This window comes from Rhododendron vialii, chromosome 12a (assembly GCF_030253575.1).
Source record: "Rhododendron vialii isolate Sample 1 chromosome 12a, ASM3025357v1".
Classification (NCBI taxonomy): domain Eukaryota; kingdom Viridiplantae; phylum Streptophyta; class Magnoliopsida; order Ericales; family Ericaceae; genus Rhododendron; species Rhododendron vialii.
In genome coordinates, this window is record NC_080568.1 from 12,368,477 (window position 1) to 12,440,565 (window position 72,089).

The window sequence follows — 72,089 nt, forward strand, 5'->3', positions numbered from 1 at the left end:
CATCATCGGGGAATTTAAAAAAACCTTAGAGGCCCGAATTGGGGTGTCTACAATATATCTCAGTACCATTCCGAATTAACGATAATATATATTTTATATATTTAAATATATGTACAAAAAAAACTCCAAGTAGAGGTGTAAAATAAATTCTAAACTTTGTTATACATTAAAACTAGTTATAGTAACAAATTAAGATAATTAACATATTATAGACTCTCAATTTTGTTGAATTACCTTAAAATTTAAGCATTGTTTAAACAAAAGAACAAAATACACAAAAAAAATTGTCCGGCCGGTAAGCTCGGTACAAAGCCAATATCGTCTGGTACAGGCCAGTACGCTCGGTATCGACCGGTACAGGCCGATATTTGGGGCGGTATAGAATACCCATTCTTATGCACCGGTTTATGTCTGATACAAAACGTACCAGCCCCTATCGGTTGGAGATGCTCTAACATGAAATGTGTGTTTATTTATATTATCTTAGTCAAATATAATTGCACCATGCATTTATTATTTATATACAGACACATTTATTATATCAATTATTTTATAATCACACATATACACAAACACTTTACACATATACTCGCATCTTTTCGTAGGTTCCACACACACTGGAGGTGTAGGTGGTGTGGGCCCCAATATGAATATGAATGGATCTGTGTAAGTGTTTGTGGCTGTAGAATGATTATTAGTATTATATAGTATGTGCAAACACAAAAGAAGATGAGGTGTTAAGTATCCGCAATGGCATAACCAAAAGTGTTAGGTTTTTAAAATTAACAAATATTAGTGCAAAATATGGCTCACAATGTTATAATCAAACTTAACAACCTCCTTAGAAATAATCAAATTTTAGACTTTGGATAACCAAAACTAACAACCTTTTGAAAATAATCAAATTTAATGAACCTCACATTCTCAATCAAATGCACACATCATTACAAAAAAAAAAAAAACGTTCTATCTCTCCCCTTCCCCCCAGTTTTTCTTTTGCAATAATGTTTTCAAAAAAAAATATTTACTTAAAACTTTTTTTTTAAAACTATTTTCCCCCAAAAATTATTTTTTAACTGTTTTTAAAAAACATTTTTACACAAAAAAAATTTTGTTATTTTTTTTGAAAAATATATATTTCAAAATATTTTCTTATATTAAAACTATTTTTTCAAAAACCATAATTACACAAAAGCTGCTTTTCTTAAAATTGTTTTAATTTTTTTAAAAAATTCAAAAAAAGTTCAAAAATTATTGTCTATTTCTAATAAATAGTTTTATTAGTCTCAAAATTATTTTTAGAAAAAACTATTTATATTTTCACAGTTATTAGTTTTTTTGTAATCTAAAAAGGTAATGTGACAACTTTTGGTTATTCAATTTTGATTATGCCATTATGAACCTCTATATAGCTGACCTTAATAATCTCTTAAATAGATAATCAAAAGCTGATGTGACAACTTTTTATTATTTATTTTTTATTATAGCATTGTGAATATACCCTTATGGTGGAGGTAGAATGTTGTCATGGGGTAAAGCTACACGTGGTTCACTATGAAAGTGGTGTTTGGTTATAGTGGGAATAGGTTGTGGGAAGGGTAATCTTGTAATCTAACCATTAAAAGATGCTAACATCATTGCTTTCCGTTAAATATCTAACAAAAAGTTAAGTGAAGGTTTATTTGCATATTGTCAGGTAAAGTAAGGGAGGTTAGTGACATTTCAGAAATCTCAGGGGAGGTTTTTGTCTTTATTAGAAACCTCAAGGGAGGTCAGTGAAATTTTTCCTAAACTTAAACTTAACTTAAATCGATGAGTTTTGTCCTTATTTGATTTTTTTTTGCATTTCCTAGTTTTGCGACAAACTTTTATAGTCTATTGAATCGTCTCGACGAAAGGAATTAGGAAAGTAAAATTTTGGCACTTTTACCCAAGTATTTTGAGAAATAATCACTTTTTAGCGCAAAAAACAACTAATAAATGCTAAAAAAAATTCAAATAAGGACAAATTTTTCAAATTTAAGTTAAGTTCAAGGGAATGGGGTCAAAAGGCTTGCACCATGTCCAGTGTACAAGTCTTTTATGCATTGAAGTTTTGACACTAGCAAAAATAGTTTTAGGATTATCACTACCAATATTAAGGAGAAAGATATAGTACGCAGGGTATACCGTATGTCTATATTATGACAATTTGTGATTTTTATTTTGCCGATTTTTGGTTTTCTAATACATATTTATGACGCTAGTTACGACTTATACTTTAAAATTTACTTGTTGAACAGGTCATTAGCAGGTTACCCATAATTAAAAAATATTGTTATTATGTAACCATAATTATTCATACCAGAATCCATAATACTTATATCCCAACCAAATATATGCGTACAATATCAAAAATTAAATAATGCTATCCACAAATGTTATAACAACATTATAAATTGGCATTATCTTATCACATTGAGTCGTACCAAAAACTCTTTAACTCGTATGATATTTCGTAACAAAATCAAAATATGTCGTACCTGAATCAACAATTGCTATACCCAAGCCAAAAATATTTGTAAAATACCACAAATTTTATAAAATAACCACAATTGTTACGACAATATCTAAATTTGTCATTTTATTACCACAACGCATCGTATCAAAAGAAAACATATATAAATACCACAAATTATATAACAAACCACATTGTTATGACAATACCATAAATTGACGTTTTCTTACCACAACATATCGTAACAAGGGAAATCGATTAAAATATTCAGAAATAAGACGAAAATATGTCGTACCATAATTAATAATAATTATACCTAAGAAAAATACATGTCTAAAAAACCACAAATTTAGTAACAATACCATACATTATTTTTACCTTAGCACAATGTGTTGTACAAAATTTAAATTAAAAATAAAATTTAAAATAAAATTATTTTTAATTTCCGTCGCATTATTTTTTAAAATTTTTAAAATTTTCACCATATTAACTTAATTTGCAATTCCATCCATATTATTTTTTTGAAATTTTAATTTTTTACTATACAATACATCAAAAATTTAAACTAAAAATGAAATTTTCGCTCAAAATTTTCATCTAAGAAATTCACCAAAAAGTAAGTACTATACCCAATTTTTTTAATACAATTGCAATTTTCTCTCAAAATATTTCCCCAAATCAAATTCTCTCTCTAAAAAACTTAATCCAAAAAATCAAAATCCCTCCATTTTTTCATGGATAAATGAGAGTTCACTAAAAAATTAATTTTTCAACTGTCTCGAGACAAGGATTTGAGAAACCTTTCAGATGAAATGGATTGAGTATGATTGTCAAAAATATGACCAATTTTAACTTGAGTTTTGTTTTCTAATTTTTTGTTACGATGATCGATCTAAACCGTTAGGATATCAAGTCTTGCGATATTCAACATTGTTACTAAAATCAAAGATTATCGGATATTGACAAGTACCTATCAGAAAACATTAAAATTTAATAATGTCATGTTGATAAAATTGGACTAAAAAATTGATCATATCGAACAGTCTAACTTTATTGGTTTATTAAATTAGTTTTAAATTATTTTATTATTTTCATAATTTTAAAGTTAATAGTTTAGAAAGTAAAAAATATATTCCTGAAAAACCCAATTTCTGATCCATCCAAATTGATATTGGACCGCATTTGAAAACCTATTAAAGATAGAAGAGAGAGAAAGTCAACAATAGAGTAAGTGATGACCGGTTAGACAGGTTGCCATTTTTTTAAATTAAAAAATTGAATGGTTAAGATTAAATTATCTCAAATCCAAGAGAATATATAGAGGGTGCAAACGGTATACACTTATTAAGAGGTGTGTACCATAGGTCTACCCCAATATTAATTTAGATATTGTGTGTGTATGTGTGTGTACATGAGGCCGATTCTAGACATAAACATTTAATACAACTTTTGACACAAGATCACAACCATTGAAAATGAATGGCTGAGATTTGCCTTGTTTGGATTCAAACTTGGAAAAAAATACGCAACTCAAAAAACACTCATTACCCCCTACTTCCAATCATTATTCTCATTTATCTCTTCACTCATTATTCCTATCTCCAATCATTACTTTCATTTGTCTCTCTATCTCTTTCCACTCATTACTCCTATATCCAATTATTATCCTAATTTATCTCTCTACTCATTACCCCAGAAACCAAACTCAAAAAAACTCAAATTTGAATCCGAACAAGGCATAAAACATTAAAGTTGTGCTCTCCCTCTCTGCTGTATTTGACAAACATTTTGGGTATTCTGGGGCCATTTTTGTAGGCGTAATTAATGCATCTGGTAAGGTAAAAAAACAGACAAAAAGAAAAGGGATTCATAATTGATGACTAAAGTATTCAATGAACTCTAAAATGTGAACGAAGTTGATCATTCAAATGAACGCTAAATGAAGTTGGAACAAGCCAAACCACATGGGATGCAGTTTCTCTCCAGACAAGAGGGAAGCCGTTTGCAAGAAGACAATTTACCAAGTTTTTCTATTTGACTTGTCAAAAAGGACATGCATGACAAATGCCAAAGGGATATGTATTAATTTTTGTGTCGAGCTTTTACATTGCAAAGAAGAATCCGAGAGGATCAAATTACAAAATCAATAGGGAGATTACAAAGGGAGGTCGGGTAATAGTAATACAACTATATTATTGCACACCCATTAGCTTTTGGATTACACCAGAAAAAGGAAAAATTAAGATTGTAAAGTGGTCTTGATTTCCCAGTTGACACTTGTTCGACAAGAGTGTGAGCATGCTGATGGCACTATCACAGTCGGATTCTATGGTATGATGGAGATGAGCTTTTCCTAGAATGCAGCTCTAGGGCATACAAACCTAATGGCCCAGGCCTCAGCAGCCAGGGTAGAACCCACCTTGACTCTTTTTTTATAATTTGTTCAAAGTTTAAATGAAAGGATATTTCAAAGGACATGAAGACTGTGACTTTTATGTAGAAAAAACTTGGAGAATCCGATGAATATAGGACTATCCTACAAGGATTTGTGTATTGAAAGCCCCCCTCTCTTCTACTCCATTGTGCACTTCTATATAGTTTTGGCAATTAACTTTCCGTCTAACGTGGAGACATCCTGTGAGACCTTGAAATTTTATCTCGGAGCGGTATTCGACCGTTAATATTTACACGAAGAGAGGCTAATACAGGTTTAAGATGCTGACTTATCATGCAATCTCATATGCAATTTCCCCTCTTTCTTATGGAGTACATTATTAATTGACTTCATATTGTTTTCTTTAAGTTCTACGAATTCTAATTCTTTATTTGTCTTCATGATGATTAATTGTGTATTTAATTTATTCATGCCGTAAATCCCCAAAATAGTACTCCGATTGACATGTAACAGATCCGATAGAGTCCCTGACAACCACCACAAAGAATACGAAAAGCCACATTCCATTGCAGTTGAATTTCCCGAGCAGAAGTACGTTGCTAAGATTGGACATTACGATCCTCAAGAATTCAATTATCTGGAGCATTCACCTGATTTATAAGCGCCAGCGGTGACATCACCATTGACCACAAGAGCACGTTTCAGAATTACAACAGTGAACTAAAATTACGGAATGGCGTTCGATTTCTCAAAAGTCTCTATTATAGCGTTCAAATGGTGGTCGTATCCTTAAAGTAGGAGATGCGGTTCCGGGTAAACATCCTAGCATTGGGAGCACTGGAGGAGCAAAAACAAAGACAACTCTGAAAGCAAAGCAGTTTTTGTTTTTTACTTCGAGCAAGCCAAACCATTAGAAAGCACAATCAGAGTCATACCCCTTGATTTAGGTGCTGGAACAAAAAGGTCCTGAAGAATAGATGCAACTAATTGATAAAAAAAACCTTAGACCCTTCTCAATCCAATCGAACAAGGCTACCTGATCATTGGCTTTGTTGCTCAAAATCCTTGCATTCCTCTCAGCCAAATGTCATATAGATCATAGCCACCACCCACACAAAACATGGCACGAGTCACATGACACAGACACAAGACACTCTAATACATTTCGATAAGATGGGGGAGACGACACATTTGGGACAAATTATGGAATATACTTGTGTATATTTATTGCATACTGCATGTATCAATAAAGGTGAAACAACAATAGAAAAATTTTATGGGAAGAGAAGTAGTATGTCATTAAATAGATAAACATAAGAAGTGAAGTCCTTGTCAGAATAAATGTACCAAACATGATTAACATTGTAGTTAGTACTCCAGAAGTCCAGATGCAAATACTTCCTTAGATTACAGCAACAGTTCTTTTCATACTTTACTAGGATTAATTACTTAATTAAGGACACCTATATAAGATGTCATTTCCACAATCAGGAGAGCAGAACCATTCAAGGTACCTGTCAAAATCATCCTCCGCAATTTCCGGCTCACGGTTCGACTCTTCTTGACCTCCTTCAAGTAGTTTCAGCAAATCACAGAAACTTCCAGGGTTTGGAGGGATCAGCTCTTGGTTGGATGCAAAGCTGCTCGAACTTCGACCACAGCTAGAATTACTACTTTGCCCCTCAAAGTAGCCTGTCTCTTGGGCTGCTAACTGATCAAGACTCTGCAAGTACTGTGAAGGAGTAGGAGGATTCAAATCTTGATCAAAAGGGTCTACTACTTGTTGGGGCACATCAGGAAGCACATCAACAGACTGGTATATACCGGTCCTGTTGCTCAAACAACCCTGAACAGGGCTCCAATGAGTAAAATTCTGGGTGCTCCAATCAAGTCCAAGCAGCTGCTGATTTTCATGACTATATATTTCGTTAGCATTACCGATCAGATCGGTACCATTTGGACCAGTCAAGTTTAATCCATTTGATACGTGAATTGGCAGCTCCCCAGTGTTTGCAGCGTGAACTGGTGCACTAAACATGTTATTCACACTCAACAATGAATCCCTTTTTGCAGACAGACTGGCAGATTTCAATGCTTTTTGAAGTGATTTGATGGTGTAATGAGCTGGTGTGTCGCTATTTGGAGGTTTACCTCGTTTTTGGTACAATGGGACACTGTAGCCTGGGGGAGGGGGATCTTGCATGTGACCTCCTAATGACGAACAATTGTTTTGACCCATTGAACTAGCACCGAAATGTAGCGTGGCAGCTCCAATTAGAGAGTGGGGATAGTTAAATACTCCTTGTGTTTGCATCGTAGGATCATGTTGGTCCAATATTCCCGTGGTAAACCCGTTTGCACCGTAGAAATTGTATGGTGATGCAGGCATGTCCTGTTGGAATACATGGATAACAGTTGAAGAGTTAATCTTGTTCACTAGTTCTCTATATTTCTGAATAACAAAGATTACTCTCATTAGTACAAAAACAGAACATCAATGCCAAATGAGAACGAAGAATACATGACATTTATGGCTTTAGTATGGCAAAATAGAAAGTTTGAAATTTTATTACAAGCTTAAAAAAAGCTTGCAGATATCGTTTTTCCAAATTACTGGGACCCACCCATGTAGTTGTGTTTTAAATAAGATAAAGAGGAGAGATCATCAAATCAACAAGGGCTCCGATCGAAAGAAAAAAACAGGGCCAATTTTTTCCATTTTACTGGAACGGGTGATTCTTTTGCTGGAAATGGTTGGGTTTGAGTTGACTCGTAAACATTTACTGGTCAAAACAAATAAGGAGATTAGCCAAAGGTGGATATACTTGCACATACATTAGCCATTTACCCATTTAAGTGGGTAAGCCCCCAAGCAGAACAAATGATTAGATATCAGCTCTAACCTGCAAAAATGGTAGTTTCAAAGTCCTCTTCGAACATTTGACAAGTGTTGTAAGTTGAAGGGCATTGGTAGTTCTCATAGGGGATTGGGGTCAGGATTGGTAATGAGAAGGGATTAGTAGTGAAGTTGGTGGTTTGGTCCAACCTACGAAGCACCGATACTCCTAAAGGCCGGCATGTCCCGGTGTCCCCGGGAACACGGCAAAATACGTATGGGACATGCCATGTGACGTGTCCAATAAATTTAAATAATTTTTTAGGGATACACGGCGGGGACACATATGGGGACACGGCAGGGTTAAATATGCAATTTATTTATTATTTATTTTTGTTTTGGGTTAAAAGTGTAATATGATGTATAGAAGATAATTGTTTATATATATATTGAAGCTTTCATGCTTTTACATCTAACTATATTTCCACTGGTATAAAATAAATATTATTTACTTATTTATTATTTTGTCGTACCCCCTGTTGTGTCCGTGTACCCAGTTTTTAAGAAATCCCGTATCCGTATCCATGTCCGTTAGGGTTGTGCACGTTCCAGATCGGATCGGATTCCTATGAATCCAATCCTAATCCACAAGTCACGGTTTTTATAAAATGCAATCCGTGTCCAAACCAAAAGTCTCACGGTTCGGTTCCGGTTTTATCCGCAGATTTAACATCAACCAAATTCTTCATGACCTACAAATACTTGATTCCATATCCTAAAAATGTAAAAACCTAAGCCAGATATCAAATTCCACAAGTTTGAAAAGACTGATGAGGTTGCAACACTAAGCAATCTACAACCTAAACATTCCAGCAACCTAAACCATGTATCAAATACTTGATTGCGTTACATGGTATTCCACCTTCCAGCAACCTAAGTTCCAACTATCTAAGCAAAGAAAAAACATTAAAGTAGTATCCAAGTATTACATCAAAGCAACCAAATCTGAGCATTATCCCAGGGTTACATTCTAAACAAAAAATATCAACCAAATCCAAGTATTTATCCAAGGGTTTCATTCCAAACAAAAAGCAGCAAAGTACTTAACCAAACAAAACATCAAAGTAGATCTTCCATTCTCCAGGGCAACCGACAATATGTGTGTGTGTGTGTGTATATATATATATACACACACACACACACGCACGCACACACACGGAGTGGTTCAACGGACAACTATTTAAACACCTAAAAAAACACCCCAAATCTCAATCACATAGTTCCCGATCAAATTTTTATGATCCGAACCGTTCAATGTGTGCAGAATATGATTTTAAGGGTGCCCGTGAGAAATTAGCAAAAAAAGTGACCGGAAAGTGCTTGTTTTAAGTAGTTTTTAATTGAACCGTTCATTAAATCGAAGCTAAAAAATGCTCAGATCAAGCCCTTTTCGGTCTTTTATTTTTGCTGATTTTTCGCAGGTACCCGTAAAATCACGTTCTGATCACATTGAGCGGCTCGGATCATCAAAATTTGATCGGGAACTATGAGGTGTTTTTTTAGGTGTCTAAATAGTTGTCCATTGAACCGCCCCGATATATATATATATATATATATATATATATATATATATATATATATATATATATATATATATATATATATATCTAAATCTCATTCTAGAATTGGATTAAGAGAAACCTTTTCTAGAGTTGTAAAATTATAATTATTTACTATATGTTACGTATATATTATATATTTTTTATTTTTTTAAATATCTCACGGTCCGGTTCGGTTAATCCATGGTTTTTAAATGAAAATCCAATCCTAATCCATATCTCACGGTTTTTTAATTGTCGAATCTGTGTCCCGACCGTTAATCCATGGACCTAATCCAAAAGGCACGGATCGGTTCAGTCCGGACCGGTTTCACAATTCACCGGATTTTTTGTGCAGCCCTAGTATCCGTATCTGTATCCGTGCTACATAGCGTTCCACATTTTATTTGCTCTGTATTGGAGGTAGCCATGCTTGTTTTGGTTGGGGAGTGAGGACTCATGCGATAATGTACCCAAGAATTCACTCAGTCATGTACTGGCGTAGCTCAAAGGAACTAAATGAACGGTCCTAATAGAAGGGATTTCCGCCCCTCAATTACCTCTTAATGCTGTTCAAAAGAAACCTCTTAATGCTCCAGATTGGACTACCAATCCCACCCCCACAACCCCAATTGCCAATCCCCCATTTCGGGAATCAAAATCCTCGGGCTAATACGCCGACCCTGAAAAAAATTCAAACAAACGATTGCTATGGACGCTATGGGAGCGGGCTCCCATAGCAATCTAAACCCATTCCATAGAACAACCATCAAACATGTCCAATATATGCATAGGAAAGTAGGATGGACCACTTCACAAAAGAGTTCCGTGCCAGATTTAGTTTTCACCAATTAGGATAGATTAGATATTCAAAAAAAAAGCCCACGCTTAAGGGAAAATATCTACTTATACCTACATCAGTCTGAGCTATACCTACAAAACCTTCCATTACCTATCAATTGTAAAACCCTATACAAATGCAGAAAGAATTGATATCGGTTGTGATGAAGATGGGGATGTTTAAGGATTGAAATAAGAAAATACGTATGGTACATGCCATGAGGCATGTCCAATAAATTTAAATAATTTTTTTAGGGGGACATGGCAGGACATGGGAGGGACACGGCGGGGACACATATGGGGAAGCGACAAGGGTTAAATATGCATTTTTTTTTTTTGGGGGGGGGGGGGGGGGGGGGAATTTGTATTACCTCAAATATTTTGGGTTAAAAGTATAATATGATGTATAGAAGATAATTGTTTAAACATATTGAGCTTTCATGCTTTTACATCTAACTATATTTCCATTGGTATAAAATAAATATTATTTACTTATTTATTATTTTGTCATACCCCTGTCATGTAAGTGTCCCCATTTTTTAAGAAAACCCGTGTCCGTGTCCGTATCTGTATCCGTGCTACATAGGGTCCCACATTTTATTTATTCCAGATTGGAGGTATCCATTGCTATAGCCGTGCTTGTTTTGGTTGAGGAGTGAGGACTAATGCAATAATGTACCCATTACCTCTTAATGTTGTTCAAAAAAAAAAAAAACCTCTCAATGCTCCGCATTGGACTACCAATCCAGTTGCTCGTAGAATCCACTAATTGAGTTACGGGAAGCGAGGCAGTTGCCTTCCTAGTTTTAGCAGCCAAGGCAGCTCAGCTTGCTGCTCTTCCTTTTTGGGAGAATTAAGCCAGGCATTACAAAACCAATCTCAATGCCTGCCCCACTAGTCGTATGGGGTGGGGTGCTTGCTGTTGGGTCTTCCTGTAGCTTCTGTCTTTTCAGCTGCTTTCTCGAAAGAAGCCACTCATGTAACGCCCTAATTCAAATAAAACCGCGAAGGCATGTCTTAAGACTCAATTGCCTGCCGCTCTAAACCCATTATTGCCGTTTTTTTGTTCTGTCATGTAGGCCTTTTCCCGAGAGCTTGATTCTGTGAAAGGAATAGACACTTGATCTTCACCACCCCAATTGCCAATCCCCCAATTTGGGAATCAAAATCCCCGGGCTAATATGCCGGCCCTCAAAAAATTCAAACAAACGACTGTTACTGATGCTATGGGAGCGGGCTCCCATAGCAATCTGAACCCATTCCATAGAACAGCCATCAAACAGGTCCTATATATGCATAGGAAAGTAGAATGGACCACTTCACAAATGGGTTTCGTGTCAGATTTAGTTTCACCAATTAGGCTAGATTAGATATACAAAAAAAAGCTCATGCTTAGAAAAAGTATCTATGTATACCTACATCAGTCTGAGCTATACCTACAAAACCTTCTATTACCTATCCAAGGTAAAACCCTGTACAAATGCAGAAAGAATTGATATCGGTTGTGATGAAGACGGGATGTTTAAGGACTGAAATAGGAAAACTGGAATTTATCACATGAATCAGCTAAGCCCTGATCGCTCCATAACTGCATAATACGAGTCGATCCAAAAAAAGAAAACATCATACTACTAGTAATAGACACAAACATTGTAAGGGGTGAAATTAATATATGGACTTATAAGTAAAAAGCCAAAGGAAATTAACGGGAAAATGAATAAGGAAGGAATTGAGGGATTGCTTGGCTTTGTGCAATCGGCCAGAAGGCAACTGACCCTTTGTAAGTTGTCGGACGATCAACTGTCCGACGAGAAGGTGGATCCTAGAATAAGAATCCTGAGGACTAGCCATCGGACCCATAGAAGTGAAGAGCCAAGGGGGGGATCTAGACACATGGAAACTCCAGCACCGAGACGATGATAGGACCTCGGCATATGTTGCTCTCATTGCTAAATATTAGATATGTATCCACACCATACCCAGTTTGAAGGTGATACTACTCCTTGATCTGACAAGGAGGAGGGCTTCTCAGATGGGGAAACAGAGCATGAAGAACTGACAGTTGTCAATCGGTAGGTCGTGCGCCTCCAAAACTATCAGCTTATGTACGTCAACCAATCAAAAGGGACTGAAATTTGACCGGTAGACGCATGGGTATTTCCCGAGCCATACGCAAAAAACTCAGAAAAGGACAGTAATGATGACTCTTGACCATGGGTAACAATGAGATAACCGGCCTGAAGGTGGCTAGCCCATTCGCCTATAAATAGGAGAAGCAAATAGAGAACTAGAGAAGAAGGGATCAGGAAATGATATATTCTCTCCTGTGAGCAATACTCTCTCTGTGTTCCTGGCTTTAGGTTCTGCATTTAGGTGTTCTCCGAAAAAATGTGTGTTCAGCAGTTGGCCCTAAGAGGAAACTAGCTTGACCGAATCCCACCAGCCAGATTGTCCCTCACGGAGTTTTTTCTTGCAGAGAGAACAAGTTATCAGCAGCTAATCATGTCTTCCAAATCAGCATCCAAGGAGTAAATCCCATCATTATTGAAGGTAAAAAAATCAGCCTCCACAAAATTAATATAAGATGAAGGCAATAATAAAGATGGTAGTTAAATTATTTTGCAATGTAGTTTATGAAAATTACCTGAAGATGGCTAGCAACGTGGCAAAGTGACAACTCGGGCTGACTCATCCTCCTCAGTAGAGTTCTGGGGTGCACTTCTACAATAAGAAAATCAAACACAAACAACTCAGCATTTTACTCACAGGATTACTTTATCAGTTGTACAAAAAGGAAAGAATATACACAAGGTTTTAAAAAACTAGGCCTGTTCTTTAATGTTTTATTTCTTATCTATTTATGTTCTCATTAAAACAAGTTTGGCGCAGTCTTCCAAAACGATGCTTTCGATAATAAGAAAAATACTTACACTCGAAAATGAAAAGGAATGGAGTGTTTTGTTTTCTAGACGCTGTATTAAATTGTTCTGTGAAATTGAATTGCGTAATGATATCTAGGGGCAAGTCCGAAGATACACATCTCAGTTTGGGTGCATATGGTCTGGACTCCCTAGTATATTCATAACAGTTTTATGGGATTCATAACACTTGTCATATAATTCAAAGCATCACCACAAATCAATCTTATAATGAGTCTCATTTTTAGTAATGAGATTTCAAGGTGATCTTACGAATTCATGTGACAAAGCTATGAATTCAATACAAAGTCTTAGAAACTTAGACGTAAGTGAAAGAGTGATGTTACTTCCATCCCCCATTGAACTAACAGCGTCCAAGAACTTGAGATGAAGGGAAGGAGTCCATTTCATACGTGACCGTTTCTTGAGGCTGCTGCTATCATCATCTGAGTCTTTCCCTTCACTACCATCCTCAACTGATTCCAAGCCCTTGAAATCACTTCTCTCTTCACTTCTTCCACCATAACTAGTGCCAATCCCTCTTTTTCTACTGGGCATCCCTTGGTTTCCCCTTTCCACGCTTGAGATTCGTGCTTCACGTGGCGATTCTTGATCTTGATTCACGCAAACTTTACGTAATCCCCCCTCAACTTCAATCCTACTCTTTCCCCTTCTGTCAATCGATGTAGTTTTATTGCCCGTGCCAAGAAAGTCATTTCTTTCGATATTCTTAAACGAACTATCCACCACAGTGATCTTATTGCCACGAGGATCATTTTCAGGGACCTCTTTCCCAAGATCTCCTTTTCGGCTTCCTATTTTCTGGGAAAAAGTTCGTTTCCGGTAGACATGTTGCCATACATTAATTATGTCCCACCTACGAATAGGTTTGTGAAGAAAGAAGCATGCCCCTTCACATAGGGCTTTTGTGACCAAATCAAAGTCTTCGTCCGAGGACATAACTGCATAGAAAAAATAGTTAACAAGAAAATTTGCAGGACAAAACAATTTAATACCATAGTAGTCTTTAACTAGAAAAGACAATGAGCTCACAGATGATTGGCATATCACTTCTAACAAGTACGCGTTTGAGAAACGTAAAGATGTCCATTCCCTTCATGCCGATGTCGGCCATAACTAGGTCAAATTCATTCTCCCCTTCTTGAATCATGGACAATGCAACCGACGGAAATTTTGTGGTTTTAACTGAAAGAATATATCAAACAGTGAACATTCAGGTAATCTGATAATGCACACAAACTTACGTACCTTGAAGACTATTAGGCAAGCATAGATCAAATCAATAGGAAGTAACCGCGATGGAAAAATCATTTGCATAAATATCTCAAGTTAGGATGTTGAAATTACCACTATGGCAACAACAACAAAAATAATAATAATAAAGAAGATAACATCACCAAATGAAGACCTTTGCTTTTAGGTTCCGGTACACAAATAGTAATGTATGGGGTTTGAAGAGTCAATTAGTTCCTTTTTCTTTGAATAAAACACAAGTAATTAGGTCTTTGTGACAAGCTGTTTGAGTTAATTGCAAAATGGCAACATTATTTCATTCACTGCATCGTTTTTAATGATCTTTTATAAGTAAACTCCTTTACCATGCTCTCCGACAAAAGCCCGTGTGAAAATTTTACCTCACTTTTTCTCAAGCCTTCATTATTTTCGTTTGATTCAGCAATCTCAAAATATAAGTTGACATCCTCAAATAAATCTAAAAGATCTTTGACTTAATTGCAAAGTTGGCCACACAAATATATTCGTTGTATCATTTCTATCGTCATGTATAAGTATCCTCATTTTGGCCCGGCTTCAAGTGGGGCCCCCTCTAGTGGATGGTGGTTTATGGTCCCCATGATTAGTCGAGGTTGGCCTGGGCACCTGGTTATCGGGGAAAAAAAAGGTATTCTCCTTTACCAAGTGCAAAGCCCTTTCAAAATTTCCACCTCACTTTTCAAGCCTTGATTTTTTTCTTTTGATTCATGCAATCTTGGAAATCTAAGTTGAGATAAACATCCATAGAAATAAGCTAGAAATAAAGCAAAAGAAACTATGAAAGCTGCAGAGTTATCTTTTTACATGATTACTTCCCACTTTTATTCTTGGAGTAGAGAAACAGCAAGACATAACTATAGCATGCCATCAATTTGAGAGCATGTCGTCTGGTTAACCAAGTCATATGAGGTGATACACAAAGGGAATCAAAGGAAAAGAAAGTGTTTCATATGAGGTGATACACAAAGGGAATCAAAGGAAAAGAAAGTGTTTCATATGAGGCGACACACAAAGGAAATTAAAGGAAGTGAAAGTGTTTCAACTTCCCCGTACGTAAATAAAAACAACTTTACAAGTTTATTAGCGCAATGACATGGTTTCACAGTTCTTATATTTTTGAGATGGTCGCATTCAGCACTAACTAAGGTACTACACACCAGGTCACTGGTTTTCGAAAGAAGAACCCGCATCATTCATCAAAGAATGGGACTAAAAATTACATATCACCTGCATAGACATGACTAGTTTCAGTGCATATCATTCAGCACTGCATATAAATTGGTAGAATCGTAACGAAACATAAAAGAGATCAAAATATGTGGAGATTGTCCTGTTTCAGATCTTCTGCAACAGTAGAAGCTCCATGGAAAAATAAAAGTAATTACAAACATTCCATCAGCTCTGTGTAAGCTGGCCATTCTACAAATTTAATCGAGTCCTTATGATGTGACATACTGACATGAAAAGGGAAAGAAAGAACAAGAAATGAACATCGATTTCTCTTTTGCTTGCTTCCCTATTCGACAGAGAACAACTTTTAGACTTGTTCGTCAATGGCATGGTTTGCGGTTTTTCTTTTCCAAATTTATGCCCAAATAACCATTACTTTTCCATTAATTTAGAAAAAGTACAGTGAAACCTTAGTTCGTGCAGTGCGCTGTGGATGACAGATTTTCTGGAAGAACCAATATCTTTCTTTAAAAAGATAAACAGAAACAAAATCACACACGCCAATCAGGAAAAAGACAAAATCACACATGCATCAACATGATCAAGATCCTCGTCCATTTTAAATCGAGCCATGATGACGTGACATGAAAAGGGAAAGAAAGAACAAGAAATGAACTCCAATTTATATTTCCCCTTCTTCCCATATTAAACAGAGAACAACTTTCCAGATTCGACAATGACGTGGTTTTGCGGGTTTTTTTAAATCCAAATAACCATCGCTTCTCTGCCATTTTCAAAATTGTTACCGTGGAACCTCAGTTTGTGCAAGTGCACTATAGATGACAATTTTCTGGAAGAGCCAACATCTTTGTTTCATAAAACAAATGGAACAAAAGTCACACACGTGCATCAACATGACCAAGATCATCATCTATGTTAAATTGAGCTGTGATGTCGTGTCATCAAAAGGGAAAGAAAGAAGAAATGAACAACAATTTATTATTTCCCCTTGTTTCCCCTGTTAAAATAGAAAACACCTTACCAGATTCGGAATTAAAAAAAAAACATAGTTTCGCGGGTTTTTTTTCAAAAGTTATATCCAAATAACCGTTGCTTCTTTGTCATTGAAAAAATGTTCCCCCCAAATCTTCGTCCATGTAACTGCACTGTGGATTACAGATTTACACAGAAACATCTTCCGCTTAAAAAAATATATAAATGGAAACAAAAGTAACAAGCATGCATAGACATGATCAAGATCATCAAATGCTAATCACTATAGCACAAAACAAGATGCTACCGAAATCATATCTACAAAATAGAAATAAGCACAATCGTCATTGGTTGATTTTACCGTTGTACAATTGTTCCTCAAGCACTGATGCTATGTACACGAGTGCAGAACTATCCCCATCTACCAGCAACACACGGAGGCCGCGAACAACCTCAGGGACTAGACAACTTTTTGAATTCCTGCTACACATTTTGGTAAAGATTACCTCTAATCCAGAGAAGAAGAAAGCTAGAAACAAGAATTAAAAACCCTAGATAAAGTGAAAAAGTCGTCAGGAAGGGATGTGCATCACTGTGTGTTAATGTGCTTGAAACTGTCATCCCAATGGGGAGAGATAAATAAACATGTCTACAGCATTTCGCCAACCTGCAATACAAAGGTGAAAGGTGGGGTACCCTTCTGGAGCCACTTATCTACAAACACATGGATAGGTCCACACTCGTCATGGAGTAATTATTCCGTAATCCGGGTCTGGACCACTCAAGAACAACACATTTATGTAGGGTCCATACACTTAATCGTGGACCCCGTGAGAATATGTGGTTGTAGAGTGGTCCGGAGCACCACATGGCGGTGCTCTCAGACTATTGAATAATTTCAATAGGTGATGAGAGGGAATCACCCATGGGAAGTGTAATCTGAAATCTTAACACATCTCACATGAACAAAGCCAAAAGGTCTGTTTTGGTGTTGACTGTTGCTTTAATTCTGACTGCTGATTGAATTTTGTTCTTTTTACAAGCCCACAGAAAAAACAGAAAAGAACAGGTAAGGCTGGTGTCCTCGGGATAAAGATGGTAAGGAAACCCTGAAAACAACCAATTTAACCTGTTACAAATGTAGTCCACAGTTTTATGCATACCATTCAAACCATTCAAGTTAACCCCATCATTTTTTGATAACTCGGGATGTCCGGGCCAACTTACGTGCATCTCAACTAGTTCCTAGGGGACCAATCTCGCCATCCACTACCGGGGGGCCATTTAAAGCCGAGGCAAATTCCCTTATAGAATGACCACACACGAGTTGATACAACTTAGGAGGTTTCAACCTAGAGACCTAGGTGGGAAGTCCCAGGTCTTGACCACCACGCCACCCCTTGGGGGTTAAATTAACCCATCATTAATGACATTTCTATCAGGTTTAAAGTGCATGGGAGTAGCTTAGTTAAATGTTTCTACCACATTATTCATTTCAGAAGTGAACAATAATTAACATAGTTTTAGGGACCACTTGAAAGAATAATTGGTAGAGAAATAACTAGGATTTATTGACCTTAAATCATCTCAGTTTTTATGAGTTTAACAACTAGAGTAGTATCTTGTATGGAATTGGTACCATTAATGACATTACTTGTATCATCATTGACTCATTGTTTCCTTTAATGTTCTCATAACAACTCTATAGGTAGCAAATATCCTTTCAAGGGAACTAGTTTGAGAATAGACGAGCCATAGATAAATTGGATCTCCAGATTCATATATGAAGTCTTTTCTTTCACCTAGAAGGTTTGTTACTTGAAATAAGAATTCTGCTGAAGGGCTTTACTTATGCTTCAATTGTGATATAAATGGACGAAATAAATGAGGAATGAATAAAAATGTTGTACTAAAAGATATAGCTGAACCCTCTTTCTTCATCAGTTTTACTTCTGTTAATCTGTCACTTCAAAGATCCGCCTATCAGGGATGTATGGGGTTAAACTTGCCTTTGCAACGTTAAACACACATGATGTCTATCACAAAACTCACATTTTGTCTCAGGCGCAATACCGCTTTGTAAAACCATAAACATACACGAAAAGCACACATAATACCTAGTTTCGATTACCTTAACGAGGAATATATCATGAGATTTTGTTTCTTCCATATAGCTTTGTCAATAGATCATCCGCCTTCGGAGGCCTGACGCAGACCGAGTTCAGAAGTGCACAACAGCCATGCTGAAGATGACTGGAATTTCCTTTTACAGAAACTTTTTCCAGCAGCTGCTTTTCAACTCTTCTTATGATCTTATCACATTGAAGTTGGATAAATTCTCCGAGACGCCACAGGTTTGTTGATAAAGAACTCCCGGAAAAATGAGAAACTAGCTCCTACTCTGGAAAGCATCCTGAACTGCCAAACGTTTACTTAGCGACTCTTATATGTTACTCCATCCGTCCCAAAATGGATGACATTTTAGGGATTCTAAAAGTTTTAGGGGACACAATCATTACTCAAATTAATTTACTCCCTCTGTCCCCATTTGTTGGTCCTTTCGGCCACTCTTTGTTGTCCCAATAAGATTATCTCAATTCAAAAGTAATGGGCAAAAGTTGATGAGTTCACTCTTTTACCCTACAATTAAATTAATTACTAGCAACAAAAAAAAGTAATGATGATGTTCATAAAAGAGTTGAAGGGTAAAAAGAGAAAATCAAGTATGACAAGTGCAATGATGTTGTTTCCTTATAAAGTTGGAATCCCCATATTTACCCAAAAAAACAATTGGAATCCCCAGAAGGGGCCACCAACAAATGGGAAAGTAGGGATTATAACTTTCGGGAAAAAAAAAAAACCCTCGTCTAAGAGCAAAGGTGGAAAATCAATGGTTTTGTCCCTTTTGCTTTTCAAAATGAACAAAAAAATTGGGACTAATAAAAAGCGTCCAAATGGTTATCCACTTCGGGAGGGAAGGTGTAAATAACATTGCAAACAAAACCTCAAGGATTCCTGGCGGTCAAGTCCTGGGACTTAGGGTTTGCTCCCCCGTAAGGTCTTAGGTTCAAAACCTCCCAGGTGCTATCAATCTTATGGAGCCGGTCCATACGAGACTTTCTCCCAACTCTAAATGGGCTTCCTGCTAGTGGATGGCGGCATTGGTCTCCCGAGGATTAATCGAGGTGCGCATAGACTGGGCAAACACCAGTGTTAACAAAAAAACAATCCCTAAACAAGACCATGATATCAAATGAAAAACTTGCCATCGAAAGTTAACTTCAGAGAGGTATTGCCAACATTCCTTCATTTCCATCCCAGAGCATTTCGAATTTCCCATTTATCTAAAATAACATTGTTGGTTCATTCTTCATTGAATAATTACAGATGATCTTAGTCATAATGGAATTTCTATTCTATTAACTCAAATCACATGAAATTTTTCCCAACTCCCTATATGTGCAGGATATACAAGGAGTTGGAAAGCAAAAAGAAATATGTTGGATTAAATACTAAATAGGTAGAGATAATCTCCTACTGAATACAATCATTGGCCATCATACTTACCTCGTGTATAGTTTCTACAAATCTACAAAAGAAGTTGCCACTACATTCCCATGTCAAGGAAAAGACATCTACATAAATAACGAAATCATGCTCACCTTGTGCTTTCTTGACACTACTATTACTTGTTCTTGTTTACAATATTATATGTATTCACAAAGTATTCATCTAAAGACAATCTTGCTAAAAGGAACAATTAGAAAGGCACTAGTACTTTGGTTGGAATTAGAGGACCCCCAAAATATCAAGTACTATAAGCAAAATATTTGATTCCAATAGAGTAAGAAATTAGAAAATGAAACTAATTCAATGTATCAGAAGAATATAATGTTATTTTCTTCCCCCAAAACATTTGGAACTATTTCCAAGAGAATAGAAATTGTTTTCCTTATTTTTATTTGTAATGTAAGAAACTGCCAACTTTTTTTGAAATCACTCTCATGGCATGAAAAACGGTTCCTCAATTTGAAAAGAAACTGAAGAAAAAAACGTCATTTAAATTTGTATTTAACTAAGTTCCATAATTTATCAGATCTTCCCGAACTTTTGAATATTACATCTGATCCTTTCGTCACTAATTGCAGAACGAATAGTAGGGCCATTTTACAAATTCCAAAACAACAGACTAAAGTTCAAATTGACCCATAATCTTTTACAAGATTACCTTTTCAGGTTAATGTGAATGCAACGACTACAATGAAAACAGAACCTCTAGTAATGTGAACTCATTAACTAAGATAAATGCAATATTTTAAAAAGTTTGCAGTATTCGAATTGGGTGCAAACTGATTAGATCCTTAGAAAGTAGGTTTCAAATGAGTATGAATTAACATAACGGGATGGAGATAGAAAGATAAATAAATACAGTATAACGTTAACAATAAAACGAGTGCAGTTATTTTTTCTCCATAATAACTTATCTAGCCTTTCCTTTATGAACAAATTCTAGAGAGCATCAAGAAACAAGAAACAACTTGACTTTTACTAGCCTAAATCTCTTGGGAATGGAATTTTTAAGCCAAGAACACCCATATTATATCTCATAGTGCAGCCCTAATCCACCCACTTCAAAATTTCAAATTTTTTACTTTCTCAGAGTGCACCCTCTAATCGACAAACTACCCATCTTTAACCTCCCTAATTCCACCCCCCAACCCACAGTCGCCTATTACCCCATCCCTTGCCAATCTCTGGCTTTTCCCCCACCCCTTTCTTGAAATCACCTACCCTCCACATCATTAACACCGCCACCCCTCTCCACCCAACCCCATCCTAACATGGTTACCACCTCCCTAATAAACCCATAGCAAGGTGGTGTAGCCATAATTGTACCCACCTCAATCAATGGGGATATGGGCGGGTAGGACTGGAGACAGGTTTACCTTTGGCAATATCAATTCTAATATATAGAGGGAGAGCAGCAGTTTGGTGTCTTCCATTTTTGAAGCACTGCTACAAAAGTGATTTTCATAATTGCCCCTCTAAAAATTAAGTATTTATGACTATTTTTAACTTGCCATTAAATAATTGTTATGGGCAAAATAGTAATCAATTTAAAACCACTTACCATAACCACCACCCCACTATGCTCACTCATCCTAAAGATGTGCACACACAATATGTGCCCACCTTCTCTTATGCATAAAGTGGCTGCTCACAGAAAGTTTTACCATTGAAATAGTAGCCCTTATACATCCAAAAATTGAGGAAGCAAAGAAACATCATGCCATGGAACCATATCCCCAAATCAAAGTCGATAGACATCTGCCAAGGCAGGCCTAAAGAATCATTCAATTTATGTGCCCCCTACTTCAGTTATTCTTTAAGAAAGACGATAAATAATGACATTTATATTTTAAGGACATGATTTTTTAGGCAGTGAATAGAATGCCATAACCACGTGTCACTTTAGGATGGCACCTTGGTGATCCAGCATCACAGCGAAGGAGAAACAACATATCGGTCTAGTTTTATGAATAGGCTAGATATCATTCTAACATTTGTGCTCAGCTAGATCTCGTCCAAGTTTACGGGCTCTTGAATTCACAAGAAAAGCATAAACACCTAGAAGACAAGGAAAAGAGTAAGCTCAATTAAAAAATAATTTCCTCTTATGCTTACAATCCTATCTGTGATAGTAAAATGTCCTACTATGACTTGGACACAATAACAAACGATACAAAGAAAATTACCAAAACTAAAATCCTAATTCTTGTAGACAAAGAATCCTAATTAAATAGGAAAACAAAATCAACTCGAATAAAGAAATGCAATATTTCTTAGCTAACAAAAACTTTCCAAGCCAAATTTAAAACTAGAATAATAAGAATATAAAATCTTCCAAATCTTGTCGTGCATCATTTCCGTCTTGCTTTAAAAACAAAACTCGTCCTTGAGTTTCCGTTCGAGTAAAATATCTCGGTACACTTGCACTTGTCTGCATCAACTTTATATCTCAAATTAATTTTCTCGAACGAGAACTTTACGAATGAGCTCCACTTAGCCTCTCCTCCAAAAGTATAGTCCCATCTTCTGATTTTTAGCAAGCCGACCATGAACATGATAATATAGAGCATGGAATATTTCAACCTCTTGTTTCTCTCCCATAATTTGTTCACTCAAAATTTGTCTTGCCAAGATCCTTTTTAAATGTGCTTCAATTGATTAACAAGATCTGTGGAGGCTTCGGTTATGGCTTCGGTAACCTGGCCAGACCATCGTCAACCGAGGCCTCATATTGATACGGTCTGCGGGACTGTACAGACGGGCCATAGCGTATATCCTTCTATCTCCTCCTTCGGTGTCGAGTCTCCTGTTAATGCTTCGGGGTATCACCGAAGCAAGCATTTCGTTAAGGTCTCTGGAGAGAATGTAGCATACCAAGAGGGGACCAGGAGCGATACGTGGCAGATAGGATCACCTAGGCCAGGTTTGGCCATGTGCTTCGTAACCGCCTTATCCGGTCCGTCATTTGTGATGTCATCCGAGGCAGTTACCCGAGCGTATCCTTCACGCGCTAGCTTGGAGCCCAAGTAAACCTAGGTCTATAAATACGAAGGGACTCTAACCTAAAGAGGTATGCCATCTTTCCCTAACCCTAGATCTATATCCTCCTCTGAGATCTAACTTGATCGTCGGAGGGTCACTGGGCTATTCTAGCCCTAGTGACTTGTTGCAGGTTCAGAGGCAGGTGAACGGAGCAACAGAAGAGGAATACTAACTCAGGTCAAGGTCCCTCCAAATCGAACCCCTACAATTGGTGACTCCGTTGGGGACCTAGCCACCCTTTCAACTTTCACCTCTTCCCCTTTCTCTGCTCCATTCAGCGTTCCTGAATCGAACATGGTCGACATCGACGACACGCATCACGGTGGTACCGCCCACGGGCTCGGTTCCCTCGTGGACCACAGCCTAGCTTCCGGCGGAGCAACCGCCTTTGGAAAGACCCATGTATCCGTCGGAGTTGGCGCCAGAGCGTCAATCCCAGACCCAGGCCCATCCTCCGAGCTCCACTCCTACATCCGCCATCTTGAGCGAAAAATCGACGACCTCACGACGGTGATGGACCGCGACAGACACGTCCGAGACGAGTTGGCGGAGATCAAGCACCTCCTCCAAATCTCCCCGTCTCATTCCTCTGGGAGTCGCGGCGGAAGAAAGGACCGTCACACCTCCTTTCGCAATCACGAAGGCGGTCGCCTGCTAGGGCACAGACCCCGCCCCTCAATCAAGGATCGTCTCGAGTCACCAAGAGCGGCGGACACTCGAGCCCCAAAAGACACATTGCACAGAGACCGTTCCCGCTCCCCTGTGCAACTTCGAAGGAGACCATCGGCCTTTGAGAGGCTCGGTGGCGGGAGCGTCTCTGCCTCCTCCACCCACTCGGTCCTAGTGGGCAGAATAGGCCGGGAATCTACCCCTAGCCTCACAGGGGCAGCCAGGGGAGATGACGGCCTTGTAGAGATCCAGACCAGAGGATACCGCGAGCGCCTGAAGGGCTCCGGAGCCAGAAGTCCCATCGTTTCGCACCCCGGCAGCGCACACAGCAGGAGCCCGATCACCGAGCGCCTCGAGCCTTCCGCTCGGGACAGCTACCACCATCACCGCCAAGAGCGCTTTCCCAGGAAATCGGTTAGTGTTGATCCAAAGAAAAAGGAATATGAACGATTGGACAAACTTGTCCCCAAGAAGCGTACAGCGACCGAGCGTCCAGACGGTCTCGACCGTTCGATCCGACCTCATCGCGACGCACAGCTTACACGACTCACGACCTCCCCCTTTACGAGAGAGATCGACTCGGTTACACCCCCCCCTCAAGGGATTCACCCAACCCAAGTTTGCCAAATACGACGGCAAGACCGAGGCGTACACTCATCTGGTTCAATATAAAACTGTCATGTCTCTATTTCTTCGGAATGAACCCGCGGACGACGCCTTCTTGTGCAAAGTGTTTTCTGCAAGCCTCGGCAACCTGGGCCTCACCTAGTTCAATCAACTCCCGGCTCGGTCAATTTCTTCATTCGATTCCCTCTGCGATGCCTTCATGGCCCAATTCGTAACCAGCAACAAGCACGAGAAGGAGATCAATTCCCTCTTAGCCCTCCGCAAGAGGAACGACGAAACGCTCCGGCAGTACGCCGACCGTTACTGGGAACTATTCAATGAGATAGAGGGTTGCGACGGCGTCATCTCTGCCCGAGGATTCAAGCTCGGTCTCACCTCCCAGGACGAGCAAGTCTACGACGACCTCGCTCGCCATAAGCCAAACTCAATGAAGGACCTTATGGCTCGAATTGAGGGCTGGTGTCAGCTCATCGAATCCAAGGCAGAGAGAGGCATTGGGAAGCCTACGAGTTCTAAGACATTAAACACTTCGGTATCCACACCGGTCCCCGCACCTGTCTCAACGCCAAAAAAACAGGTCAACACCATTAAGCAATCGCCGAGGAGGGGACCGAAGCCAAGCGATTTCAACGCTGAGAAAACCGTCTTCACCATTCCCATCTACCGGATCATCGATCAAGTGAAGGACCAACCCTTTTTCTCCTTCCCAAATCAAAAGCTAGGAACCGAAAATGGGAAAATCAAGAATCCCATCGTCCGATGCAGTTACCACAACGAACAAGGTCACTTCACCACAGCATGCAAGCCCTTCAAGGCCTACTTGGAACAGCTTGTCACGGGTGGCCACCTCGGCAACTTCATCGATCACGAGAAGACGACGGCCCGGGCTCAGCGGACCGAAACAAACACCGAGGAAGAGGTCCAGACAATCCACGTCATACACGGTCTCCTAAACCCCGAAGCCGCTCGCATCATCTGGGCCGATCTAAACGAAGCCTCTTCTTCCAAACAGGTCATGTTGGTCGGTCCCGAACCGAAGCGCCCCAGAACCGATGACGGTTCCAAATGGACGATAACATTCACCGAGAAAGATCTCGACCGCATCCAGCTTCCCCACAATGACGCCCTCGTGGTCACACTACGCATCGGAACTTTCAACGTCCGTCGCGTCCTCGTAGACCAGGGCAGCTCGGCCGAAGTCATGTACTACTCTCTGTTCAAGGATCTGAAGATTCCCGACACCGACCTCCGTCCCTCTGAAGTTCCTCTTATCGGCTTCAACGGAGCTCTTGTCTGGCCCATCGGTATGATCACTCTTCCTGTCCGTGCCGGCTTAGTGACTCTCGAAATGGAGTTTGTGGTAGTTGACGTCCCAAGCCCTTACAACGCAATTGTCGGACGCACCTGGTTGCATAGGCTTAAAGCGATTGCCTCCACCTATCACCAAGTGGTCCATTTCATTGGCACTCACGGGCGCCTGGAAGACTTGTACGGAGATCAAGCTGCGGCCAAGAAGTGCTACATCAACGCTGTCCGAAGTAACAAGCAGACCTCCCGGGTTAATCTCATTGAAGTCCCCGAGACCCCAGTTTTGGAAGACGTCGGTAGATCCCCCGACGACAAAACCATAGAGGACGTGGCCACCATCCCAATAACTGAAGACGGTTCCTGCTCCTTCCTTGTCAGTTCCTCACTTAGTGATACTGATCGGAATGACACAGTAGCCTTTCTCAACCGGAACATTGAAGTATTCGCTTGGACCCCATATGAGATGCCCGGGGTCGACCCCTCCTTCATTTGCCACGAACTCAACATTGACCGAGCCAAACGTCCGGTCTTGCAAAAGGCACGACGGTCCTCTCCTCTTCATTCCGAGGCCGTTATTGAGGAAGTCAACCGACTCCTAAACGCAGGGGCAATCAGAGAAGTCCAGTATCCCAAGTGGTTGACCAACACCATTGTAGTCAAGAAAAAGAATGGCAAATGGCGGGTATGCGTCGATTACTCAAACCTCAACGACGCCTGCCCAAAGGATTTCTTTCCCCTTACCCGTATTGACCAGCTCGTCGACGCCACTTCCGGGCACGAGCGACTCAGCTTCTTGGATGCCTACCGGGGCTATCACCAGATTGCCATGAGCGAAGGCGACGTCGAGAACACGGCCTTCATCACCCCCCATGGCATCTTCGGGTACCTTGTTATGCCCTTCGGTTTAAAAAATGCCGGGGCCACCTTTCAGCGAATGATAACCAAGATGTTCGAACGGTTGCTAGGCGACAATATGCTGGCTTACACCGACGACATGGTGGTCAAAAGTTTGCGCGCCGACGATCATCTGACTCACCTCGCCGAAGTCTTTGAGATACTCAAGAACCACAAGCTCTACCTCAATGCCGAGAAGTGCGTCTTTGGTGTCAGCTCCGGCAAATTTCTTGGACACCTCGTCTCCCGACACGGTATTGAGGCCGATCCTTCCCAGATTCGCGCTATTAATCAACTCTCGGCTCCCCACAACAAGCGTGATGTTCAGCGTTTGACCGGCATGGCCGCAGCCCTGAATCGGTTTATAAGCCGTTCTTCGGATAAATGCCAGCCATTCTTCGCACTTTTAAAAGGCAGCCGACGGAGCTTCAATTGGACAGAAGACTGCGACCGAGCCCTCCAACGACTAAAGGAGTATATTTCTAGGGCTCCACTCCTCGTCACCCCTCGGGACCAGGAAGACTTGTTCCTCTACCTAGCTGTCTCTCCACACGCTGTAAGCTCGGTACTCGTCCGCCAGGAGGATCGGGAACACCAGCCAATCTATTACTCCAGTAAAACACTGACTCCCGCCGAGACGCGTTATCTACCACTAGAAAAGCTCGTTCTTGCTCTCATCTCAGCCTCCAGGAAGCTCGCTCCTTACTTCCAATCACACCGCATCATCGTCCTTACCGAATATCCTTTCAAGTCCCTCCTCCGGAAGGCAGATCTCTCCAACCGAATCTCACAATGGGCCGTTGAGCTTGCCAAATTTGAAATCCACTTTTAGCCTCGGACAGCAATAAAAGCTCAGGTGCTGGCCGACTTCATCGCCGAGCTTACGCCGCCCACTACACTCGCTTCGGCTCCCACCCCGAGCACCGAGGCATTGCTCCAGGCCAACCCTAGCACAGCATGGCAGCTTTTTCACCAAGATGTTTGGAAAATGTACGTCGATGGCGCCTCCAATAGCCGAGGCGTAGGTGCAGGCATCGTTCTCCTCTCACCCTCCGGTGTCTTGCACGAAAGCTCACTCTCCATCAACTTCCCAGCCTCTAACAACGAGGCCGAATATGAAGCATTGATCTCCGGACTCAAAACTGCCGACGCCATTGGCATCGAAGAACTCGTGGTTTACGGCGATTCCCAATTGGTGGTTAACCAACTCTCCGAGGAATATGAAGCTCGGGATGATCGCATGCGTACCTACCTCAGCGCCGCAGTCCAGCTCATTCAACGCTTTAAAGCAATCAGAGTCGAGCACATCTCTAGGGAACAAAACGCCCACGCCCACGCCTTTGCAGGGCTCGCTTCGGCATTCTCATATACTGGACACCGTTCCATTTCCTTCAATTCTATTGATAAGCCCAGTTTTGAGCTCGAAGATCTACAAAAGGAAGTACTCAACATAGAGCTTGGCCCGAGCTGGATGGACGAAATTGTCCTTTACCTGAGGGATGACTCCCTTCCCGCTGACAAAAAGGAGGCTCACCGATTCCGTAACAAAGCCGCTCTCTTCTGGCTCAATCCCAACGGCAAGCTTTACCGAAGATCATTTACCGGGCCATACTTATTGGTTGCGCACCCACATCAAGTTCCGGGCATCATCGAAGAGCTTCATGCCGGCGACAGCGGTTGTCACTCCGGTGGACGGTCACTCGCCCACCGAGCCATCACTCAGGGGTATTGGTAGCCGACAATGAAGAAGGATTCTGAAGAGTTCGTCAAGGGTTGCAAGAGGTGTCAGATGTTCGCTCCCATTATCCATCAGCCGGCCCGGGACCTTAGCCCTCTCACCAGCCCCTGGCCCTTCTCCCAATGGGGCATGGATATCGTTGGAAAGCTCCCAGTCGCTCCGGATGGATTCAAGTTCCTCTTAACCGCAACCGATTATTTCTCGAAATGGGTCGAGGCCGAGCCCCTGGTCACCATTGAAGAAACAGACGTCATCCGCTTCGTATGGCGAAACATCATCTCTCGCTTCGGTGTGCCGTTCGCCATAATTACAGACAATGGAAAGCAGTTTACAGGGCATAAGTACCGGGCCCTACTTGACGAATACGGTATCAAATGGGACACATCCACTCCGGCTTACCCCCAGGGTAACGGACAGGCCGAGGCTGCAAATAAGGCAATTTCATCTGGACTTAAGCGACGACTCGAGTCATGACGGGAAAAGTGGGCCGAAGAGCTACCCAGCGTACTCTGGGGCTACCATACTACGCCTCGGTGATCCACTGGTCGCACTCCCTTCTCATTGGCATTTGGAATGGAGGCGGTCATCCCTCTCCGGGTCGGACTCCAGACAATGCCTACAGAAAACTTTGATGAGTCGGTCGATAACAACAGCATTGCTTCGGACCTCGACTTAGCCGAAGAGGAACGCAAGGATCAAGCTCGCGTCATACCAACAGGAGGTTGCAAAAGGTTACAACCGAAGCGTCCGCCTTAGGTCATTCAGGCCTGACGATCTCGTATGGAAAAAAGTAGTGGAGAAATCCAAAAAGCGAAAGCTAATGCCCAATTGGGAGGGCCCCTACCGAGTTCTCAAGCACCTCGGATCAGGATACTACAAATTGGAGAAGTTGGATGGTTTCCCCATTGCTAAAACATGGAATGCAAACAACTTGAAGAAGTTCTACGGATAGTGCTCGGTTACCAAAGCCCGCTTAGTCTTTATTATGTTGCATTTTCTTTTAAAGTTTTGAAGGCAATTTGCTTATGTATTGACAGCACTGCAACGAGTTTGAATGAGAATTCTCTCTTTGGCACTATTCGTACACTTTGACTGTTTAAACTACTTATACTCGGTCCGTTCTTGCCCGGACCGTTTTATACCGACTTCAGGGATATTGTTCTTCCATAGGTGATACCCTCGGACAAAATTCCCACCAAGTCGCCCAGGCCTCTTCGGTCGTCTGGATTTCTGGTCGCTCGCTTTAAGGATACTCGGTCTCCTCCCGAGCCCCTTATACCGACCCACCAAAAGGTTCCCACTGCTCGGACTCGCTGCGTCCCGAACCTATGGCAGAAGCCATATCCCTTCGTGACTCCGGCCTACATCCCTAAGCAGTAATACCATCTCGCGTTTGCTTGCTAGACTTATTTCCATTCAACAAACGGGCGTGCAAACCCAAAATTCATTAAATAACTGGTTCTGATTCGGTCCCTACCGACCCTCCTCGAAACAGGGGCTTTGGATCAAATCACTTTTTCTTGATTAAACATCTTTGACGATTGGCAAAACTCTTCGGTTAACGCTTCGGTCAAACTTGTTTCTACAAACTTTTCAAGTCTCACCGAAACAGGGGCATCATAACCCAAGGAGCAAACCAATCATACAAGCATTTCAAAGATAACATTCAAGAAAAGAAAGCATTCATCCACAAAGCATTATGGGTTTCAGCAACAATCCATAAACAAAAAGTTACTGCTTCGATATCAAACATCTACAAACCCTGGAACAGCAAACTCCAAATGTCCGGAGCCGTCCAGTCAAAGTTACAGAATCTAAAGATGAAATCTCAAAAATAAAAGGAAAGGAAGACACCATCCTAAGAACGAGCTAGGTGGTTGAGCTGGTCCTCGGGCGCAGGTGCATTTGGATCGGCCTGGTTCCCGAGGCCCTGGTCCTCGGACGCAGGCTCCACCACCTCCTCCTCTTCCTCAGGAAGGACAAGCTCTTCGGGAGGCGCCTCGGGAAGCATTTGGAGATCAGAGTCTTCAGGGAGGTTGAGCCTCCTCACCAAGGCTTCATGGCCATACCGAAGGCCGTCCAAGAAACGGTCCCGATGCAGTTCAGCCTCAATCTCCCGAACCTACTTTTTATACTCTACTCCGGCTGCGTCCCAACCTTCATCGTAGCCTCCCTTCCTCACGAAATCAACCTCCGTGGCCCGGGTGACTCGCAATGTGTTGGCATCCTCCTCGGTCTTGGCGGCTCTGGTCTCTGCCTCCACCCTCTCCCCGTCGCACCTTTAGAAGTCCGCCAGGTAGAGCTCGCAAGTCTCCCGAGCCAATTTGAGGTCTTCCTCCTTCCGAGCCAACTCCCAAGCAAGCTTCTCGGTCTTTTCTTCCTGCACCTTGCACCGGTCATTGATAGCCAATGCCCGAGCTCCCGCCTGCAAACAAATAACAAAGGAAATTCACCAAGTGCAAACATTCAGATTGAAAAGAACGGGACGCAAACCATTAACTTACATTGAAAAGGGCCTGAGCTATCTCGGCCGTGACGTCCTCGGTCAGTCCAGTGACAGCCCAGGCATCCCTCGGAAGAATGCTTCCTCGGAGCATCCCGAAGGCCACTCCGAGGTTTTTGACACTGTCGACGTGGTGGATCTGGCGGCCGGCAAAGTGACGGAACTCCGGAGCCCAGGGGAGTTCCCTCGGATTGACCCAGGAGCCCTCCTCCGCTCCACCGGTCCCCCCTTCGAGCTCTTCCTGTTCCTCCTCGATCAGGATCGTCTCCTGATCCCTCCCTTCTTCGTCTCCCCCCTCGCGCCGAGTCCTCCTCTCGGGGGGCTCCTGTGGTGAAACAGGAGTCGCCCTCGAAGTCCCGGTGCCAGGAGTACCGGGGACTGTTCCCCTGCCCCGACCAGCCGGCCTCCGGCGCCTGAGATTCAACACCTCGCGAGTTCCAGGGCCCGCCATTTCCTCGCTCAAACCGGTCCTCTCCGGCGTCTCGCAATCAACCTCCTCGCGAATGACTCCCCGAGGCGCGGATGTGCTTCCCTCGGCTTCGTTCTCTCCGCCTGCCCTCCTATCCCCCCTTCCTGCACCTCTTCCGGCTCTCCCTCCTCGGCCTCATCCTCGGCCTGCCCTTGGAACCCCCTGCTGCCTCGGTTTCTTCTTCAAAAAGCCCGTGTAAGTTGGGATATACCCGAGCAGCTTTGGTGCGTACCGGCTTGTTATGGGAATGGCGTAGGCCGCTGTAATCCGGGCCCGGTCAGCTCTTTCCCGAAGCCCTTGAACGATTCCCTCAGCTGCAAGACAACCAAAACAAGGAATCAGTATAAGTATGCTGGGTATAACAAAAACATACAAAGCATCTACTGAAGATAAATTTCTACCAACCAGAAGCCCCGGTCCCAAACTGCACTCGGGTAATGGTATCTGCATTCTCCCCGGGCCCGAACATAAAATTGCCGATCACCGAGAGGTAAATGTTTGCCCACTCCTCGGAGTTGGGGAGACGGTCGACAAGGAACGTGTCATACCCCGTCCTGCACGAGAGGTAGTATCGGTTGCTCTCTCGGTTGACTCCTACGAGGTATACTCCGAAGAGTTCCTCGACCCCAAAGGTCAAGTTGAATTGCCTCCTCAGCTCAATAACGCTTGTGATGATTCGGTAGGAGTTTACTGTGAGCTGGGAGGAGGTAAGAGAAAGGGTCCGGAGAACTCGTCGAACAAACTGATGAAGGGGGAATCTGATCCCTCCCTCAGTAACTGCCATCAAGGGAAAAATCAATTCCCCTGGTCGGTGAGGAAGGGTCTTGGGGTTGTTGTCAGGAAGCAGCCGGACCTCTACATCCGGAGGGATGCTGTAAACCCTCCTGAACTAGGCGTAGGCAGCCGGGGTCCCATTAAAATATTGGTTCAGATAGGGACACGGTCTCATCGGCCTCCTTCGTCCCCAAACCTCCTCGGGGGCATCGGCGAATGGGCCCGGTCCGTGGCTCGAAGTACTAGGGATTTCCATCTCCCAAGGAGCGAAGGCTGTGACGGGGCGTGAAGCTCTAAGAGGGTCCGAAGGCTCGATGACGTCCAATGGGATTCGGTAAACGGCTCGGGCACGACACTCCTCAAAGATTTCCTCAAGGTCGGCAGAAGAGGAGCTACTGGTACTGTCCGAGGAGACTTCAACAACCATTCGCCCCTACCTAGCAACAAAAAAAGATGTGCAAAAACTCGTTAGCTATATGCTCAGGGAGAAGCAACATGACCTAGCAAATAGGAACGAAATGGTCAACGCTCCTCGGTATATTTCTGGGAACCTTTCCCCGAGAAAGGTCTCCGAGGCCAGTGGTTGTTTCTATGGTCTCGGGTTGAAGATTGGCCTCGGGAAGAATGTGGCCCTCGGGTTGAATTTAGACCTCGGAAAAACTAAGAACATAGCGCTGGAAACGCCCAGCGCCGCCGTAGGACGAACAGCGGCGAACGGCGATACAACCACAACGCAAAGGGAATGCAGATTAAAGGGGAGAAAACTTGAAGAGAATGATCAAAACATGAAAACCAGCAACTGAAGATCGTCATACCTGAGTTTCGTGTCGAGATCCGCGTTCAAAACACTCAAAATCTCAATTGAAAGTTGGAAACAGACGGCGGCGGCAGTTCGACTTCAGAAGCGGAGGAAAAGTGACCGTCTCACCTCTGTCTCTCCTATTTATAATGGGAGAGATGGAGGGCTGCGCGGGAAACGAGGCGTCGTGCACCGAGCCGTCAGATCGTCGACACGTGTTATCATCGGACGGCCAGTATCAAGGGCTCTGCACCGAGGACAAGCGCCGGATATTTAGACCATAGGCGTAATGACGCGTGTCGTCGAAGCGACGTTTCGTACCAATCAACTGACATGGCACGTGCCAAGACAGCCTTTTTATTCTGAGACTTCGGCAACTGCTGACACGTGGCTCTCATCACTGACGCAAGTCGAGCGGAATCTGCCAAGGCAAGCTCACTCTCCGGTAGTTCTCTAAAAAAGATCAAGGCCTGATATTTCATACGATGGGGTCAAGACCCTGAAGCAGAGGTGCAAAGCTCCAGGGGCTTGAGGGGCTATTGTGGAGGCTTCGGTTATGGCTTCGGTAACCTGGCCAGACCATCGTCAACCGAGGCCTCATATTGATACGGTCTGCGGGACTGTACAGACAGGCCATAGCGTATATCCTTCTATCTCCTCCTTCGGTGTCGAGTCTCCTGTTAATGCTTCGGGGTATCACCGAAGCAAGCATTCCGTTAAGGTCTCTGGAGAGAATGTAGCATACCAAGAGGGAACCAGGAGCGATACGTGGCAGATAGGATCACCTAGGCCAAGTTTGGCCATGTGCTTCGTAACCGCCTTATCCGGTCCGTCATCTGTGATGTCATCCGAGGCGGTTACCCGAGCGTATCCTTCACGCGCTAGCTTGGAGCCCAAGTAAACCTAGGTCTATAAATACGAAGGGACTCTAATCTAAAGAGGTATGCCATCTTTCCCTAACCCTAGATCTATATCCTCCTCTGAGATCTAACTTGATCGTCGGAGGGTCACTGGGCTATTCTAGCCCTAGTGACTTATTGCAGGTTCAGAGGCAGGTGAACGGAGCAACAGAAGAGGAACACTAACTCAGGTCAAGGTCCCTCCAAATCGAACCCCTACAAGATCTTATAATGGATATTACAAATCCAATCAAATTGTTGCACGGTTGCATTCTCAGAAAATCAACAAAGTAAACTTTAGGCTTGAAACATTAATGATAGGACTTTGGTACCATCTTTAACATTGGTTGACAGTGACACATTAATTATCGGCCAAATTTAAAGGAATGGGGGCTATTCTAGCCCTAGTGACTTGTTGCAGGTTCAGAGGCAGGTGAACGGAGCAACAGAAGAGGAATACTAACTCAGGTCAAGGTCCCTCCAAATCGAACCCCTACAAGATCTAATAATGGATATTACAAATCCAATCAAATTGTTGCACGGTTGCATTCTCAGAAAATCAACAAAGTAAACTTTAGGCTTGAAACATTAATGATAGGACTTTGGTACCATCTTTAACATTGGTTGACAGTGACACATTAATTATCGGCCAAATTTAAAGGAATGGCTTGATAATATGGCAATCACATGAGATGGCAGCATTGAAACCTTGAACAAAAGGAGCATGAGCTGTGTTGAACCTTCAATGATGGGGTGCATCCATGCCCTGGATGAATGCTTCAAATAGATTTTCTGTGAGTACTCTTAAGTTAATGTTTTCAACCCCAATTATCTTCACATGTGTTGTTGGCCCGACTCTCCTCATCAATGCAGCCAGTTGTATGAACCACCTCCAATGGAAAATTATTTTTGTCCTCACCAACTTGATTGCCAGCATCAGTATCAATTTTCTGCTTCTCAACAAAATTCATATCAATATTCCGATCCGATCATCAAAATCGATTATGACTTCTTCAACCCTTTTTCTAACGACATCTTTGGCAAGAGTGGTTGTATTTTGTTGCTTTGGTCCATATTACTATTTCTTTAACAATTGCTCATAATTCTCTGGCAAAAATCTCTCCATCATAAATATTCTGATCCTTGACCATTGCATGAGTACGACGCTAGTCGTATTGATCTCTTGAAGCTTGAAAAAGTAGCCACCAACGTACTACAGGACCTATAAGCTTTAACAAAATATACCCAACTTTTCTTTGGCAAGAATTTTCATACATTCAGAAAAAAAATCCTCCATGTCAAGTATCTAATCTACAATATCCTCAAAATATTCACTACCACTATATTTAGGCGATACCTAAAATCTAGATCAGAGTGAAAATTTGCAATGATGATTTGAACTGCTTCATGGTTACAAACTCCCCTCTGATTGGCCCGCGAGGTTTTGTAGCCTAGGATTATTATCAATTGAACCACAATCTTAGAGCATCCGTAGCTGAATAATCAAAACCAAAAGGTTGCTAAAGTTAGCAACTTTTGTTCAAAAAAGAGCTCACATTGAAATAACCAAACTTAGCAACCTCTTAACAACTCATCAAATTTTGGCCATTGGATAATCAAAACTAGCAACCTTTTGTCAATAACCAAATTTATTGGACCCCAAATCTTCTCAATCAAGTACAATCATCACTGGTAATTGAAACTCACTCTCCATAAAGTAAATATTTTATTGGTAGGTGAAACTCACTCTCCACTTTGGCAAGTGGTTGTACATTTAACAATGTGGATCACTTTATGGATTTTAACAAATGCTCTTCACTTTCACTTATTTTACTACAATGTCCTTCAATGTAGAACATTAGATTGAGAAGAAAAAATTTGACCTTTAATTTGAATTTTCCCAACTCATTTTGATTATGGGAAAAAAAGAACCATGTGGGACTTGACATTGCTAACTTTAGCAATCCCCTTAAATGGATAACCAAAAGCTGATGTGGCAACTTTTAGTTATCTAATTTTGGTTAGGCCACTACGGATGCTCTTAGACTAGGTAGTTTGCGATGCGCCTAAGGCGATTCCCTAAGCCCCCTGGGTTATTGGCCACCCTTGGGTAGCATCCCTGTTGGACACAAGGCACATCATGCTCACCTGCTGATGGTCTATTGGCACATCATCTTTGTCAATTGTTGTTGTTGTCTCTTGAATGCACCCAACAGGGTCAAGCCCATCATCACTGTTGTTAGGGTTCACTTCATTAACTTCTTTGGTGGCCATTGAGACAAGGGAGCACCACGCTCCGATACAACTTGACACAGTGTTGTAACTGAAGAGAAACTAGATATCATTCTGATAGACGAATGGGTTAGATATCATTCTATTCTAACACACGTGCTTTTACTAGATCACGTCCAAGCTTACAGGGTCTTAAATCCACAAGAGAAACATAAACACCTTGAAGACAAGGAAAGGTGTATACTCTCAATCCTATTGGATGATTGAACTAAAAAGTACTTGCTCTCTTGGGCTGACAATCCTAGTTAAAAGAGTAAAAAGTCCTACTACAACTTGGACAAAAGTTAAAAAACAATAAAGAAAATTATGAAAACTAAAATCCTAATTCTTGTAGACCACAAATCCTGATAAAATAGGAAGAATCAACTCAAATAAGGAAACGCAATATTTCAAAGCTAACAAAAATTTCCTCACAAAAATCTAATTGTAGAATAATAAAAGTATGTTCTCAGAAAAAAGAATTATAAAAGTACAGAAAATATCTTCCAAATCTTTTCCTATATCACTCAGAAAAGGTGCCATAGAGGGGCACAATAAGGTACAAGGCTGCACCAGCGTTGTAGGGCAAATCTATAGTCTTGATACTCAGCCAATTCTCATGGTATTTTTTTCAGACAGAGAATATTCTTGACGTTCGTAAAAGTGATCATATGAACATTTTGTATGCTTGGAAGACGATGTGGTAGTCATAGATTCAGCATAGGGACTGTCAGCTTCACTTTTCTTAACTATTTTCATGGTTTTGGAGTGTTTGCTTAGTCATCAGCTAAGCCCTTGTATCACAAGGCACAACGTGCCACACCATATGCTAGGATGCATCTTATGAGCATGAAGCCAAGGAAATCAAGAGGAAAAGGACAAAAGAGTAATTACAGGATTGCTTGGTTTCATCTAACTGGTCAGAGGGCATCCCACCGAGAACAATTCGTAGGATGATAGTCGTCCACCCAGAAGTCCGAGAATGTTAATCACAAGGACCAGTCATCAGTCCCGGAATGAGGAGCCGAGAAAGGGATCTTGGCGAATCATGGTTCTAGTATCAAGCCCAAGAACAAGGAACTTGCAACCTTCCAATGAGGTGACATTATGCCGAGGACGAAGCCCTCCCGAACGGAGAAGTCGAGAATGGAATGCATGGGCAGCTACCAAATGGCATGGCATGTGCATCCAAAATGGTTACTTTATGTTCCATCAACCAGTTAAAAAGGACTGAAGTGACAAGTAGCCGCATGGGGACATCCCAACGACAAGCAAAGATCTCAAAAAAGGACGATAAATGAGGTAACCAACCTGAGGGTTGTTAGCCCATTTGCCTATAAATACAAGAAGTGAACATAATAGATGGCTGTGCAAAATACTAGACACTCTCTATAACAAATATAAGCCGGCAAACCCTTATCTTGACATGATAGGTCCTCGAAGACATGGCACAATGAAAAACATATGTCCTCAAAGGAAATAATTGGTACCACAATGTCTCTTGTACAAATTAAACCAATGACTATATAACCTGCCTGAAGGATTTGGAGCAGTAGCCCTTGCAAGAGAAGTTCCAACACTTTGATTCTTAGTCCCCATATTTGCAACAATCTTCAGTCAATTATCTTACAGAAAAAATTAAGATCAGATCAGACATTTATATGTCCCAACTTCCTAAATGTGGAAGCAACATAGCCAGTTGAAAACCCCTCTCACCTATCTCCATTTGTCTTTTTCTAGTCAAAATAAGACCAACACCATGCGTAATCTCCATCTGTTTTGCACCATAATGATTTTTTTTTAGTACTTTGGTTACATTCCAGTTGACTTATAGGCTAGAGTAAGCAAATAAATATAAAATGTTTCAACTTGGCATTTAACTATGCACCCAATATATATACCTTGGATGTCTTGTAGAATTACAAAAGTTTTGGGAGGCGCTCAGGGCACTGAAGCTTACAATAATCAAACAAGGAGGCTTCATAATCAAAATGGCCCAACTATATCCCAAAAACTCCTGGCAAACGATGAAAATAAATTTTAAGCTATGACGGATGATCAACCATCAGATGTAAGATAAATGAAAGCCACATCATTCTTAATAAATCTGATGCCCAAACAAAAAAACATGGTTGCCTTCCCCCACAAATTATGCAATTGAACACCATGGCCGAGTAGTGGTTAACACAGACGCAAAGTAAAACCAGTGTACTGGTCAATAAAATAGCATGTCAAAAATCTCAATAACAATTAACAACGCAAAATGCTTGCAAACTTGATAAACTTCGTTATGGGAAAAACTTTTTACTCTAACACCTTTCATACAAGCGGTGGCTTGGCAAAACAGTTATTCCAACATCAAAAAGTTGAAAGTTGGAAAATCGGCTTTGACCACAAGTTGGTGATTGAAAACTTTTACGTGGGTACAAACTAAAGGGTCTTCAATTTTGCTATCAAACTCAGATTCCTATAAAACTGCGTAGTGGTTTTCTTGCCTTACTCTAGCCACTAGTTTATCCATTGCAGTATTGGGCAGTTGTATGGGTGTTGGGTGTAGGTATGTACCTACATTGCAAATTCATCTATCATGGATTTTTTAATTTGATTTGCCTTTGAGAATTGTATGGAGAGGGACATGCAATGGAGTTGTTCTATGGAGATGGGTGGGTGGGTGGGTGGGTGGGCGAGCGGGTGGGGTGGGGATGAGCGGATGGGAATTACTACCAGCTGGGTTTGGTTTGGGTTTAGGATTAGGTGTTAATTTGGGAAATATGGAGTAGATGTTTGTATACCAGGTGGCACAACATGTCAGCTCCATGTATGCTTTAGTAAAAGCAAATATGAGTGCCCTGTTGTACTCCACCTCAGCTGACCGTTAGCAACTTATGAGATTGCTGTGTTTTTTGGATGGAAAGGGTAGCATTGACTTTCGTCACAAAGTGTAAGGGTAAAATTGAAATAAAAAAATTTACAAGGACCATATAAGTATTTAAGCCAAAAAAAAACTATATGGAAACTGGATTGAAATATATGAGAATTACTAGCGCATGCCCGTGCTTGAGCAATTAGCACACACAAATCATTATATGTGCTCACATGCAATGTCTCTAGTGACGAAATTAACATAATCTAAACACCCAATGCATGGGCATTCACTGAAGGCACTTGTTCAAGCACATGCCAATATAATATGGCATATGAAAACATGTCTGGATTTTTATCGCAACACATTTTGACATGCTATTATACAGTCGATCATGGTATTGCTCACATCCCAAAAACTCAATCTTCTTCATAAAATCCAATATAACAGTTTTAAAATAAATAAAGCTTCATATTTGATCCATATGACACCAATGATTGAATTTAATGAAATAGAGCAACATCTAACACATTAAGTAACATACGGAGGCAAAAGAGATGACAGAATTGTGCCTTTGAGGTGGTTTCACTTATACCTCCACATGGATTTCAACATTGCAGACTTCAATAGCTTCAAGCTCCATTACCAAGCTCAAACTCCTAGGATTAATGCGGGAGGTTGCCACAGCACCCTGTATAAATCAATATTTTTTCCGCTCATAAATACAATTTCAAGCATCAAAACACTTTGCAAGCTGCTACCGTTGTTATGTTTGTTCCCTCATCCGTATATGTGCATGTAACAATGAAAGTCGAGCTACTTTTCAGAACCAGGTGCGTGGGGATCTTAGTCCTGAAAATTAATAGTGTGTAAAAATGAATAAAACCATCCTCTTTCTATTTTTCTACCCTTTTTCATGGTGAAACATGCACTCTTAATAATCACAATCAAACGAAGTGGAAAACATAAAGAACTAAAGTAAGAAGTCAACACTTGGATTTTATAAGTAGATTAAAAAAAAAAAAAAAGCATGTTCAAAAGTATGAAAACTAATGGGCTATGAGTACCTCTTGAGCAAATACCAATTTAACTTAGACTTTCTTGTTCAGCCAACCAACAAAATCTTCCTCTTCAAATAAAGGGTTATCTTCCTGCACAATGGAGTGCAACCAACCAGTTAAGAAAGAACAAATATGAGAAGCTCCAAACCACAAAATAGGGAGACTGAGCTGTTGGCCTCGTAACAATGATCGTAAGATGATTAGAGTTTCAAAAAAAAGATTGAGAAAATGAGAAAAATGTGGCAATATTAGAGTTCAAAGAAAAAACTTTACAATAGAGTAGTCGATTTTAAATCCACATGGAACTTTAGGCAAAAAGAACCCCTAAAACAATACCTTTGTGGTCTTGAAACACAGAGTTCCTGATAACCTTTGTGGTCATTTGTTGGCCTAATACATTGTTCATAAGAAAAGAAAATTAATCAGGTCTTCCAAAAAAAAAAATTTAATCAGTAAAATATTGAAAAACAAAGTAAAAGAGAAACAAAGTAAAAGAGAAGTAGAGAGGAACAAAAAAAAAAAGTGCAAATTGCTCTCTATGCAAAAAAAAAAAAACCTTACTAACCATAACCATGGATATTAGAACAAAACCAATGGGAGGTGAGGGGCGCGTTGGGAGGAGAGTTGCAAACAAATCAAAATCATTTCATGTTTAAGTGTTTGTAAACAAATCAGAAACTCTTAGGTTATTAGAGAAACGTTTTGATTATAATATAGATTCCTTTCTGGTTTGATTTGTTCCTTGTTAATAGCAAATAAAGTTTGCTTTCCATGGTAATGTACTGTAAGCTGGAATAGAAATTTTCGAATATTTATGTGTGTGAATGTCTTTGTTTTGGAATGGTTACCTATTTAGTTCTCACTCTTTTCCCAAGTTAATTGAAAACGTGTGTATCACATGGATTGCTAATTACCTATTCAAATTTATCGTTAGCCCTACTACTTGTTAATTTCAACCGTTGAAAAAATATGTACCAATCCTATAATCGAAAATTTACGGATTTGAAAACCACCATCCCGTATTATATAGATGATCATATCAAAATTTCCTTATTATGTACTCTTTCGATAATATAGATGCCAAAATCATGGAATCAATTATGGCATTTCTTTGGTCAGTAAAATTTAAATTAAAACTTACTCGTATTTAGGTAGTCATATAGAATGGGTAGGATATACTTGCATGTACAATTAGTGCTGAATTTAGGTTACGGAAAAGGAAACAAAATTAAATCAAAATGAAGGAGATATGTATAGTCTTCTCTCATATCAGGAAAATGTGTAAAACTTAAAAGGAAATCATCTTTAATGCTAACAATAGGTCAACATATAATTTGGAAGTTTGGCAAACATTTACATTACTGCAGATTTATACATTAGGAAATATTCATTCGATTCGACGGCTACAAAGTTAATAGGAAGTATGATCGAACGGTTGTAGAGGGTGCTTTGTTTGTATGAATAGCCATTTTAGTAGAAAACTGTTTTATAATATAGATTTTATAATATAGATGATAAGTTAAAACCCGGCCCAGCCCGGCCGGTTGAACTGGGAACCAATCAAGGCAAGGCAACGGTCCGGACAACCCACAGAACCGTTCTAATATCAAAACCGCTCTAAAAACTGAAAACCGGATTGACCCAACGGTTCAACAGGCGAACCGTTCACGGGTCATGCGAACCAGCCGGTTATTTGCATCTCGTAAATACCTCTTAAAATTAGGGCTCCGGCCTTCTGAGTCTTGGCTTCCAGCTATCATGCGCTACTTTTAGCCACTCTCTCTCTCCCCCCATGAAACCCAGCTAGCTCCGGCGAAGTGCTCCATAAATCTCCGACGGCGTCGTTTGGCCGTGGGTGGTTTCTGAATATGGGTGGTTGTCGTCGCAGTTGTGGGGAGGGGAGGAGAGGAGCTTGAGTGTGTAGATGACGCAGGTTGTTTTTCTTGGGAATCTGAGTGGATTTGAAAATAGAGGAAGAGGAAGAAGATGAAAAGCTCAGGAGGGATGAAAGTGGAAGAAGTATAGGAGTATTTTTTTTCCCTTTTCTGAAGAAGAAAGAGTCACGGATGAAATCAGAAGGGGGAGGAAGCGTGAATTGGTGACAGGTAGCACAGTCTCTCAAATATGTTGCATTAAAAGTGGAGAGAAAATTAGTTGTCATAATTGTGAAAATTTGAGGGAATTTTTAGGATTTTTTTTGTAATTTTATAACTTATATTACTTTTTTTTGCATATTAAAAAATATATTTATGAAGTAATTATGATGTCACGATTCAATAGCGGTTCAACCGCGATTGAACCGGTGACCCGTCTGCCCGGTCCCTTCTCCGGTTCGTCCACCGATCCGGGTTTCAAAACATTAGATAAGGGGTTCCAGATAACAAATATGCAATACTATAGTGTGGGAAAAATAGCATCAATTCTGTAGCTATGAAGCACCGACACTTCAAAAGGGCGCTATATCCATGTATTGGACATGGGGACACTTATTGGACACGTCATGTGGCGTACCCAATAATTTTTATTATTTTTTGATAGGGGGCACGGCTGGGGACATGGCTTGGGGTCAAAATGTAACATTTTTAATTTTAGAGGGTTAATATGAAATTATTCAAAACGTTTGGGTTAAACTGTAATTATGTCTTTGAAAAGAAATTATACAATTTGTGAAATTTTTCATATACAATGGTCCGTAAAAAAATTTACATATATTTATTAATTTATTTATACACGTAGCGTATCCCCCACCGTATCCTTATCCCCATTTTTTTAGAATTGCCGTGTCCGTATCCATGTTCGTGCTACATAGTTCTATAGAACAAAAAAGAACATACAAAATGAGAGTTTGGGATACTCGGACGTTGGAACAATAATTTTAAATTTTTTAAAACACGATTTGCAGTTATTATTTACTATACAACTTTCCTTGTTTTTTATCTTCCATTATTGATGTCTTACTTCTTCCTTTTAAAGAATACAATTACCCTCTTTGTACTTTTCTCGTTTACTTCACAGTTGCTTTGTCAACTCTATTGAGCATTCGGTAAACAAATTAGTCAATTATAGCACTTGGATTTGATTTTCAAAGAGTTTTGGCCTCGAATCCACGAAATATGTTGTCGTGTACAGTATGTGGCCCAAATGGCTTAAACCATATGGTTGCATTTAGTACGCATTCATGATTTCATTTTTATTTATTTATTTTGAATGTCTCTTTTTATTATAAAGGGTCACCTAATTCATTGGATTTTCCATTGTAGAAAATGACATTGACCATGCCTGTCGATTTTTGGCTTGGCACTCTTCCTATTGTACTCATTCTTACAGGGGTCATCTTGACATATCAAGATCTTCCTTAGTTTGGATTCATCCAGGATCCCAGAATTATTACGTAGGGGTACTATATCTTCTGCACTATCTGATTTGTGATAATTTGCGTTTATCTCCCAATCAAGTGTCTGATCAAGTACGTAGGGGTACTATATCTTCTGCACTATCTAGTTTGTGATGATTTGCGTTTATCTCCCAATCAAGTGTCTGATCAAGTGGAATGAAGTTTCATGGTCCAATGAGTCATTTACGATGGTTGGTGCACTTTGCATTGTATCTTCTCTTCTATATTTGTATTTCTTTACCTAATATTCAATATATTGTACTTATGATTCTAAGAATCAGGTAATGGTTGGTGCATTATTAAATAAAGGGATTTTTAGAGGCCGGTCCTTTGTTTAGCTTTGGTTTCATCCCAACCCTGAATATATTATTTCTACCTAATCTTTTTAAAATAGTCCTGACCCATATTAATTCGAACAAAAATACCCCTGGCTATGAGAACTGGCTATGTGAACTGGTTATGAGAACTAGCTGTATATAAGAACTGGCTATAAGAACACTGACTATGTGAACTGGAAAATACATAGTTCACATAGCCTTACCAAACACTAAAATACACAATTCACATAGGTGAATACACATAGTTCACATAACCGAAAATACATAGTTCACATAGCCTCACCACACACTAAAATACACAGTTCACATAGCCCAAATACACAGTAAATACATAGCTCACATAGTCCACCACACAGTTCACATACCTCTAAGACGAACTAAAAATACACAGTTCACATAACAGCTGACATAGTTCACATACATAATAAATACACAATTCACATAACCTCACACAACAATTCACATAGGTTCACCGCACAACCGCACAACATTACATAGTTATAGTACGAGTATACAAACTTGATAGGTATGAAGACAATATTTACTCAAACTTAATTAATTCCCCACGATTTTACCACTTCAGAAAAAATAATTGATTATTCAACCTAATGAACTTTCTCCAAAACTTGCTAGGAGCCTCATGTTCGTCAAAAAGCTCATCAAGAAGGCTTCGAAGAAGGTAATCAAACTAATTAATGAACCTGCTTTTTTTTTGCGAGTGAGATGCCCAGCACATATTCTCCAACCTGGAGCTCCTTTCCTGGTATTCCAAGTGGCAACCACCTTGATCAATGTCCGACGCTCATCCATCTCGTCGACACCCGTCTCTCCAACTCACGGCCGCCACCGCTGCCGCCTTGTTCTGATCCTCCATCACCGACGCCCCGCTGTCAACAATTGCTGACCCGTATTTCCTCTTTCTATGTATATTAAAAACTCGTGGGCTATGAAGATCGAACTTCGGATGTAAACTGATAAAGTTTCGAAGCGATCGAGAGAGAGAGAGAGAGTGAGTGGTCTGTCAATATGAAAGCATCATCGGCCGTAGTCATCGAGATATGGGAGGTTCCCATTCACCTTCTCTCTCTAAGGGCAAAAAAGTCATTAAAGAACATAACCGAGCCTATCAGGTTTGGGAACAATATTTAAGGTTGGGATGAAACCAAACCGAAAAACTAGGACCGGCCTCTAATTTTCTATTAAATAAACTAAATGGATCCTTGCATCATTGCGTATGAATACTATTTCTTCTGCATTATCACAGCAGTGATGTTTTGAGTTTGTCATCCTATTATATGACTATCTGATCAAGTGAAATGAAGCTATGTAGTCCGAAGAGCCATTTCCAATGATTTACCCTTTTTTATTGTATTTTTGTCTTCTATTTTTATTTTTTATGTAACTTCTAATATTTTTAACTTCTAATTTTTAAAAATATGTAATTGGTTGGTGCATGCACGATTATATGGATTAAATGGATTATTGAATCATAGCGTATGAGTACTATCTCTTATGCATTTATCGCCTGATTAAGTGATTGTCTAATCAAGTAAAATGAAGTCTCATAGTTCCATGAGCCATCTATGATGAAGAACTACATTACCCTATTATCTCATTATTAAAAGAACTAACTACAGTTCACTTGCCTCCCTAAAAGCAGCACAGAACTCCAAGAACTGCAAGGCATGGCCAGCGTCTTTTGGTGGTAGCTCAATCCCAGATACACTTGTCAACTCGGTACCCTGGGGCAATTGGATGCTGGCATAAAAATCTTAGTTGTGGAACTTCAAGGAATTTGTCTTACTCTTCCGACATTTGCTATCTTGAATCTCTTTTAACCCTTCTCGCTTCAATCTTTTTTGCTTTTTCTCATCAAGGTTTGAAGGCAAAGGTAGATGTAAATTCGAATTGCTGTTTTTGGTTACAGAATTTTCGTTTCCCCACTGTTTAGGCAAAGCAACAGCAGGCTCCTGTCAAACAAAATGGTTTAGTAACATGAACGGTTGTAGACCCTATCCACAAGACAATAAATCAGATTCTCAGAATATCCTTCACAGAAAATAAACAACATAATAAATACATTGTTCGAAGTGGAAATCTTTGTTGGCCCAGTGACTGGGCTTTTTACAATCTTGTCAATACCATAATTTTCGAGGCCTTTAACACAGAGCAGCTCTGAAACAGAGGAAAATCCAGTAGCCTTGGCTGTGTGCACGAGTCTGCCAGTGGGTTGGTGTCCTTGCTTCTTCCTAAAAAGAGCATGTTTCCAGATTCACCACCAGAATACTTAAAAACATGAACAGCTTTGGCAAAACATACACCTACCTCTGCAACAACTGCAATTGCAGATGCCTCTGCACTTCGGGCAAAGCCAGTCCTCCAAAACTGTCACTTCTTCTACCTTCATATCTGTTTTAGGATCAGACAAGTCAGTTCCATTGGGGTTGTGCGTGTGTAATGTGTATTAAAAATGCCAAATGTGTAAAAGGAACACATCGTCATGTCTAACCTGTTCAATAGGCAATTTTTGCAGTAACTGGTAGTACATGGCTTGTTCTTCTTCTTGTTCTTGGAGGAAGCCACCAAACCCATGGCTCTATGGCGGCACTGGTGAATGATACATTTTAGATTATGAACCAATACAATCCCAAACATAAGAAACAAGGAGACAAATATTTTCCGAATTGTGTTGCTCAAGGAATCTACTTGTACGATCCCACAGTAACATTAAGTTACTATCCCAAAATAACAGGTCACAAAATTGGCACGATTACCGTCCAATAGACCTAATTGACAGATCTTTAAGTATAGTTGTGAGTCTTGTGATCACATGTTCTCATCAACCAAGTAGATACATGCATGTATGATTTGGTAGAATTAAATTTAGATGTTTGGTAAGTATCCATACCATCGATAAACATAAACCATTAGCTCACAGGTCCAATTCTAAGACCATAAACATAAATCTCAACACCTTATAACTTTTTTACTCCTTAGATCTTATTAACTATACCAATAACCAATTTGTCTAACTCACATATCTCCAACAAACACATCTCGAATAATATAAACGACCTTTTTATTTTGATAACTCATGTGTCCAGGCAAGCATATGCACACCTCGACTAATCCTGGGGGCCCAATCCCACCGCCTACTTGCGGGGAACCCAATTAAAGTCGAAGCAAAGCTCCATATGGACTGGCCCCAAAGGAGTTGATAGGACTTGAGGTGTTGCGAACTGAAAAATATTACCTAGCACTTATTTAAAAGTACGTGTCAAACTCAACTATCTCCAACCAGTGTTCTAAATGGCCACCTAGGCACTTGCAGGTACCCCGCTGCCACGACTATATCCCTAGGCATTTTATTTGGTGCTTTGGGAGGTTTGGCGGCATTTGGCGGCGGCCTTAGATGGACTAAAATGTGATTTTTTAAATAAGAGGGCTTAATATATATATCGGGGCAGTTCCGGAGACAATTAATTAGACACCTAAAAAAATACCTCATAGTTCCCAATCAAATTTTAATGATCCAATCCGCTAAATGTGATCAGAACGTGATTTTAAAGGTCCCCGTGAGAAATCAACAAAAAAAAGACCAGGAAAGGCTTGATTTGAGCAGTTTTTAACTTAGATTTGATGAACAGTTCAATTAAAAATTACTCAAAACAAGCACTTCCCAATCATATTTTTTTGCTAATTCTCTTGCGAGCACCCTTAAAATCATATTTTGCACACATTGAACGGTTCAGATCATAAAAATTTGATCAAGAACTATGAGATTGAGATTTGGGGTGTTTTTTTAGGTGTTTAATTGGTTGTCAACGGAACCGCCCCGTGTGTGTGTATATATATATCAGTTCCAATCGGCCTCCACAATCAAAGCCCTAACTCCAACTCTAGGCGTAACTCTAGGCTTGACTTCGCTGAACTCTTCTCTCTGTCACGTCGCCTAACTTTGCCAATATGTCCCTCTCTCACGCCTCTCTCTCTCTCTCTCTCTCTCTCTCTCTCTCTCTCTGTGGAGGCTTCGGTCATGGTCTCGGTATCTAACCGGATCACCATCAACCGAGGCCTCATATTAACACGGGCCTGTGTATACCTTTCTGTTTACTCGCTCGGCGTCAGGTCTCCTGTTGACACTTCGGTTAATTACCGAGGTGTGCATTCCGTTTGGGTCTCTTGGCAGAATGCAGCATAGCAGGAGGGGACCATGAGCAACACGTGGCGAAAAGGATCATCTGGGCCAGGCCTGCCCATGTGCTTCGTAACCGTCTTATCCAATGTGTCATCTATGACGTCACCCGAAGCGGTTACCTAAGCGTGACCTCCACGCACTAGCTTGGAGCCCAAGTTAACCTAGGTCTATAAATACAAAGGGATACTTATCTTTGAGAGGTATGCCATCTTTCCCTAACCTTAGACCTAAAAGCAACTCTCCTTACATCTAACTTGATCGTCGGAGGGTCACTAGGCTATTCCAGCCTTAGTGACTTGTTGCAGGTTCAGCGGCGGAGGAACAGAGCAGCGGAAGAGAAGTACTAGTTCAGGCCAAGGTCCCTCCTCCTAAATCGAACCCCTACAATTGGCGACTCCGCTGGGGACCTAGCCACCCTTTCAACTTTCACCTCCCCCCTTCTGCTCCGTTAAAACATCCAGAATCAAACATGGTGGAGATCGACGAGGCACATCACGGTGGTACCGCCCACGGGCTCGGTTCCCTCGTGGACCACAGCCTGGCTTCTGGCGGAGCGGCGGCCCATGGAAAGAACCACATATCCATCGGAGTTGGCGCCGGAGCGTCAGCTCCAGACGCAGGCCCATCCTCCGAGCTCCACTCCTACATCCGCCATCTCGAGCGCAAAATCGACGATCTCACGACGGTCGTAGACCGCGACAGACACGTCCGAGACGAGTTGGCGGAGATCAAACACCTCCTCATCTCCCCATCTCATTCCTCCGGGAGCCGCGGCGGAAGAACAAACCGTCGCACCCCCCCACGCAGTCACGAAGCCGGTCACCTGCTAGAGCACAGATCCCGCCCTTCAGTCAAGGATCGTCTTGAGTCACCAAGAGCGGTGGACACACGAGCCCCAAAAGAAACATCGCGCAGGGATCGTTCTCGCTCTCCTGTGCAACTTCGAAGGAGACCATCGGCCTTTGACAGACTCGGTGGTGGGAGTGTCTCTGCCGCCTCTACCCACTCCGTCCTTGTGGGCAGGACAGGCCGGGAATCTACCCCTAGCCTCACAAGGGCATCCAGGGGAGATGACGACCTTGTCGAGATCCAGACTAGAGGATACCGCGAGCGCCTGAAGGGCCCCCGAGCCAGAAGTCCCATCGTCTCGCACCTCGGCGGCGCAAACAGCAGGAGCCCGGTGACCGAGCGCCTCGAGGCTTCCGCTCGGGATAGCTACCGACATCATCGCCAGGAGCGTTTTCCCAGAAAATCGGTTAGTATCGATCCAAAGAGAAAAGAGCACGAACGATTGGACAAACTCGTCCCCAAGAAGCGTACAGCGACTGAGCGTCCAGACAGCCCCGACCGTTCGATCCGACCTCATCGCGATGTGCGACTTGCGCGACTCACGACCTCTCCCTTCACAAGAGAGATCGACTCGGTTACCCCCCCCAAAGGATTCTCCCAACCCAAGTTCGCCAAATATGACGGCAAGACCGAGGCGTACACTCATCTGGTCCAGTATAAAACCGTCATGTCTCTGTTTCTTCGGAATGAACCCTCGGACGACGCTTTCCTGTGCAAAGTGTTTCCAGCAAGCCTCGGAAACCTGGGCCTCACCTGGTTCAATCAACTCCCGGCTCGATCAATCTCCTCGTTCGACTCCCTCTGTGACGCCTTCATGGCACGGTTCGTAACGAGCAACAAGCACGAGAAGGAGATCGACTCCCTCTTAGCCCTCCGTAAGAGGAACGACGAAACGCTTCGACAATACGCCGGCCGTTATTGGGAGTTGTTCAATGAGATAGAAGGTTGCGACGGTGTCATCTCTGCCCGAGGATTCAAGCTCGGTCTCACATCACAGGACGAGCAAGTCTACGACGACCTCGCTCGCCATAAGCCGAACTCTATGAAGGACCTTATGACTCGAATCGAGGGTTGGTGTCAGCTCATCGAGTCCAAGGCAGAGAGGGGCATCGGGAAGCCTACAAGTTCAAAAGCGTTGAACACCTCGGTATCCATACCGGCCCCCGCACCTGTCTCAACACCGAAGAAACAGGTCAACACGATCAAGCAGTCGCCGAGGAGGGGGCCGAAGCCAAGTGACTTCAACGCCGAAAAGACCGTCTTCACCATTCCCATCTACCGGATCATTGATCAAGTAAAGGATCAGCCCTTTTTCTCCTTCCCCAATCAAAAGCTCGGAACCGAAAATGGGAAAATCAAGAATCCCATCGTTCGATGCAGCTACCATAGCGAGCAAGGTCACTTCACCACAGCATGCAAGCCCTTCAAGGCCTACTTGGAACAGCTTGTTGCTGGTGGCCACCTCAACAACTTCATCGATCACGAGAAGACGATGGCTCGGACACAGCGGACCGAATCCCATACCGAGGAAGAGGTACAGACAATCAACGTCATACACGGTCCCTTGAACCCCGAGGCCGCTCGCGTCATCCGGGCAGAGTTGAATGAAGCCTCCTCCTCCAAGCAGGTCATGTTAGTTGGCCCCGAACCGAAGCGCCCCAGAACCGACGACGGCTCCAAATGGACGATAACGTTTACCGAGAAGGATCTCGACCGCGTCCAGCTTCCCCACAACGACGCCCTCGTGGTCACGCTACGCATCGGAAATTTCTACGTCCGTCGCATCCTCGTAGACCAGGGTAGCTCGGCCGAAGTCATGTACTACTCTCTTTTCAAGGATCTGAAGATTCCCGAGACCGACCTCCGTCCTTCCGAAGTTCCCCTTATCGGCTTCAACGGAGCTCCTGTATGGCCCATCGGTATGATCACTCTTCCTGTCCGTTCCGGCTCCGTAACGCTTGAAATAGACTTTGTGGTGGTCGACGTCCCTGGCCCATACAACGCCATTGTCGGTCGAACGTGGCTGCATAGGCTTAAAGCGATTGCCTCCACTTATCACCAAGTGGTACGTTTCATTGGCACTAATGGGCACCAGGAAGACCTATACGGAGACCAGACCGCGGCCAAGCAGTGCTACGTCAACGCTGTCCGAAGCACCAAACAGACCCCCCGGGTGAATCTCATTGAAGCACCCGAAGCCCCAGTTTTGGAGGACGTCGGCAGATCCCTCGACGACAAAACCATTGAAGAGGTGGCCACAATCCCAATCACCGAGGACGGCTCCCGCTTCTTCCTTGTCAGTTCCTCACTTAGTGACACTGATCGGAATGAGACGGTAGCTTTTCTCAACCGAAACATTGAAGTGTTCGCCTGGACCCCCTATGAGATGCCGGGGCTCGACCCCTCTTTCATCTGCCACGAGCTCAACATCGACAAAGCCAAGCGACCGGTCGTACAGAAGGCACGAAGGTCCTCTCCTATTCACTCCGAGGCCGTCATTGAAGAAGTCAACCGACTCCTAAACGCTGGGGCAATCAGAGAGGTCCAGTACCCCAAATGGTTGGCTAACACCATCGTAGTCAAGAAGAAGAATGGCAAATGGCGTGTCTGCGTCGACTACTCCAACCTTAACGATGCTTGCCCGAAGGACTTCTTTCCTCTTCCCCGAATTGACCAGCTTGTCGACGTCACCTCCGGACACGAGCGACTCAGCTTTTTGGATGCGTACCGGGGCTACCACCAGATCGCCATGAGCGAAGGCGATATCGAGAACACCGCCTTCATTACCCCCCACGGGATCTTCGGTTACCTTGTCATGCCCTTCGGTTTAAAGAATGCCGGAGCAACCTTCCAGCGAATGATAACCAAGATGTTCGAGCAATTACTGGGCGACACTATGCTGGCATACATTGACGACATGGTGGTTAAAAGTCTTCGCGCCGGTGATCATCTAACTCACCTCGCCGAAGTCTTTGAGATACTCAAGCGCCACAAACTCCGCCTCAATGCCGAGAAATGCGTCTTCGGCGTCAGCTCCGGCAAATTTCTTGGCCATCTCGTCTCCCGGCGCGGTACTGAGGCCGATCCTTCCCAAATTCGAGCAATTGATCAGCTCTCGGCTCCCCACAACAAGCGCGATGTTCAGCGTCTAACCGGGATGGCTGCTGCTCTGAATCGGTTTATAAGTCGCTCCTCGGACAAATGTCAGCCATTTTTCGCTCTACTAAAGGGCAGCCGACGAAGCTTCAACTAGACAGAAGAATGTGACCGAGCCCTCCAGCGACTAAAGGAGTATCTTTCCATGGCTCCACTCCTCGTCACTCCAAGGGACCAGGAAGACTTGTTTCTCTATCTTGCTGTCTCCCCGCACGCCGTAAGCTCGGTGCTCGTCCGACAGGAGGGTCGGGAGCACCAGCCAATCTACTACTCCAGCAAAACCATGACTCCCGCCGAGACGCGCTACCTCCCCCTGGAGAAGCTCGTGCTCGCCCTAATCTCAGCCTCCCGAAAGCTTGCCCCGTACTTCCAGTCCCATCGCATCATCATCCTGACCGAGTTCCCCCTCAAATCTCTTCTCCGGAAGGCCGATCTCTCCAACCGAATTTCACAATGGGCCGTTGAGATTGCCAATTTCGAAATCCACTTCCAGCCTCGGACAGCAATAAAGGCTCAGGTGCTGGCTGACTTCATCGCAGAGCTTACACCGCCCAACGTATCTGCTTCGGCACCCCCACCGAGCACCGAAGCAGTACTCCAGGCCAACCCTAGCACAGCCTGGCAGCTCTTTTACGGAGATGTATGGAAAATGTACGTCGATGGCACATCCAATAGCCGAGACGCAGGTGCAGGCGTCGTTCTTCTCTCACCCTCCGGTGTCTTGCACGAAAGCTCCTTCTCCATCAATTTCCCAGCCTCTAACAACGAGGCCGAATATGAGGCGTTGATCTCCGGACTCAGGACTACCGAAGCCATTGGCATCGAGGAGCTCGTCGTTTACAGCGACTCCCAGTTGGTGGTTAACCAACTCTCTGAAGAATACGAAGCTCGGGATGACCGCATGCGTACCTACCTCAGCGCCGCAGTCGAGCTCATTCAACACTTTAAAGCAATCAGAGTCGAGCATATTTCAAGGGAACAGAACGCCCACGCCGACGCCCTGGCAGGGCTCGCTTCGGCATTCTCATGTACTGGGCACCGATCCATTTCCTTCAGTTCTATTGACAAGCCCAGTTTTGAGCTCGAAGACCTACAGAAGGAAGTACTCAACATAGAGCTCGGCCCAAGCTGGATGGATGAAATCGTCCTTTACCTGAGGGAGGACTCCCTGCCCACTGACAAAAAGGAGGCTCACCGACTCCGAAACAAAGCTGCTCTCTTCTGGCTCAATCCCAACGGCAAGCTTTACCGAAGATCATTCACCGGGCCGTACTTATTGGTTGCACACCCACATCAAGTTCCGGGCATTATCGAAGAGCTTCATGCCGGTGACAGCGGTTGTCACTCCGGTGGACGATCGCTCACCCACCGAGCCCTCACTCAGGGATATTGGTGGCCGACAATGAAGAAGGACTCTGAAGAGTTTGTCAAGCGTTGCAAAAAGTGCCAGATGTTCGCTTCCATTATCCATCAGCCGGCCCGGGACCTGAGCCCTCTCACCAGCCCCTGGCCCTTCTCCCAATGGGGCATGGATATCGTTGGAAAGCTCCCAGTCGCTCCGAGTGGATTCAAGTTCCTTTTAACCGCAACAGATTATTTCTCGAAATGGGTCGAGGCCGAGCCCCTGGTAACCATCGAAGAAACAGACGTCATCCGCTTTGTGTGGCGCAACATCATCTCACGCTTCGGTGTGCCGTTCGCCATAATTACTGACAATGGAGGGCAGTTTATAAGACAGAAGTACCGGGCTCTGCTTGACGAATACGGTATCAAATGGGACACGTCCACTCCGGCTTACCCCCAGGGCAACGGACAGGCTGAGGCGGCAAACAAAGCAATTTCATCCGGACTAAAGCGACAACTCAAGTCACGGCGAGGAAAGTGGGCCGAAGAGCTGCCCAGGGTACTCTGGGGCTACCGTACGACGCCTCGGCGATCAACCGGTCGCACACCTTTTTCCTTGGCATTCGAAATGGAGGCGGTCATCCAACTCCAAGTCGGACTCCCAACAATAAGAACAGAAAATTTTGATGAGTCGGTCAACAACACCACCATTGCTTCAGACCTCGATTTAGCCGAAGAAGAACGGGACAACGCAAGGATAAAGCTCGCTTCATACCAACAGGAGGTTGCAAAGGGTTACAACCGAAGCGTGCGCCTCCGGTCGTTTAAGCCTGACGATCTCGTTTGGAAAAAGGTGGTGGAGAAGTCCAAAAAGCGAAAGCTAATGCCCAATTGGGAGGGTCCTTACCGAGTTCTCAAGCACCTCGGATCGGGTAACTACAAATTGGAGAAGCTGGATGGTTCCCCCATTGCTAAGTCATGGAATGCAAACAATCTGAAAAAGTTCTACGGATAGTGCTCGGTTACCGAAGCCCGTTTGATCTTTATTACGTTGCGTTTTCTTTTGAAAGTTTTTGAAGGCAATCAGCTTATGTATTGACAATACTCCAAGTTTTAATGAAAACCCCCTCTTTGGCATCATTCGTACACTGATTGTTTAAATTACTTATACTTGGTCTGTTCTTACCCGGACCACTTTATCCCGACTTCAGGGATATTGTTCTCCCATAGGTGATACCCTCAGGACAAATATCCCACCAAGTCGCCCAGGCCTCTTCGGTCGTCTGGATTTCTGGTCACTCGCTGTAAGGACACTCGACCTTTCTCTCCGAGCCCCTTATACCGACCCACCAGAAATTTCAACTGTTCGGATTCGCTGCGTCACGAACCTATGGCAGAAGCCATACCCCTTCGTGACCCCCGCCTACGTCCCTAACAGTTAAAACCATCTCGCGTCTGCCCGATAGGCTCATTTCTATTAACAAGCAGCGGCGTTCAAATCAAATATTCATTAAACGGTTGCTTCTGATTCGATCCCTACCGACCCTCCTACTAGCAGGGGCTTCGGATCAAATCACTTTTTCTTGATTAAACATCTGTTTTATGCTTGGTAAATAGATTCGGTTAATGCTTCGGTTTATACTTGCTTCTGCAATCTTTTCAAAGTATCACCGAAGCAGGGGCATCTTAACCCAATGAGCAAACCAATCGTACAAGCATTTCAAAGATTTTAACATTCAAGAAAACAAAGCATCATAAAGTTTCAGCAACAATCCATGGGCAGAAAAAGTCACTGCTTCATCAAATATTTACAAACTCTGGAACAGCAAACTCCCAATGTTCGGAGCCGTCCAGTCAAAAGTTACAGAATTCAAAGACAAAAGTAAAAGAAGACACTATCCTAAGAGTGAGCTGGGTGGTCGAGCCGGACCTCGGACCCCGGGGCATTTGGATCAGCTTGGTTCCCAGGACCTTGGTCCTCAGACGCCGGCTCCACCACTTCCTCCTTTTCTGGAAGGACGAGCTCCTCGGGAGGCGCCTCGGGGAGGGTTCGGAGATCAGAGTCTTCGGGGAGGCCGAGCCTCTTCACCAAGGCTTCATGGCCATACCGAAGGCCGTCCAAGAAACGGTCCCGATGCAACTCCGCCTCAATCTCCCGAACTTGTTTTTTGTACTCTACTCCGGCTGCATCCCAGCCTTCATCGTAGCCTCCCTTCCTCGCGAAGTCAACCTCTGTGGTCCTGGTGACTCGCATTGTGTTGGCATCCTCCTCGGCCTTGGCGGCTCTGGCCTCTGCCTCCACTCTCTCCCTGTCGCACCTTCGGAAGTCCGCCAGGTAGAGCTCGCAAGTCTCCCGAGCCAATTTGAGGTCCTCCTCCTTCCGAGCCAGCTCCCGGGCAAGCTTATCAGTCTTCTCTTCCTGCTTTTTGCATCGGTCATTGATGGCCAATGCCCGAGCTCCAGCCTGCAAACAGAAAAATACAAGAAATTCAATAAAATGCAAACTTTCAGACCGAATAAAATGGGACGCAGACCATTAACTTACATTGAAGAGGGCCTGAGCTATCTCGGCCGTAATGTCCTCGGTCAAGCCGGTGACAGCCCGGGCGTCCCTAGGAAGAATGCTTCCTTGGAGCATCCCGAAGGCCACGCCGAGGTTTTTAACACTGTCGGCATGGTGGATCGGGCGGCCAGCAAAGTGGCGGAACTCCGGAGCCCAGGGGAGTTCCCTCGGGTTGACCCAAGTGCCCTCCTCCGCTCCTCCGGTCCCCCCTCCAGCCTCCTCCCGCTCCTCCTCGATCAGGATCGTCTCCTGACCTCCACCGTCTCCGTCTCCCCCCTCCCGCCGAGTCCTCTTCTCCGGAGGCTCCTGCGGCGAGACTGGGGTTGGTCCTGAAGTCCCGGCACCAGGAGTACCGGGGACTGTCCCCGGGCCCCTGCCAGCAGGCCTTCGGCGCCTCAGGTTCAGCACCTCTCGAGTTCCCGTGCCCGCCATCTCCGCGCTTAAACCGGTCCTCGCCGGCGTCTCTCGGTTGATTTTCTCTCGTATAACCCCGCGAGGCGCGGATGTGCTGCCTTCGGTTTCGTCCTCTCCTCCTGCCCACCTTTCCCCCCTTCCTGCTCCTCTTCTGGATCTCCCTCCTCGGCCCCGTCCTCGGCCTGCCCGCGGTACCCTTTGCTGCCTCGGCTTCTTCTTAAGAAAGCTCGTGTAGGTTGGGACGTACCCGAGCAGCTCAGGAGCGTACCGACTGGAGATCGGTATGGCGAAAGCCACTGTAATTCGGGCTCGGTCAGCTTTCTCCCGAAGCTGCTGAACGATTCCCTCGGCTGCAAGGCAAAATCAAAACAAAGGATTACTACAAAGTACGCAGGGCATAACGAAAGCAAACAAAACTTCTACCGAAGAATAAATTCTACCGACCAGGAGCCCCGGTCCCAAATTGCACCCTGGTAGTCGTATCGGCATTCTCCCCGGGTCCGAACATGAAGTTGCCGGTTACCGAGAGGTAAATGTTTGCCCACTCCTCGGAGTCAGGGAGATGATCGACAAGGAAAGAATCGTATCCCGTCCGGCAAGAGAGGTAGTACCGGTTGCTCTCCCGGTTGACTCCTAGGAGGTATACTCCGAAGAGCTCCTCGACCCCAAAAGTCAGATTGAACTGCCTCCTCAGCTCAATGATGCTTGTGATGATGCGGTAGGAGTTTACTGTAAGCTGGGAAGAGGTAAGGGAAACGGTTCGCAAGACTCGTCGGACAAATTGGTGGAGGGGGAATCTGATCCCTCCCTCGGTGATTGCCATTAAGGGAAAGATCAGCTCCCCCGGTCGGTGAGGAAGTGTCTTCGGGTTGTTGTCAGGAAGCAGCCGGACCTCCACGTCCGGAGGGATGCTGTAAACCCTTCTGAACTCAGCAAGGGCAGCCGGTGTCCCGTTGAAGTATTGGTTCAAGTAAGGGCATGGCCTCATCGGCCTCCTTCGTCCCCGAACTTCCTCTGGGGCATCGGCGAATGGGCCCGGTCCACGGCCAGAAGTGCTTGGGATTTCCATCTCCCAAGATGCAAGGGCAGTAACTGGACGCGAAGTTCTAGGGTGGTCCGAGGGCTCAATGACGTCCAGCGGTATTCGGTAGACGGCCTGGGCACGACACTCCTCAAAAATCTCCTCAAGATCGGCTGAAAGGGAGCTACTGGTACTGTCCGAGGAGACTTCAATGACCATTCGCCCCTACCTAGCAAGAAAAGACGTGCAAAAACCAGTTAGCTATATGCTCAGGGAAAAGCAACATGACCTAGCAAGCATGGGGCGAAATGGTCATCGCTCCTCGGTAGGTTCCTAGGCGTCTCTCCCCGAGAAAGGTGCCTGAGGCCGGTGGTCGTTTCTATGGTCTCAGGTTGAAGATTGGCCTCGGGAAGAATACGGGCCTCGGGTTGAATCTGGAGCTCGGGAAAACTAAGAACAGCACAGGAAACGCCCAGCGCCGCCGCGGGAAGAACGATGGCGAGCGGCGGAACAGTCCCAACGCTTGAGAAATGGGGATTGGAATGAAGAAAACTTGAGGAAAATGATCAAAACGCGAAAACTAGCGACTGAAGATCGTCATACCTGAGTTTCGTGACGAGATCCGCGTCCAAAAACGCTCAAAATCTCGATCAAATGCTGGGAACAAACGGCGGCGGCGGTTCGACTTCAGAAGCAGCGAGAGCGTAGCCGTCTTCCCTCTGCCTTCCCTATTTATAACAAGAGAGATGGAGTTAGGCGCGAGAAACGAAGCGTCGTGCACCGAGCCGTCAAATCTTCGACGCGTGTCGCCATCGGACGGCTAGTATCAAGGACTCTGCACCGAGGACAGGCGCCGGATATTCAGACCTTAGGCATGTTGACGCGTGTCACCGAAGCGACGTTTCGTACCAATCAACTGACATGGCACGTGCCGAGGCAGCCTTTTGATTCTGAGACCTCGGCAACAGCTGACACGTGGCTCTTCTCTGGCGCGGGTTGAACGGAATCTACGGAAGCAATTTCACTCTTCGGTTATTCTCTAAAAAGATCAAGGCCTGGTATCTCATACGATGGGGTCAAGACCCTGAAGCAGAGGTGCGAAGCTCCAGGGACTTGAGGGGCTATTGTGGAGGCTTCGGTCATGGTCTCGGTATCTAACCGGATCACCATCAACCGAGGCCTCATATTAACACGGGCCTGTGTATACCTTTCTGTTTACTCGCTCGACGTCAGGTCTCCTGTTGACACTTCGGTTAATTACCGAGGTGTGCATTCCGTTTGGGTCTCTTGGCAGAATGCAGCATAGCAGGAGGGGACCATGAGCAACACGTGGCGAAAAGGATCATCTGGGCCAGGCCTGCCCATGTGCTCCGTAACCGTCTTATCCAATGCGTCATCTATGACGTCACCCGAAGCGGTTACCTAAGCGTGACCTCCACGCACTAGCTTGGAGCCCAAGTTAACCTAGGTCTATAAATACAAAGGGATACTCATCTTTGAGAGGTATGCCATCTTTCCCTAACCTTAGACCTAAAAGCAACTCTCCTTACATCTAACTTGATCGTCGGAGGGTCACTAGGCAATTCCAGCCTTAGTGACTTGTTGCAGGTTCAGCAGCGGAGGAACAGAGCAGCGGAAGAGAAGTACTAGTTCAGGCCAAGGTCCATCCTCCTAAATCGAACCCCTACACACACACACACACACTCTCTCTCTCTCTTTCTCTCTCTCTCTCTCGCGTCTCTATTTTCTCTCTGTTACGGCGTCTCTCTTCTCTCTGCTCTCCCTCTCTCGTCTGCCTCTCATCTTTCTCACTTGGAAGTTGAAAGTTGGAACACTGATTATGGTTTGAAGAAAAAAACAAAAAAAAAACGCCAAATTGCTTGGCACCACCTAGGCGGCTTCACATATGGAGGTGGGTCTCCGCTCGACTACCGCCAAGTGCCATTTAGAACACTGCCTCCAACATTACCCGCCTACCAATTCGGAAAACATTCACGGTACCGACACATCTAAGATGATATGTTGTCAATTTAAAATGGCCTACTAACCAACCAACCAACCTAGCCCACATTTCAGTTCTTTAAATCTATCTAGATTGCCAAAACAACCAAATGGAACAATAAGAGATCGGACTCTCCGGTCAAAGGTTTGGACCAGAGGAGACAGCCTAAATCTGAACCACATTGACTATCATTGGTAAGAGACTATCAATGGTAAGAGTCTCTCGGGAAATCCAATGGTCCACATTTGAACTATCTCCTCTCGTCCAGAGGATCCAATTCCGAACAATAATTGGATTCGTAGGGTCTGCCACGTAGCTGGAGTAGTTTAGTTTGAAATTGAATTACCCAGCTAGCGTACAATGCAAGGCAATATGGTTCAAATCTCAAAATCTCAAACTTTTTTTGATAGGCCTCTCAAACTACCAATTACAAGGCCCAGATAATCAAAACAACTTTCTAGCACTTTTAAATTTTCTTCAACTATCTCATCAACTAAACTGGCCCCGTTATCTCAGAAACTAACAACTGGGTTTTTTGTACAAGGGTTCCATCAGATTACTACCTGGTGACACGATCGAATTTGTCACGACCTCGATTTTCAACATAAATATTAATAACTTTGGATAATTGAAATTCTTGCGATAATACAAATAATACCCCAAAAGACATTACAATTTCCAAGTTTAGATAAACCTGATTAATAGTTACAACATCCCAAAAATAAATGGTATAGTGCAATACTATTTATTTTACAAACATATAGATGGCTCCTAAAAATAGCCTTTAAAACAAAGACGCCAGTAATGCACTTCATCTCGCTGCCCATGTGTTGTACCTGAAATGATAATAGGTTTGAGCAAACACGCGCCCAATAGAGAATTCTATGCTCAAACTATATGGAAATGTGATGTATCATGCACCATGAATGAGTGAGTATAGACAGATACGCCCAAAGTATGAATGATTACCAACGAGCTGCACGCTTTGATCAAAGGATTCTAGACTTCACTGGAACGTCACTAACCGTTTACTCCTCAGACTAGATACATCAATGAACTCACGTCCATCCACCTTAGTCTATAACCAATTCTAAATCATTTTATTATTCTTCGTACGATACTACAATCTTTCTCGTGTCTATAGTCATCATCATCAAATCCTTTCATTAAAAAATCTTTCCTTTTAATCAGATATTTCCCATCAATAATCACTAGGGTCACCTCGGGTCTATTTCCCTCGAGCGTAGGGTCACCCCGAGTCTATTCCCTCAATAATAATAATCACTTGGGTCACTTCGGGTCTATTTCTATTTCCCTCAAGCATAGGGTCACCCCGAGTCTATCCCTCAATAATAGTAATCACTTGGGTCACCTTGGGTCTATTTCCCTCAAGCGTAGGGTCACCCCGAGTCTATTCCCTCAATAATAGTAATCACTTGGGTCACCTCGGGTCTATTTTCCTCGAGCGTAGGGTCACCCCGAGTCTATTCCCTCAATAACGACCACTTGGGTCACCTTTCACACTTTTCATAATCGTCATCATTTCATAATCAACTTCATCATCAATCTATCGGTTGTACCACAAAACTTTAATCAACCCTTACATAACTCCACAAATGTGCATGTTCATGCCTTTTCATTAGTTTACATATCCGCATCCTACATAACGTACTAAACCCATATATATTTTACAATAGTCTATCCATTTGTTACTACGCTTGAACCTCATAGGGCGAGTATCAAAAGAATTGAAAGATTCGACGAGTCATGAGGACATAAGTTATTATATCATCTTAACATCATTTGGACCACAAGACACACTCACATCTACCCCTTACATTCCCCATGTATGTCACCATACTCTAAGTAACCTATCAACCCATAGTAACTATATGACGTACAACCCGCCTGTATTGATACTTAAACCTTAAATAACGAACGTCATTGGGAACTAATAGTTCAACGAATCAAAAGGACAAGAGGTCCTGCTAGACATGCTCACGTCTACCCATAATACTCACTACGGCACCTTAGATAGCCTACGGTACTCTGAACTAGCTTTACGGTACATTTCTCATTTACAACAAACCTAAGATGACACTTAACTATTATTTAGAGAGTGGAAACAATCAACGAATCATCAAAGGACGAGTAACCAAGCTTAGAGATGATTTAAAGGTGTTTTAAATGTGTTAGAAGTGATCGAAGGTCAAAAGGATGAAGTTTAGAATAAAGCTGAAAATTTGCCCCTAAGCTAAAGGTATCGATACCTAGCAAAACGGTATCGATACCATTTGACCAAGAAGCATCCCAGATGCAAGGGTATCGATACCTAGGACAAATGGTATCGATAACAAGTGATTTTCTGGGTTTTGGAACACAAAAGTATCGATACCAATGCCAAATGATATCGATACCAGCTCAATTCGAGCAGATTTTCTGCAAATTTTTGAAACTATTCCCAACAATCAAATCAACAATTTCAAGCACGATCATTGCACAAACTCAACTCATAGGCATATAGAAAGAGCAAGAAATCCCTACCTCGAAGTCGGAGAGCAAACACGCAAAGAGATCGGGCCACGTGAACCCTTAAACTCAAACTTTAAAATACGCCCACAATACTCCTCTCCGAGCTGAACCGGACAAGCTACAAGCTCAATAGCGTGTGAGGAAGGTGGAATGGAGGTTGGTTTAAGTGGGTTTTGGTTGGAAGCAAAAGGGAGAGAGAGAGGGGTAGGAGAGATGGAGAGAGAATGGAGTTGGGATTTTAATCCCCTACTCCTACACACTCCTATTTATATACTCACACACACACACACAACTCACACTTGCACTCCCTCCACTAACAATCCTTTCATATTAACCCCAAATCAAACAAACTCAACAATTTCCACATTTTCCTTCAATTTCTAGTATTAATAAACCTTTAAATAATTTCAGAAATTTCGGGTCCTTACAGAATTCCCATCACTGCTGCTACTGATCTTCCCGTTCTGCTCAGCTAAGTTAGAGGCGAGGTTCGAACCCACTGCCATGTTCGCAGCTGTTCTTTGGCGATTTGGCTTCGATAGTTGAATAGTCTAGAGAGAGAGAAAGAGATTCGACAGGAATTTGAACTGTTAGAGCATCTCCAACAGCGGAAGTTGTTGGAGAATCCCGCTTATTACTTGAGAAGAAACCTAAATTCCACTCCCAATAGCCTCGCTCTAAGCTCGCGAGTGTGAAGGGATGTTACTGTAGCTCGCTTGGTCTAGTGAGGTTTTGTAGCTCGCTTGCTCTGAGTTCATCTCTCTCCCCTCCCTCTCTCTCTCTCTCTCAGGAAGGTAACCGGAATTGTTGTGGAAGGCATGATTGTGTCGTCAATCTGTTTCAGTGGATTCCGGAATTAAAACCCATGGTACAGTGCCTCTCCTGTCATTGACTTCTCGGCGAGTTTCCCAGTGGGTTCTTGGAGTTTTTAATGGTATGTATATATAGGTGTATGTATATGTGTGTGTCGGCTGGATTGAATTTGTGGATTTCAACTTCAATTTGTTGATTGATTTGATTTGTGGGTTCAATTTTAAAGTTTGATTTGGTTCTTAGGTTTGATTTTGTATTTCTGGGTTGATGTTTGTCCATTAGTTTTGTTTTCTCCGTTGAATGGTTTGGTTTGATTTCTTGTGGAAGGCCACAAATAGGGTTTTGCTAGGTTTGTGTTGCTGTTGTTGCAGATTTGAGAGAGAGAGAGAGAGAGAGAGAGAGAGAGAGAGAGAGAGGATTGATTTGGTACAAATGGCTTTGATTTTGCTTAGGCTGTTGGGTGCCCATATATTGAATGGTTAGCTAAAGGAGAGAAATTGCATTTTTCCTTGCTTAAATGGCTAAAAATTTGGTGTGGCTAATGGAGATGCTCTTAGTCTGTTACTATAGTATTTCGGATGGTGAAATTGGAAAAATTGGGCGTTGGAAGTGAAATTCCACCGGGGAAATCGGAGGGGCGCAAAATGGAATTTAGGGCTTTGTTTTGGTTTTGGGTCAATGGAGGCGATTATCTCGATTTTCAGTCCTTTTCATGGAGAGGGCCGCCATTACATAGGATTGTGATTTTAGCACTTCAAAAATTGATAAAGGGACTCTAAAATTGAACTGTATTAATATACAAAACGACATTGATTAAGCCTCTCTATCAAATTTTAGAGTGCTAACTGCTAAAATCAATTTCCCATTATATATTGGCTACTAGCCTATTGCTACTCCATCTTGACCACTTTTGACAATAAACTAGTACGGGGCGGTAAACAAGATGGACGAGCTTTTGAAAGTTTTTGAGCTCAGCTTGTTCAAGACTAATATAGCTTGAGCTGGACTCGAGACTAAATAATCAAGTTAGAGCTTGGATCGTTAACTATCAAAGCATTTGAGTTCAGTTCATCTGCTAACCAAGCCGAGCCGCTATAGACGTGGCGAGTTATAACTAACTCAAGGTCAGCTCGTTAAAAATTATTCTAAGCTCGGGTTCGAGCCGAGCCCAAAATAAACTAGCTCGAGCTTGGGTCATTATTTTTTTATCGAGGTGTTCGAGCTTAATTCATCTACTAAACAAGCCTTCTATAAACGACTCAAACCGCAAGTGAAGTGCAGTTAGTGCCTCCCTTATACTCTCATGGGCAAGGTTCGATTCATGTAAGCACTTATTCCCCTGCTCAAGTATCATAGATAGGACAGATTAGGATTAACAAATGGCAAAAAAAACAAAAAAACGAGCCGAATCGTTACGAAAGAGCTGAGTTACAGATAATTTGAGCTCGGCTTGTTTACTATACAAGCTTAAAACCCGAGCTCGGAATTTGCTATCAAGTAAACAAGTCACACCGAACCTCCAGCTACTCGCAAACAGCTCGATTCGTTTGCAAAACTAAAATAAAGAATTGGTAAAATTTGCTTTATAGGTACTGTATCAGTGCACGGATGACGTTATTACAATAATAATACTGTAATCAAAATGTGGCCATCAAATGCTGTCATAGCATTATTTTAGGAGAAAATTTGCATTTTAGTGGGAGTTGGGACAAATAATGCTCCATTCATGGAGAGGTTTTAACGGAATTGCATAATACGGAACGGAGGAAAAAAATTTCTCCATACATGAAACGGACCAACTGAAATTCCTCATACATGAAACGGAGGAAAAAAATTCCCAAAACATAGAGTTGGTTTTGTAGTCGAATTTGGGTTTGAACCTAAGTTGCCCCTTCCCTAAACTTAAGTTGCACCTTATTTTTTTATAAAAAATGCCGCCAATGAGGCAAATTATAATATTTTGTCAAAGGGCTAAAATTGACAAAAAAATCAATGTAATTATAATGTTCCCTTTAAATTTTGAAAAAGTCAATATAGGCGTAACAAATTGCTACGAAGGGAGTATTTTGCAAAAGCTAGACCAAAATTTGTTTTAAATAATGTGGTCTCCTTCCCGAGACACATCAATAATTTACAAAATACTATTAACACAAAACCATCAAATATGGCACAAACCAACAATTCGCAAAATATTGACACAAGTATTAAAAAAAGAAAACTGTCGCATTTCAAAAAAAACAACCGTTGTTGCCTTGTTGATAAGTCATCCAGCTGCACCGCCTTTAAAAAAAACAGCATCAACCGGCTAAAAAATTGAGCCGGCTTTCCTGCCAATTCTGTCTAAAAAAGTCACAGTGCTTCGGCTAAAAAAGCCAACCTAAAAAAAGCCACACTGCAGAGGGAAAAAATTACCAAAATACCCTGACTTTTCATCTTATCGCGCTTCCCAATAGAACCCTATACTTTTCTCCTCCTCACCGTAGCCACACACGGTCCAAACCCTTTTAGAAGCCTCATCAGTCATCACCGATTCTCCACAGAACGTCATCAAGGTTGGGGTAACTCTCCGAGAGTTTTTGGCCGAAATGGCCATAAATTGTAATCAAATTGGGAGAATACCCATCTTACTAAACGATTTGTAAAAATATGCCATCGCTCCTTTTCAAAAGGCGTTATAGCGGTTAGGCGCCATGTGGCCGCCACGTAGATAGCTCCTTTTGAAAAGGAGCTATAATTTAAACCCTAATTGCTCCTTTTGAAAAGGAGCTATCATTCGAACCCTAATACCGCCTTTTGAAAAGGAGCTATAATTTTAACCCTAGTAGCACCTTTTGAAAAGGAGCTATATATAATCCTAACCCCAAAAACATTGACGTTAGTTATCTCAATTTTTGAAACACAAAGTGTGAGAATTTGTAGTATTATCCAAAGAAATAGACTGGCCATAAAGATATTAAAAAATTTCACGATTGTGTTAAAAAAATTAGAATTATTTTTAATTTGGAAAAGATTAGATATAAAAGAGTTGAGTGATATGATATAGAAATTTCCAAATTAACTTCCCCAAGAAACAAGAGAGGAAGAGCCCGAATTGGTAATTAGAATGTGGTACATAGTTAGAGGGAGGAGTGGTTGATTATTAGTTGTTTGTTGATTATGTAATTTGTTTACAAATATGTATGGTGGGATATACTAGCTAGTGTGAGAGAGAAACCCCAAAGAGAGGGAGAAGAGTTAGAGAGAGAAACCCACTGCATGAGTTTGTTCTTATAGAGTGACATATATTGGTTGTAGTATGATTGTTTGTGAGTACTATTAATTTTTCTCTCCCACGATCACTAAGTGAATGAATTTGCTCTCCCTTGAATTTGCTTTCTCTTAAACCTCACCTAAGTACTTAACTTATGATGATTTATGCTATTTGCACAGGCAGGCAGACAACACACAGGAAAAATTTAAAACCTTTCTTATACATGAGTGGCGAAATATACCACTCCTAGGAAATGGAGGAGAGGCCCCCCAAATATAACACAAATTGAAGATTTAAAACATGAATAGGCGAAACCATGGACAACCCAAATATCCATAGCGAGGAATCGTACCAATTAGGGGTCATATGACCCAATACCATGAAATAATTGAACCAATCGCCAAGCCAACCACCAAAAATGAAAATTTCATAACAGCATTAAGACAAATTGCATCTTGAAAATTACCTATTGAGCCAAACCCTAGTATACACATACATATATACATATACACATACATGAGACAAGGAAGATGGAGAGAGAGAGACTTACTATGAGTTACAACAGAGTGTGGAGAGCACGTCGGAGATGAGAGAGCACGCCGGAGGAGGCTGGTGACTGGAGGAGATCGCGCACCTTCGGAGGTCGCGATCAACGTGGAGTGAGAAAGAGAAATATCAGATAGGAGGAGAAAATGGGATGGTTTGATTAAAGTCTGAGTTTTTAACCTATCGCTTCTTTCCAAAAGGAGCTTTAACCTATAGCTCCTTTCCAAAAGGAGCTATAATACTTACAAAAGGCGTTATAAATCTGACTTGGACTCTTTGCCACGTAGGAACTCTATAACGCCCTTTGAAAAGGAGCGATGGCATATTTTTACAAAACGTTTAGAAAGTATTCTCTCAATTTGATTACAATTTATGGTCATTTCGGCCAAAAACTCAACCCTAGACACCCCCATTCCATGCTCAACCACATTCACCAATGGACAAGACCCCTGAAACGATATTGGATCCTTTTCCAGAAGATGTTAGGGTTTTGGTTATAAGCAACTTTAATCGAAGAGACAGCGGTCTCATGAAGAAAGTCAATGAACTCTCTGTCCTCTGCGACGTCAATATCAGCCTCTTCATCTTCTCTGGCTGCAGCCGCCTGGCGGCACTTGTGCTGTTCCTGATGGGACTTGGGTTGGAGCCACGGTACCCTCTCTCTCACTCTCTGTGTCAACATCTTGGATCCTCTTCCAGAAGATGTTAGGGTTTGGTTATACTCAACTTTTCTGGCCTTTCCTGAGTTGATGCGAAACGAAGACAAGAATAGCCGTCAGGCCTCCTTCTCCAAACGATGCAGCGGTCTCATGAAGAAAGCCAGCGAACTCTCTGTCCTCTGCGACGTCGATATCGGCCTCTTCATCTTCTTCAGCCACGACTGCCTCCACGAGTTCTGCAGCGGCGATAGGTACAGACGATTTATTCCATCCTAATGCCCCCAAATTCCTTCCTTTTTTTCCACATGTTTTTCATCTCATGAAGAAAGAGATCGTTTCTTTCTCTTCTCTCTCTTTGTAGGTCTGAAAAGCGAGACGTGTCTGTTGTGGGCACCATCGCTTCACAACCCCAATAGTCTCTAATATTATACTCCTAGAACTATGCTCGCTGGGCAAGAAGCGTACCCGTATAACCGACAACAGTTTTTCGAGTTGTTAGTGCAGTCATTATGGCTATAAGGAAAGCCGTTCCGCTCGGGCTTGCAACTTATATCTTCCATGTGACGAAACAAAAGTCCGTAGGTATGATTATCTTTTGGTTATTTGTCTCAGGATTTTTGTGAAGGAGAAGGTCCGTAAAGGAAAAAGGCTAACCGTGAGGTATTTTATTGGAAGCAATTTTTTCTGTAACAATCACTGTGATGTCTCCTCGTGTGCATGTTGGGCATTGTTACAACTTTTTTCTTCTAGGCAAGGGAATCACAGAAGAAAGCCTTTACTCGAATTTTGCTGCCTCTGTTTCCTCACTCATTTATATATAGCTTCTTGATTTAGTGCCCTTTTTATGTGTATTTGCAGTAGATTTGATGAATATTTTCTCTCTTTAAATGAAAAACTACTACTTATGTTCGAACACAATGATTGATAGTTTCCTCTTTACAAGTGTTACGATTCATAGATTGAGGGAGATAAATAGCGCTTATAGTGTCTTATCACAACCTTCTGGCTTTCTAAATGACATTCCTCAACATGTCTTCATGAAATTGTTGTAATTTTGTCCTTATGTGTTGGTTAACAAGGTTTTTCATGTTTTTTTTGTTTTTTTATGCAGTTTGAAGAATCAGAGATTGGCCTAGGTGAAAGATAAAAATGTTGTGTCATTTTTAGGTCCTGACGAATGCTGAAGAACAGAATATCTGTTGAATCCTCCCCAAGTTCATCACTCCTTTTTGAAATATCCTAACTTCTTAGCTGAGCTCATTTATCTTGGTTCCTCAATGAATGGTATTCTTGAGGAAATAGAAAAAAAATTGCATTCCCAGTTGTTTCGTGATGAACTAAAACACTAGGGGTTCCTATTAAGTGGTTGAAGAAGTTGGCACAGTGAGATGGGAAGCATTTGATGGAGATCTTTAAAGAGGGAAAAACATAATATTAGGCTAAGGCTGGAAATTAGAAGCAAATTAATTTGGATGGGTTTGGAAAATAAATGGATAGTCATCAAAACATCTATTTTATTTTACATGCAAAAATAAGTGCATGCACAAGATAATTTTGTTTCCATATCATTTTCCTTTCCTGACATTTGAAGATCCATACTTGTGGTTTTGATATATTAGCATTAGTAAAAGCAGAATCCTTGGCTAGGGGGCAAGTTAATTTGTTGAGTTAGGAAAATGGATAAATTTTCATTCAGACATCTATTTTCATTTACATACGTAAAATAAGTGCACGCACAAGTGGTTTCATTTCAGTATCATTTTCCTTTTGTTTGATCTATTCCTGTCCATAGATATACACATTTGTTTTTTTGAAAGGAGATATAAGTGTTCGTGTGTGAATATGTGTTAGGCTTGTATGATGGGTAGGGTGTTTGTGTGTGAATATTTTCTGTCTTGAAACCTTCTATTGTGTTATGGCATTGGCATGAAGAATGATTACCCAAATTTTATTTTAGCTTTTGAACATATTTATCTCCTGAAGGCCATTTATGGACAATGGTTATACTTGAAAATTATTGACTGGTACTTTGTTGGAATTCAAGATAATGTAGGTTTCATGAGTTTTTTCGTCAAAAAAGGGAAAAAAAATAATGCTCTTGAAGGTACCGAGAGTGAGTTTTGATAATTGGGTTCTATTAATGTTCTCAATCCTGTCGGAGATGGAGTTTTGCTTTCAGGAGAACAGACCTATCACCTATCCCATCCCTCAACTTATCCAATCTATCGGTCGTAGTTTTATGCATCACAAAGAAGGTTTAGTGGAGATCTCTTTCAAATAGGAAGATGCAACTTCCTTGGTCTTTCGCCACAAGGAGAAACATGATCAAAGAAAGGATTTCAATCAAGTCCTTTGATACTTAAGTAAAACCAGTTTAGCTTCTATTTCTGCTCTTTAATACTCATCCACATTTTGGCCTGTACTTCCAACTATGCCCCTGGTTGCATAAAGTTTTGTGGGTTGTCTTCCTAGTTAGTCATGACGGTTGGGGCTAATTTTTTTAAGGAGAGTGTTTTTAAACTTCCCTAGTTTGATTTTTTTAAGATCTTTAAGTTATAGATTTTATAGATTTCTTTTTGTTAGTATCCTAATACAGACTCTGTTATTTGTTTTATTGGGAAAGATAAAATGATTTTACACCATCTAAGAAAATAATTTTTGGATTTCCGGATGTTCAACAGGATGTGAATCATAGAACGATTCGATATGATTCCAATATTTCGTCATTGGTAGGTATTATGTTAGATGACCTTGGATTTAGGAAAGAGACTCCATTGTTTGATTGGTGTCATTGTGAAAATTTGGTGTATTTTCTTCGGATAGCCATTTAGGTTATGAGAGCTTGGGTATCAAAGGAGGTTTTAGTTTTAGAATGATTAGGACCGTTTGGTTGGTAACGGTAATATTTGTAGAGTTTATGAGAGTGTGTGTGGATTGCTTGGGCTATATGGAAGTGGATTGTTAAGGTATATTTTCCCGATTAGACCCTTGCATAGAACCATGGAATGTTTAGGTGTCAGATCATGGAATTTATTATATCAGTGAGCATTGCTATCATGTGGTTATTACTATCTTGTGGTTATGGGTAGTTCGACAGTAGAAGATTGTGTTGGGATAAGCTTATGAGATGAGACTTGCTATTGTTGCGTGCAAGTGAATATGGATTAATACTAATCTTGATTATTGGTGGTTTTAAGGTCATTTATTTTTTCTTAATTTGGACACATAATTCTGTAGCGATTATGGATAGAATTTGTAGTGTGCAAGATTATGTGGAATTGTATTTTAATGCTTTAGTGTGTGGGCTTAGGCCCTAAGTTGAGTGAATTAAAAGTTTTAGAATTGGTCTTGACTATTGTTATTTACTGAAATATTGTACAATGTGCTTTTCTTTTCTATGCGTTGGTTTTCATGATCTTATAAGTGACAATGACCTTATAATTGACAAGGGTGTCCGTGTTTGTATCACGATCAACACTAGGACAAATTTGCCTATGAAAGTGCCTAAATCTTAAGGCACCATATGAAAGTGCCTAAAACCGTAAGGTACCATGTATAAGAAAGTGCCTAAGATCGTAAGGTATCCTATGAAAGTGCCTTATCACAACAATCCTATGATAGGAAAGTGCACCTTAAAACCTTATCAAAGTGTCTAAACATATTTTGGCTTTATGGCTAAAAAACTCAAAAAGTTGAAGGACATCCATTGAAAATTATTTTGCTGGCATCTGACTATTTGGGTGGCTAAGGGGACTCATATTTGTAGTTGAAATTTTATAAATGTTTAATCATTTTATTAGCATCATTAGAATATCATGTGTTAAATAAGTTAGATTTGGGGTTTTGAGGCTCAGCTCAATGTATAGTACTAGTTAGTAATAGAATTTTACTCTTTAGTTATTAGCATATTTGGTTTGGACTAGGATTTGTTGTTATTCTTTCCATGACGATATTGATTCCAAATTCGATTGATGACTTAGTAGATTATCTTATTTTTTGTTTTGAACAAGTAATACTTGGGTGAAGTTAGAGTGTAATTTGAGGTATATTTTGTAGATTTCCTAATGGTTAATGTTGTGGATCGTAGTATATGTACTTTCGGAATTTATGAAGTTGGATGTAGAAGAGAGAATCTAATAGCTAGAAAATGGACATTGGTCCTCTACGTATTTGGCTGGAGAAAAGTAATTTGACTTCAGAAATTGTGCCTGCACTACTCTTTTTGTTTTACACTGCAGACGCTGAGAGTTGAATTCGAGAGGCTTACTTAGTATTAGTCCTAAATTGGAGTAGTAATTTATTTATGATAACGAGGGCAGTGGATCGTGATTTGAGAGTTCACTTAAATTATTGTGTTGTTAGTGTAGTGTACAAAAAAAGGAACCAAAAGTGTTGTTTATTGAGAAGTTAGATTCATGGAACTGGAAGAAATATGAAAAGCTTTGAAGTGTAAGGGCTTTAGTGGTGGAGATTTGTTATTTATACCTAAGTGGCCTGTACATCATTATTGTCGAATCATTCGGCGAATTTTTGGCTAGGATTGTTTTGGGCTGTTTCGTTATTATGAGTTTGGTTAGTATTTTTTTTGTCTTGGAGTGAGTTCCTTATGATAATGTCAATGTGCATATGTGCAATGATTTCTTTGTGTACATACTTCTGATCCTTGGTTGATAAAGAAAAAAAAAATTTCAACTTGGTTTTAGAGTGATTTTTTGTTGATTTGGAGGATTTATTGTTATATGATGAGAAGATAAAGAAATTGCTTTCAACATACATAGTATTTGGTAAATATAGAGGGTTTATTTATTTTTGGATGGAAACACATATTTGAAAGTGCTTTGGTGATGTAAATATATTGGGTTGTATGGTCATTAAATTTGGAGAAATAGTATTTATGGTGAGCATATATTTTTGGAGACTAATTTATGGATTCGATTAGTACTTTTTCTTCAGTAAGTTGTGAAGGTTGGGGCTAATATATTT

At 42.2% G+C, this 72,089-nt stretch overlaps 1 protein-coding gene and 2 long non-coding RNA genes across 15 annotated transcripts; 1 reads left to right on the forward strand and 2 right to left on the reverse strand.

Annotated features, from left to right (window-relative positions):
- Window positions 1-6,164: 6,164 nt before the first annotated feature.
- LOC131310781 (uncharacterized) lies at window positions 6,165-44,794 on the reverse strand. 12 transcript variants are annotated; one of them, XM_058337976.1, is made up of 8 exons: window positions 38,005-38,120; window positions 37,820-37,877; window positions 37,635-37,732; window positions 16,902-17,020; window positions 14,138-14,290; window positions 13,432-14,046; window positions 12,811-12,887; window positions 6,165-7,344 (listed from the first exon to the last, which is right to left on the reverse strand). In XM_058337976.1, exons 3-8 carry the CDS (start codon window positions 37,700-37,702, stop codon window positions 6,346-6,348), a joined length of 2,031 nt encoding a protein of 676 aa, XP_058193959.1. In that variant the 5' UTR covers window positions 37,703-37,732; window positions 37,820-37,877; window positions 38,005-38,120; the 3' UTR covers window positions 6,165-6,345. The 12 variants fall into 12 exon arrangements, with proteins under 12 accessions (XP_058193959.1, XP_058193964.1, XP_058193963.1 ...); XM_058337981.1 differs by lacking the exons at window positions 37,820-37,877; window positions 38,005-38,120 and adding exons at window positions 18,672-18,953; window positions 22,005-22,168 and having other exon boundaries at window positions 16,902-17,023; window positions 36,998-37,728; XM_058337980.1 differs by lacking the exons at window positions 37,820-37,877; window positions 38,005-38,120 and adding exons at window positions 18,672-19,180; window positions 22,005-22,168 and having other exon boundaries at window positions 16,902-17,023; window positions 36,998-37,728.
- A 22,054-nt stretch (window positions 44,795-66,848) lies between these two features.
- Window positions 66,849-69,300, forward strand: LOC131310818 (uncharacterized). Of its 2 annotated transcripts, none has more exons than XR_009195313.1 (3): window positions 66,849-67,357; window positions 67,468-67,688; window positions 69,286-69,300. It is a non-coding gene; the product is annotated as an uncharacterized LOC131310818 (long non-coding RNA). The 2 variants fall into 2 exon arrangements; XR_009195312.1 differs by lacking the exon at window positions 69,286-69,300 and adding an exon at window positions 68,218-69,157.
- LOC131310820 (uncharacterized) lies at window positions 67,492-69,578 on the reverse strand. The gene is made up of 2 exons (XR_009195314.1): window positions 69,303-69,578; window positions 67,492-67,698 (listed from the first exon to the last, which is right to left on the reverse strand). It is a non-coding gene; the product is annotated as an uncharacterized LOC131310820 (long non-coding RNA).
- Between the last annotated feature and the right edge of the window lie 2,511 nt (window positions 69,579-72,089).

Excerpts from the sequence above, each read along its gene's own strand:
- LOC131310781 (XM_058337975.1), bottom strand. The coding sequence starts at position 38,087 with ATGAAGCCTCCTTGTTTGATTATTGTAAGCTTCAGTGCCCTGAGCGCC. Across the intron at positions 14,291-16,901 it reads TGAGGAACAATTGTACAACG|TTAAAACCACAAAATTTCCG; the intron begins GTAAAATCAACC and ends ATATTCTTTCAG. Across the intron at positions 14,047-14,137 it reads AAGTGATATGCCAATCATCT|TTATGTCCTCGGACGAAGAC; the intron begins GTGAGCTCATTG and ends TTTTCTATGCAG.